A 71,434-nucleotide genomic window follows, 5' to 3' on the forward strand; every position below is an offset into this window, starting at 1 on the left:
TAGGCTTTTGATTATTTTAACTTTTAATTAATAATAATAATTAATAATTAATTAATTAAAATTATTGAATTTTGAAGCCATTTTAACTTTTTTTATTAATAACACTTATTATTATTATTATTATTATGTACTCTTATTGTAGTTATTTTAATTTTTGTTGCTATAGTTATTTTTAAGAATATTGTATAGCTTCTTTGTGCTTCGCTTTATTGTTGTTTGACTTTTTATGTCATATCATTTTATTGTTATTTTTATATGGCTTCTTTGTACCTAGATTTAATGGTTTTGTTTACACTCCTATAATATGAATAATAACAATTATAATTTTAATCTTTTAAACTGAAGCCCGTGCATCGAACGGATCCCAACTAGTACGTAAAAAAAAAAAAAAGCATAAAACAATTTTAGTGAAAATCTTGAAAATTCCTTTAGATCTCTCCTGAGATTATTATTTGGGAGCTCCCATGATTGACGGAAGAGTTAACAAATCCACTTTCAAGAAAATAGAGGATCGGGTAAGAATAAAAATTGAGTGGACGAAAATAAAAGACTCTATCTCTAGCCCGAAAAATGACTTTACATAAGGCATATAGTTTGTATGATGCCTTTGTTTATAAAGAGATTTTCAAAATTTCCAACGGATTCGTTGTTTTCAATTGATGAACTTCAAAATTTTCTTTGGGGGAAATGATAGAAATCCCATCAACTTGATTGGTTGGAACTTGGAAAATTCTTTCGTAAACCAAAATCTTGTGGAGGATGGATATAAAAAATGGCTGAATGGATGAATACAGCCTGCCTCACAAAATTAGGGTGGAAAGTTCTGACTGAACCTTCAAATTTGTGGGTCTAAAGTAGTGAAAAATAAATGCTGAAGAAGGTGTAATTTCTAGGAAGCTAAAACAAGAAGTGAAATCTCTTAAATGCCTAAGAAAGTGTAATTTCTAGGAAGCTAAAACAAGAAGTGAAATCTCTTGGGATTGAAGAGGAATTCTAGATAAAAGGGACCTAATAAAAAATGGAACCTCTTGGATAGTTGGAAATGGGATGTCCACAAACCTATGGAAAGATACTGGGAAAAGCTACTTCAGCTTTAAATTAATGCTAAATTGCTAATAGTATCCTGAACCTGGATGCTTATAAGATGGTGGACTTAGTCGAACCAGTGAACAAAAAGTGGGATGGAGACAATAAAAAATTTACTGACGGTCTGTATGGTTTGCACAATAAGGGTATGGTATGGAATCGAAATGCCAACCATTTGATTGGGCAGAATCAGAATCTGATTCCATTTCTAGTGGAATGACATTTCCCAATTTAAGGGAATGGTCATTTCTTCCCCCTCTATCGGGAATGGGAATCCCAGTCTAATTGATTCCAATTCTTATTTCTATCTGAACCAAACAAGTGGGGGAATAGGCCATTCCAATCCCAACTCCAATTCTGATTCTAGCTATGAACCAAACAGACCCTAAATGAAGATATATGGAAAAAAAAAATTAAAACCATTGTTATCCTAGCTAAAGAGAGAGAAGATAGATTGATCTTGAGATTAGAACCAAAAGGGTATATCTTCATTAAATCAGTCTACATTCTTCATGCTCTGAAGCACTCTTCAAGTAATCTAGATGCATCCATGTTCAAAAGATTCGGGATGGATATTCAGTGCGTATATATACTAAATGTTTGTATAATATATATGTGTGTGCTTGTGTGTACTAATACATATTTTATCAATAAATGATGTATGATTATGTTTTAGATATGGTATATGTATTATTTTATATTTAATCTATGTTTTTGAATTCAGTTTTGAATTTGTTCTTTATGTAATAAAATATTAAAAAATTGCAAGTTGATGTCAAAAAAGATTTTTTTTTCACGAAAATATCAGGGCAAGGATAGGATCCTTGGGATGTATAAATCTCAAAAAACTACCAAAAAAAAATCACCTCAATCGAACATTGGAATGCAAAGTTATGACTTTACAAAATTTGCATACACATTTAGTATGCAACCTATGGCCCGATGACTGGATCAATGATTTGACTATTCAAACCGATGATTTATTAACTATACCAAATTTTTGGTGGAAAACTGAATTTTACTAGAACTGAAACCAGAAAATCAAATGGATAACGGTTTGACTGTCTGGATCAATGACGGATTGAAAACCTTACTTTTATGACTATCAACTAACAATGACAATATATAATTTGCATTTTAACATATCACGTCGAAATAAACTTATAAATCACTTGCATGTAAAATGAATGAAAACAAATGATTTCCATCAAAAAGGATATTCAATAGGAAACTGAACCATGCATTTTCCTATTTTTCCTAGTATTTAGCTTGACTTGGAAAACAAAACCTGAATGGCTAAGGCATAAACGGGGTGATTTCAGCCAGCCCACTTTTCTCAAAAATGATCTATCGAAGATTAATAATGATCACGAAAAAAAGCAAGTCAGTTTCCTAAAATTACTAATTTTTACAAGATTTTCATATGGAGGGGAGCAGCTACCCCAACCCCCATCCCATCCCTCGTAATTAAAAACAAAAAACAAAAACATCTAATACAGTATCTCCCCCTTTTGTTAGAAATATTAAAGAAAATTCTCTAAAAACATTGGTTTGCATATCATTGAAAATCATCCCCCTTAATCTCCCACAGCTTAGGGCATTATGTCAAATCACTAAAGGTGTGTTCTCCAATGTGAATTGTTTATTTTTATTTTTTGTTTTTGTTATTTTTGTGTTGCTAGTTCTAAAAATAAAACAAAACAAAACAATTGGTTCTTATAACAAAAATATGGAAAATATGTTTATATGTGTTTTTTTTTTGTTTTTAAAACTGAAACAAAAAAAAAAAACGTGTTCTTGAAATTTTTTATTTGAAGAACATGTTTTTATCTAATTATTTAATATCAATGTTCCATAAATTACATAATTTCTACCCTTAAAAATTTGTTTTTGTTTTAGCAGAGTTTTACATCCATTGTTGATATAAATATTGCATTGATAAAATTGATGTAAAACTCCGCTTTTCTCATTCACACTTTTCGAAATTCAAAAGGTGGTTGTTTAACGGTTCGATGTAAAAAATCATTGTTGTACTTTTACATTGATGACATTTTACATCAGGTCTAAATGCAATCTAATTGTTTTGATAGTTTAAAAAATATGTATTATTTTTTAAACAAAAGAATTTGTTCCTGCCTTCAAAACAAAAGAGTTTAAGAATATAACATTGTTTTTACTTTTACTTAGTTGTTTGCTGATGTGGTGATTTCAAAAACAATTGAAAAAAAAAATATTTAGAACAACCATAGAATAACAACTGATTCCTCTATTGATTCATGTTGTAAAACAACCCTTTAATTCAAGGTTTTTAAAACTAAACCGGACAATGAACCAGTCAAGGGTCTGGTTCCCGAGTCAAATGGTTTGATCGTTCGAATCAAATGGATGGCCTGTTTTGACAAAAAATAAAAAATGGCCTAAACCGTTGGATAGTTTGAATGGTTCAACCGCCGACTAGTCCGATTTAGCTTTAAAAACCATACTTAAATTGGATTTTATAGCTGTGGTGGCAATTTTCCAAGAAGCCATGTGGTTTCCTACATTGATAAGCTACATTTTGTAATATATATGTGCAACCAAATGAAGCCCAAGATCGAAGTAGTTCCAAAATTAAATATGATGTTTAATAGTATCCATTAATCATATATATGTATATATATATTAAAGGGAAAGGGGTAGTCGTCCCATTTGCCAAATGGCCGTATTTCCCTTATATATATATATAAGATTCTTCATTGAAACATAAGGTTTAATCATTCGATTTTCGGATTGATGGTTCGATCGTTTGATTCGAACGGATGACTTGTTTTGACAACCGATAGTTCAACTATTTGGTTCGAATGAATAATCCATTATGACAATAAAAGTTATAAGTAAAAAATTGTGGAACTATTCTGGCCATCGATTTTCGGATTGATAGTTTGATCGTCTATTTCAAATGGACAGCCCGTTCTAACAACAAAAATTACAGGCAAAAAATTGAGTGTGTGAGGTCCATTAAGCAATATCATACGTGTTATGTCATTCGAGCATGTGACTCATATGACTAGAAAATGGAACTGTTTAGGCCACCGATTTTTGGGTCGATGGTTCGACCATCCGGTTTGAACGAATAACCTGTTCTGACAACAAAAATTAAAAAAATAAAAAAACAACCAAAACTCATTGAACGGGTCAACGGATTCGACCGCCCAGGTCAATGGGTCATTGACTGATTCAATGGTTTTTGGTCAGGGACCGGGATTGGGATAAATTGGAGCCGGTTGCCTAGATGGTTCCCAATTAAAAAAATGGCCAAAAACCATCAAATGGGTTAACAGTTCGAGTAAAACATTCATAAGCTTGAGCTCGATTTTGAGAAAAAAAGATTTTATAAAATAAAAAAATTATATATAAAAATATTTTTGTTTGATATTTAAAAGTAAGAATTATAAGAATTAATAATTATAATATTTTTATAATATGTATTATTTTCTATAATTATATCTATATCTATATATATATACATCAAGCCGGCTTGCGAACTCGACTGTTTCATAATCGAGCCTGTGAATTGGGCTCGAGCTCAAGCAACTCGTGAAAAGCTTGGCTCATTGCCACCCCTAAACAATAGTTTGAAAACCATGATTTTTATGATTTTGGATTTTCAATTTTCAAAGGTTTCTTCTACTGTGGGTTTTCTTCGAGTGTGTGCATGTTCATTTATTTATTTATTTATTTTTTTGTGTTTGGTCTTCTTCTTTAAGATCCTCCAAAACGGTCTAGGGTTTACCACCATTTTATTTCTTCCCTTTTGTTTTTTCTTTGGGTTTCTTGTGCAATGTTTTTTATTTTTCTTATAAGATGATATGCTTTGTTTCTTTTGTTTGATTGCATGTATATTTAGCCCCGCCTCAATTTTTCCTTGGTTTTTATAGTTTGGTGGATTTTCCGCCAATTTTTTTCTTTGTTTAAGGTCACTCTGGGTTTATCTTTTAAGGTTTTGGATCCCTTGCAATTAGGCATGTTCATTGGTCGGGCTAGAACCGGGCTTTTGCTCTTCATTAATAGAAAATTTTCAGGCCCGAGCCCAGGCCCGACCCAACCAACGGACCTACAACTTAGGCTTGAGCCCGACCCTCATAAAATCCCAAAGCCCAACCTGGGAGTGCTTGAGTTCACCTCTGAGATTAAGAGAATGGTATTTGAGCTGAGTTCGCCGATTCTTGGGAGTTTGAGAGTGAGAATGGAAACTGAGAAAGTAGGAAGATAGAAGATGAAAACAGTACTGACCAGAGAGAGAGAGTTCATCGCCAGAGAGAGAGACAACCTAGTTCTGGTGGTGCTAGCCGCTAGTGCCTGAGTTCACAGAGTGAAACGATGCGCTTGGGTTTGCCAGCTTTGAGAATCTGAGAGTGAGAAACTGAGAATGAGAAGAAAAGTGAGAAGTGAGAAGATAGAAGATGAAAACAGTGCTGGTTGGAGAGAGAGAGAGAGGGAGAGAGAGAGAGAGAGGGAGAGAGAGAGAGAGAGAGAGAGAGAGAGAGAGAGAGAAAGAGAAAGGAGAGCCCACTACTAGAGAGAGAGACAACCTAGTTCTGGTGGCGCTAGCCGCTAGTGCCTGAGTTCACAGAGTGAAACGGTGCACTTGGGTTTGCCAGCTTTGAGAGTCTGAGAGTGAGAAACTGAGAATGAGAAGAAAAGTGAGAAGTGAGAAGATAGAAGATGAAAACGGTGCTGACTGGAGAGAGAGAGAGAGAGAGAGAGAGAGAGAGAGAGAGAGAGAGAGAGAGAGAGAGAGAGAAAGGAGAGCTCACTACTAGAGAGAGAGACAACCTAATTCTGGTGGCGCCGGCTGTCGGTGCCTGAGTTTGCAGAGTGAAAACAGTGCATTTGGATTCGCCAACTTTGAGAGTGAGAAATGAGAGCTGATTCTAAGAGTTTGAGAGTGAGAAATGAGAATTAAAAGAAAAGTGAGAAGAATTTAGGGTTAGGGTTAGGTGGTTTAGGAATTTAGGGTTTAAATTATACAAAAGTCGGGCGGGGCTTTTTTGACAAATCCTAAGCCCGATCCGTAAAATAGTTGGGCTCGGGCTTTTAGGCCCGAGGTCAAGCATGCAGGCTAAAATGCATGTTAAAGCCCGTCCAGGGGCCAGGCCGGTCCGTCGGGCTACCTGACCCATGAACTAGTCTACTTGCAATGTCCACCTTTCCCATGACTATGACTACAAAGTTATTTCGTCTAATTATTAACATTTAAGAAAAATGATCCAGAAATGGAACCGTTTTTGCCACCGATTTCTAGGTCGACGGTTCGACAGTCCAGTTCGAATGAATGGCTCATTTTGACAACAAAAAATAAAAAAAAGGACAAAAACTGTTGAACCGGTAAATAGGTCGACGGTTCGACTGCTTGAGTCAACGAATCATCGAATGATTCAACGATTTTCGGCCAAAGGCCGGGTTTGAGATAAAACGAAAACGATTGTTTGAATAGTTCCTAGGCCAAGAATTCTCGATGTAAAATAACTTAGAACTATCATTGTATGATCATATTTTTTTATATGAAATGATTTGATGAAACAATATTTAAAAAACGAGCACATGAGTTTCAAAACTTAAATACTAATTATATGTTTTTTATTAAGAAATCCTTGTATTTTTAAAATATAACAAATAACAATGTTATAATTCCATATATTAAATAACACTTGCACGATTGAATTATTGCTCGCTGGCAGGTGAGATATACCCCTTGGCTGTCGTTTATAGGATTCCTAGTCGTGGGCCCTGCTATCATTGATTGCTCATCGGCTGAACCGCCACCTGCTACATATTAAATTAAACAATGTCAATTACTTATTTAATGTTTTTTTGGAAAACAAAGATAGGTTTAGAAAACTGAGTGATACCCTTTTGGTGATTAACTTTTAGAATGGCAAAGTCTTTAGCCTGCCGTTTACTTGTTTATATATTATGGATGATATCATAGTCTCTCATTAATAGTATATATGCTTAGTGTTTTGTTTTTATATATGCTGATCACATATAGAGGCCAATCCTCCGGTTTTGGCTTGCCCAAATTTTAGACTCTGAGATTAAATCTTCTTAATTTTCTAATGAATTATTTTATTCATCCATAAAAAGCAAAAGAAAATTTACAAACTGATTTATCACGAAAAAGTAGGAAATTAAACCAGAAATGCTTATCAGTACATCATTATTTAAAAAAGGAAAAAAAAAGAGTATCGACTCTCTTGAACAAAGAAAATGGTATTGGATAGAAACAAACTGAACTGAAGATGAAATAGTACATCATCAATGCATGTTCCTTGTATCATCATCTTGGATTGGATGAAACTGAAGATGAGATGATATCCGCGAAGCGAAGTGCTCGCAAATCGGCAACTGCAAATACTTGGTTAGTTGTCTTCCTTATATACTCACTTGTACGTTAATTTAAGATAAACCCGATTTGTGATCAAGCGCTGGCGTTGAGATTTGAGACTAATTTCGACTCGAGAAATGTTAACCGTGCAAACTTCTTTTCTTACAAGCCTTACAAATCCATCTTATACCACAATAAACGAGATCACTTTGGCTGTTTAGGGAAAACAGTACTCTGGGCTGTTTTTGAGAGCCTGTAGACATGACATCTTAAACTAATTCAGGTCCTTAATTTTCTTTTCAACTAAAAAGTGTTGAATGTAAATAAACTGGGCTGATCGGTCGTCATTCTCCCAATATTATTTTATATATCGACACTCATGAGCATTCATTCATAGCAGGGTTCCAAAGCAATTTTTACAGACAGCCAAAATTTTTCCGACGATTCAGTGCAGAGGTTATAAGTACACAAAAATAAATCCCATTTTTACCAAAAAATAAATAAATAAATCCCACTTGCTGTGCATTGAATGAGCAAGTCGGCTCTACTAATTCAAGTTCTTCCACAGTTAGGTGGCGAGAGGGAAGGTTGGTTGACGCTTGACAGTGAAGTGAATAAACCATTGACTTGTCAATGGTTATCCTCTGTGATGTAAAGCACGTAAATGAGCTAAAATGCCACTCCCATGGACTTGAATATGGAGCTTTTGTGGGCAGCCACGGTGGGAGTGGGATCGATCAGGCACTCATGATTTTTTCAACTTCGGCCTGGAATAACTGGGTGAAGTACGAAATTTCCAGGTAGGTACCGTTCCGTCCCGAGTGGAATGTTTACAGTTGAGATATGAACGGTCAATCAGAACGTAACATATTGGCATGAATTTAATTTGGCAAACATGATTAGATGAAGCATGCATACAAATTAAACCCTCATGGCTCAAGGCTCAAGGGTCAAGGCTGGCGGGTCAATCCATTAATTACCCATATATATATATATATATATATATATATATATATATATTATATGTGCTGAATGGCTTTATTTAAACTAAACGACCGTTTAATTAATTTTCCAGTGAATTTTTGGAGTAGTAGTACTCTATATATGTCCTAACTCCTGAGTTTTGCCTATCATTCACTCATAAGTGAATTTATGGGTGTTTAAAAATTTTTGAAGGAGAATGTTAGTAGAACAGACGGGCAGTAACTCTGATGTAAATATTGCTCCATCTTAATGCTAATGTGTGGTTTTTTGGGAAAAAAAATTTGAAGGAGAAAGGAGAATAGACCATAAATTTCACTATCTTAGTATCTTAGGACTACCGGGGAAAAGAAAAACTGATACGCAATTATTAATTGACCAGTGGGAAGAACCAGTCAAGAGTTAAACAACGTATATTATAAGCCACGTCCGTTCCACCATGCAGACAAAAGTATATAATGACCTATTAACAACCAACAACCCTTTTTTTTTTTTTTTCTTTTAATTATTCGTAGACAAATTTCCAACTCGTGTCTTTTCCTTGATATTTCACTTACCCATCCATCAACTTTTGAAGCTCATATGTGTTGTTCAGAAACCGGACAATTTATCCGGTACAGAGTATCAGTACTTGCTCGAATGATCGGATAGCAACTCATGGAAGAGAACGAATTGCTTTATTTCTGGTGTGTCATCGAGCGTTTTATCATCCCAGATGGATTGAGTTACTTCGTCCATCCTCTGATTCTCTACCTCTGTCATATCTTCTTATCGGTGAAAGTACTAGGAAACTGGATTTTAGATCAGCTCCCCCATCCGTCTAAAGATATTTGGATTATGCTTTTGAGGTTTTCTGGAATTGTGAGGAGTCGGGTACGGGTAATTCGTCTTTGGTTTTCAGCTGCAAGCAGGCCGAGCGATAACAAAGTCGAACAAGTCGTAAAGGAAGAAGTCTCAACAAGTGAGGCTCTTGAAATTTCTTATTCAGTTCAAAGTTTTGCCTTGTATGGTTATTTGATAGTTCAACCGGTAGCTCATGTGCTAAAAACAATAGATTTTATTGACGAGGAAGGGGATGATGAGGAGGATGTGGACGAATATGTTAGTGCGGATGAGGATATCGAAGAATATGAAAGCGTGGTTGAGGATTTGGAGGACTTAGATGATGATGTTTCTCTGGTTGACGATGATGATGATATGGAAGAGCCATATTTTAGTGTGGTAGAGGATATGGCGGAAGAGCCAGATGTAAGGGTGGTGGTGGTGGATGATATATATATGGAGGAGCCTGCAGATGGGAGTGTGGTCGGGAGTACGGATTATCCAGATGTGAGAGTGGTGGAGGATATGGAAGACCCAGATGCTAGCGTGGTTGAAGATATGGAAGTATCCGATGTTGTTAGTGTGGTTGAGGATGAACACATGAATGACTATACTTTCTCCTCTCTTTATAGCTCTGAAGCATCCGTTGTGCAAGCAGAAGATGATCAGGACCAGAGAGAAGATGTAGAAACCGATCCGTTCTACAGCAAATACAGTGAAAGGATGAGATGGTTCGATCTACTCAGTTATGAGAGATCATGCGGAATGAGTGGGTATTCATTAATATTCATTCATCATCATCCGATTGTAATACGACCCATTTTGTCTTAATCGTTTCTTTTCATTTTTCTTTTTTAAGCTAGATTCCAATAAGTTTGATGATTAATTTTCTCAATGTAGATGCAATCCTGAACACGGAATTGGGAACTCCTACTTCAACTGAGAGATCAGAGTTAATGCAATTTTCTGCTCCGTTTATGTCATGGAGCAAGGTGAGTAAAAGAAATCTGCTAAGAATCATAGAGAACGATTTCGAGACTGTGTATGTGAGTCAGTTATGCTTGTCTTGGGAGGCCCTCCATCATCAGTACAGGAAGGTTGAGTCACTTGCACCATTCCCTGGTTCTCAAGAGGGCGTCTTTTACTACGATGTGGCCGGAGAATTCCAAAATTTCAAGGTGCTATTACAGAGATTCATGGAAAACGAAAACCCCAAAGACAAAAGGTTTTTGAGTTATGTTCGAACAAGGTTTTCTGACAATAGATTTCTCCAGGTTCCGGAGGTTACAGGTATATACCCAATTCTTCATGATCTTTTCTTTTGATTTGTTTACATTTACACGGTGGAGATGATCCAAATTCCATACTATATTATTCTTTTGATTAGATTCTTGTAACCCATAGCATTGGAATCAACACGACGTCCCCCACACCCACAGATTCCAATCTAATGGTTTAGGGCATATACATTTACAAGAAAGAAATTAAAATACCATTTGTCTTATTTCCCTAAAAACTATCGTTTTGGTTGAAACGGTCTAACAAACAAGGAATCTAAATTCTGCAGGTTCAATTAATTTATTATTTTTAAACTATAGTACTTATCCATTTCCATGGCGTCAATTAATGTTATATATGTCATTTCTTAAACTTTCTTTTAATACAAGTTTGTTCACTGAATCACTTTGTTGGAAAAGTGATCATTAATCTGTGTTCCTTATTGATCATTAAGATTTATTAAAGATTCATTCGTTGGAAAAGAAAAATATTAAAGTTTTAGCCTTTTAGGAACATAGATTTTCTAAAGATATACATGTCATGGCTTTGAGACTAAACAGCGATGTCTGATTCAAGAGGAGACCGGAAATGCATATTAAAGAGTGATTATGTTAAAGTTTTCAAGCAATGTCAAAGATTTCTCCAATTTTGTTTATATTATATAACATTTTTTATTTGCACCATGTATACAACAAAATAAATAAATGCCAATATGTGTAACCTTATCGTGATGCAGACTGAAGAGTGTTTTTTTTTTTTTCTTCTTGCCCCTTATTAAAGGGTATTTAGAGGAAGTAAACGAAGGCATGGAAGAAGTGACAGTGGGAGCAAATGAAGTCTTAAGTGCCATAAGGAAGTCTATAGCGGTATTCGGACAGTTTGTACGTAGAGACAACAGGAAGTATTGGTGGAGGAAGTACAGGAGGATGCTATGGATTCATCCCCCGGTGGAAGACCCTAAAGACTTGAAGTTATTAGTTGAACTTGAAAAACTACGCCGAAAGGTATGTTGTTGAAATGGATTGGAATGAGTCAGAATTCAAAAGTCGGGGTCAAGTTCAGTTAATCTGTCAAGTGTCAACCCATTATGGATTCGGGTTATGATGTAAGCCATTTCTAGCTAGGTTGTCACGTTTGAAGCATTCAAATGGGTTTTATATACTTTTATATATATATATATATATATATTTTTTCTATCTTTTATCTCAGCCTATATAATTATTTAATTAATTAATTTATTTATTTTGCAAGACGAATGACCAGTCCATAGCTTCCGGCCCACATTGCCTCACTTTCATGCCATGGGGCAGGAGGAGGGGTTTGGAGTGGACCCATGATGAACTCAACCTATTACCATTATTTATGAATTGAGATAGGGGATCTATCCCCCACTTAGAGGGCCTCAGGCATTAGGAGTTTAGGACCCAATCCCATATACAATTTCATTTTTAATCCATTTTATATGGAAAATTTAGCCATTGATAAAACTAGTAGTATTTCGGCTGTCCATACGAGACCTTGTGCTACCAACAGGCTCTCTCCAGGTGACATGTTAGCCTATACAGCCGTGCCTCCAGCTCTGTTACTGTTGCATGGAGCCCACGTGGACTAACGTGTCATGCAGGAAAACGGGGCTGCTTAATTGGATGTAGACGGCCAATTTTTTTTTTCATATTTTAGAGATTAAAATATTGGAAATAGTATTAATTAAGGTGATTTTGCAGTTAATAGGTGGAAAAGATTTTGCTACCTTTTCAAAAGAATTAGGCTTTACAAGTGAAAAGAGATTCTTTTGAAAAGTATAGCTTAAAAAATACAATAAATTTCTATATTTTTAAAAGTTCTATAATCAATTCAAGCATCTAATCTATCCGTTGAAAAGAGTTGCTTGAATCAGATGGTTAATTCTTGAGATTCGGAAAAGAACATGCATATTATTTTTTTCAAAAGAGCCTGCATGTTTTTGTTTGTTATTATAGAACCACAAATGGCAGCTGAGTAGCTGACATTCTTTCATTTCATTACACCCAGTTTGAATATATATATATATATAATCTTTTAATTAAGCGTAGGTTGATTTATGACCGATTCTTTTAAAAATCTATTATATTAAATTTGGGTGACACTTGCTTTTTATTCCTCTGGTGGTTGAATGAGTTAGACCTATAAAATGAATCCCCATGAACAATTTAATGACAGATGGTGTGTTTTGATCTTTGTATACATGCAGAAGAAACTATTCCTTGAGGATCTGAAGAAGAAGAAGAACTGTTGGCTCAAGAGAAGGATGGCAATGGAAGATTCACAAAAAGTGGACATGATCCTGAGTGGGATAGACCTGAAACTGGTGGAGAGGGTGCTCAAACTGTCCATGATTTCCACGGCTCAACTCAAATGGTGCCAAGACAAGCTCCACAACATCGAGTTCAAAAATGGAAGAATTGCTAGGGCTTGCACCAATTCCTGCTTATTCCCAGCTTCTTAACCATGATTTCCAAATAAAATGGTTGTTGTTTTCACTTTTCCGTTTCGTAACCATGTCTAATATATCCAAAAAGGCCGGCATAGGTGTGTAATATATTCATATCGTACAAGATACAATACTTTTGTAAAATACGATCCCCCTAATGCTTCGATCCGGTCCGGTCTAAAAATGGTTCTTCAATTCAGTTGGGAAGTGAGTGTATTATATTAGTCAGTCTATTAGTTCTAGATTCAAGAGAAGTAGCCGGTAGGGCGGGCCCGGGTCTCAAGAGCCCTCAGGCCTCAAAAAGTTTGCACAGGATCTGTTCTACTTCTACCAAAAGACTCGGACCAAAAAATCCCTACCATTACTCAAATTTGAGAATGAGATCCCATAATTTGTTTCCGACAATTCTGTTCATTTTTTAGTTTTTACAAAATACATAATGGTCTAGACCAAGCCCATTAAATATCTCTAATGGACTTTGTTGTTCCATTAAGGCTCAATTTGGTAGGAGTATAAATACATATAAAATAATATAAAATATAAGATTTTACACTCTACAAATTTGTATATCAGGATTTATTTCTATTTTTTTCTTTATGTAAATTGACAACTTTACAAACAACTAAAACTTAGAACCACCGCTGAAGCAAGAGTATGATCAAGTGGCTGCATTTTTACAACAGACGGGAGTGTGTTACTGTTGTCAAATGAATGAAATCTATTAATTTGTATGGGGGGCTCCCGAGTTCCGACATCATGGTCCAGGCCCACTTGCCATGCAAAACAAAACTCGGTGGGCCTTCCATGTTTTGTTTTTATTTTCCTGGAGCATTTCGTATTTTATTTTAATCTTATTGGTTTGATGTCAGATGCTCGCTCCATTGTCCGTACGCACATCGGCGTTGAGCTCTCTGGTTTAAATTCAGCCAATCTGAACCTTAAGCTCTCCATGATTTCTCCTTTAGTAGGACCCATTTTAACAGAATTCAATACTGAAGGCTTTCGCCACTGTTTTTGTTTGTTCATGGTTCCTCCTCCGTTTCATTCACCAGCCTTGCCTCCTCCACTTACCCTCCCTGCAATCTCTACATTTCCATTGAGTTGGGTATCCTTCAAATCCAATACCCTTGAATGGGCTGTCTTGCTTCTCGAATTCCTTTACTGGTTTTTCTTTGATCTTCATTTCATCAATTGGATTTCTTTTCAGTCTCCATTTCGTCACCTGGAGTTTTTATTTGATCATGAAATCTTGTTAGTTCTCACAGCCAGTTAAACAAGCATAACGATGGCTTTTATCGGCTCTCTTTCTTCTGTCGTCGAGACGGCAGTGGAAAATTCTGTTCTTCATACTGGAAAATTTTCACGACCTAGGGTGTTTTCTTCCGCGTCTCGAGGAAGACATTCTCTTAATTACGGTTTAAATTCTTCAAAAATTGGCTTCTCCCAACCTGTCGAAGGAGAAGAATTCCCCGCATTATCCTGCAATTATGTGAAAATGCTAAATATGTATGGCAGAGGACAACCTCGAGGGATTAACCGTCCGAGAGCAATGAGGAAGAAACCTGTAGAAAGAGAAGATGGTGACGAGTCCGAGGATGCTATCAAGGCTACAGAGGAGAATGGCAAGAAAGTTCTAGCTAAGCAAAAACAACTACGTCAACGGGTATTTCTTTTTTCTTTGCTCTTGTTCCCATAGAATCCCTCTTTGACGTGGAAATTCTCTTTTTCTTTTAATCTTTGTGCATATTCTTCTTGATGCCGGGAAGTTTTGGTAGCTGAATAGTTTTAGTTTCAGTGAAGATGTCTCTTTGGTAAGACTTATAACTCTCCTCTAGGTTATTTTCTTCCTTCTGGTCAATTTCATTAGTTTAATTCTACTCATGAACTGAGATGTCTTCCATATTCTTGGAGTTAGAACAATTCAAGAAGTTGAACAACGGGTTGTCTTTTGCTTCTAAGTAAGGAGAAATTTTACTTCGTTGGAAAGCTATGCAACTTCCTTCCTTGTTTCCATTTAATTAATACTACTAATGAACTGAGATCTCCTGCAAATTCTTGGAGTATGAAAAATTCAAGGAGATCAATAACGCATTGCCTTTTACTTTCTCCATATAAGTAGAATAATTTGAAGATGGTAATAATCTACAATACTTAACTGCAAGAGAGGTTAAATTGGAGAGTTCATTGGATGGCTACTACAGAGTTTACCCCTGGTTGTAAGATAAACGTGAATTTGCTATATCGGAAATTCATGCTTTCACCTGAGTAGTAATCAAATTTACTAAAAGTGCAAATGTCATGTCAAAGGTTTCGCAAGTAATATTTAACTTCTGTCCAAATGCAAAATTTCATCCTGTAATATATTAATTTAAATTATTCTGTCTAGCAGCTGACTAGTTAAACTACCATGAGGTCAATGTTTAGGATGATATTTGAAGCCTGATCATTTTATCAAGAAGCTTATGGCTCTATAGATCATGCAAGGTCAACAACTAACTCCATGATAAAAAGCGGATTCTTGCAAAGAGTTACCAGTGAACTTGGCTGGTTGCATAAGCACTTGCACTGTGACTTAAGTAGTTCTACACTTCTACCAACTTTGACATTTAACTTGTTGAAATGTTATATAAAGTTAACATTGCTAACCTCACCATTTTTGATAATTGGAAGGATATAAAATTTTTTCTAGCTTCTTGACATAAAAAACATATCATGCATAATCTTGTAAATAACTATATCCTCCAAATATACTTCTTAAAAATGAACTGCCTAATGAAAAAGTCATGCTAACCTAACAACCTTATTACCTAGGAAGTTGCTTGAAATGCAAGGTTAATCCCTGAGCTCTAGTATTATGGGAGCCTAGATGGTCTGTCTTAGACCTGGGGAACCGTCTAACAGGTGCCTTCTTGACCTTCTTTGACAACATTGCGTGTAAAAAAAAAAGATCTATTGGCTATATATGATCTCTAACAGAACTTATTTCTTTGAACCATTATTACATGGCCTTTTCTCATTTGATCAAGGCTATGAATGATGCTCTTGATTTTTGAAATAAGTATGATATGGAATGTTTGATACAAATATATTTCAATATGATATGGAATATTTGGTACAAATATATTTCAATATCCAAGTTTAGCCCTATAACAAATTTTTATCAAACATTGCATTTTAAAAGAAAAAAATCCAAAATGGGTGAAAACTGCAAGCCTGTAAACAATATCACTTTGTTGGTTTAAAATGTGGATTTAGTAGTCATAGTCGCAATTATCTGTGGAAATAGTTAGGAGAATTAAGAATTACAAAATTTTGAAGTATCAATTACCTATCCTGTGGATACTTTGGCTTTATCTGACATTCTTGGAGGAGCTGTTCCCTTGTTCAATATCTCTTAGAATTCCGCACGACAACTTAGGCTTCACAAAGTCTATTAGTAACTTTTTCATAACTCAAATTGTACATAGTATAATATTTCAGTGAGAGAGAGGGGGTTAATTGTTGTCACATGGATATTCCTTGTCTATCTCTATGCGGTGCAGGTCAAATGCAGGACCTGCAGGTATTTGCTTGGGACTTAAAAGTTAACTTTTAATTTTAATGTTTTCAATTGAAACTTAGTAACAAAAGAAAAAGAAAGACTTCTGCTAATAATCCTAAATGATATAAAATTGAAAATTTACCATAATTTTATCTTTGTATGGGCTATGTTTTGTTAGTCATATGATACTATTACATTTCTCCCATCATTATTTCTGCTTCTAGTCTTCTACAAGGTTTTAGTAGTATCAAGGGAAAATGATTAATCAATGTCAATTTTATGAGACATGAAAAGGGCCTATGTATAATATGCACTGATATATGTTCAATATTTGATGGCTTAAAGCCTTAAACAATAACTATAAGCATATTTCATGTATAAAAATTCATTTGTTAATGACATTTTTGAGTCAAAGTATTAAACTTTAGGAATCTCTAAAAAGTATTTTCACCATTTCAGGTTATTACCTTCCTTTTTTTGCTTCCTGATTTTTGAGCCAGCCATTTTAAACTTGTATTCTTCCAAAAATTTTTTGTTTGCACAACATTTTTTTAAGAATGTTGTTCCTTTTGCTCTGACATTGGTGCAGGCTCTTAGATAGAATCTATGCTTACCCAGAAAACCTGAATATGGAATGTTTCACACATATTTTAAAATGATACTACTTTTTAAGGGAAAAATTGATGCATGAACTGCATGTTCTACATTAAAATACAGATTAGATTTACGGCGTCCAACTCCATTTAAGATTCTAGTTTGTTTTCCCTCCGTGGAGAGGAGCTTGGGTAATTCTATCAGATTTCACTGAATGTCATCTTTGAAGTAGAATATGTGAATTCTTCTCTTTAATTATAAGTCCACAAATCTTGCTCTCTGTTCTGTTGTGTCCATATCATACAATGCCCACTTTTCATTTTAGTTTCCCAGTGTTGTCTCATTGCTTGAATGAAATGCCAACAGAGTAATTGTGCTTTTATATTAGGGGTGATCATTTCTAGCCCAGCCTGCAATATATTTATATATTACATAGATATACTTTATATATACATAAACATATAAGAGTATTACATATATATAATATTATATAAAAGCACAATTATATCATCATCAGCATCATCTAAGCATTGTCCCATCTATATGGGGTCAGCTACATGAATCATGTTTTGCCATTCTGTTCAAAGACAGATCCATGACCATGAGAGTTTGGCAAAGCTTTAGTGCCGGCTGCCAACAACCCTCCTTTATCTGGACTTGGGACCAGTGGTGTAAAACAAGCTCACACTGGTGGAGTTATAATATATTGTATATAATATTTTATATTTATATAGATTATGACATATTTTAATATAAGTTATCATGCATATTAAATATAGTATTAAGTGACATAAGCCTAAAGCTTGGCCTAGCCCAGCCTGGCCGGGCCTATGATAACCCCTATTTTTTATCTTTTTTACTGGATCAATTTATTCCAGTTGTGGATGCCAATTTTATGTTGCCAAATGTTTTTAATTAGAGTTATATTCTAGACTTTCTAGTCTCTTTGCCGGTAGTTAACATCGGATACTTTGTTTCAACTTCCTACTTGTGTGCAGACAGCAGAAAGGAGGAAATTTGTTTCATCTATAAGAAATAGTAATATCAACACAGAACAAGATTCAGGGTCTTATAATGAGACCGATAACTCATTTCCATCAAAAGATCTTTCTTCAGTGGGTAGTGGCAGTACTGGTGGAAAGTATGCTAAAAAGATCAATTCCAGAAGTTACAATCGTTCAACTAAAGTTAGGAAATCAGAAACCCCATCTGTTGGTATTAATGGAGGTCTTAGTGATGAAAGGAAGCAAACTGAAAGAAATTTATCTCTTGGAAAGGATACATCAGATATAGATTTCAAAGATGTTAAAGACACCAGTTCTGGAACAGTTAATTCTGATATGGTTCCAACTTTTCTTGCAAAAACATCTGGATACAATCTAAATGATGAAAATGCTGAGTCGGAAGAAGCAAGTTTAGGAGATGATGTAATGAACAGGGATGCTAGTGTAGTTTCTGAGGATGAAACTGTAAAGTCTCCTCCTTTGGCCGGGGACAATGTCATGAACATTATATTGGTATCTGCAGAATGTGCTCCTTGGTCGAAGACAGGTATGCAGTTACCATGAACTATGAAAGTAAATATCACATAAGAAAGCAACTCCATTTTGATTAAAACTTCCCTTCTCAAATACATGCCCCACCACCCTCATTCCAGTGAATAGTAATTTGCATTTTTTTGTTATCAGATTTTGTTTTATTCTACATATTCTAAAGTTTATCTATATTTCTTTATGAAATGATTTTTATTCTATACTTTGGAAAGGTACTAATTTTTGATAGGTAAGGAAATCTTTGGTATCCACTGAGTAGACAGTAAGAATACTGTTGATGACACAATGGTTCGTTTTCCTTAGAAGCTGCAGTTTGTATAACCCCCTTTTTGATGTGTTACTGGAAGATCTTCTTAGCCAAGCATTGACCAAATCTCTGAATATGACAATCCTATTTGATATTATTACATCTTTAAATTGATGAAAATATGAAGCTAATAGACCAAATCTCAAATAGCTAATGCATGGAATTGTTACTGTCATTTCATATGGTACCTTATAGGAGTGCAACTTGGACTGGTTAGGGTCGGGATTTTTTCAAAATTTCAATGGCCCCGACCCAAAACCTGAGCCTGAAACAGTGCAAAATGTTAACTCGGGCCAACCCTAGTTGCACCCTACATGCCCCTATGTCACTCTATCTTTAAATGTAGTTTTGCTTTCTACTCTTTCTAGCATCACTATATGATTTTCTTTTGTTATGTTGCTCTGCAGAATGTTATTTAGTCATACTAATTACTAGCTAATAGACAAAAAGAATAAAGGGAAAAAAGAAGGCCTTTTTGTAGTTGATCTAGAGTCTGATTTTGTATGAGTACTGTTAGGTGGACTTGGCGATGTTGCTGGGGCTTTACCGAAGGCTTTGGCTCGGCGTGGACATAGAGTTATGGTAATTTTATTTTATATTCCATGTGATGCTTGAAATGAGATTCCTGCAGTAAAGTAATAAAAGGGCCTACTTTATTACCAGTGTTTCACATGATGACCATATGAGATTATTGGAGTAAATAAGAAACAAACCTATTTTTTACCCAATTAAATATGTCAAAAAAAAAAAAAAAAACACTGGTTGAGTCAGTCAGTTTAAAGCCTTTTTTTTACCTTCATGCAAACTCAGATATGGTGACTGGACACCAAATCCTGGATATCCATAATGTGACATGACAAGTTCCAGGATAGAAATGTTCTGACATGCTTGTGTACTTGATGTTGTCTGGATACTTGTAAATTATAATTTTTCATAGTCACTTTATCCCATTTGAATAAAATGGTTATTGTTCTTAGCATTTTCGGAAATCTAGAGACTTGATATTCAAATGGTTAAATTTATAGGATCTACCAACTTTAGTTTCTAACCATTGAGCTTCAAGTCTGGTAACTTTAGTTCTTGGAAGTTAGGGCAATTAAGAATTAACAAATTCCTTGTTGAGTTGAACTGGAATGAAGTGCATTTTACTTATTTACTTTTATTTATTTTTCTTGCTTCAGGTTGTGGCACCACGGTATGGTAACTATGCAGAAGTCCAAGAAACAAGAGTGCGCAAGAGATATAAGGTGGATGGGCAGGTATGCTTCAACATTATTTGGCTATTAGTTTTCCTTCTTCTGGGGTTGTAGATTTTTAATTAACTCCAGTGACATTACAATTGTGTGGAACCATTCAATGCTGCAGGATATGGAGGTAACTTTCTTTCAAGCTTATATTGATGGCGTGGATTTTGTGTTCATGGACAGCCCTATGTTTCGCAATATTGAGAAAAATATATATGGGGGAGGCCGAGAGGTAAGAATTACAGATCCTATTCATAGTTCAGGTTCTTAGTGTGACATAGGGCCTGTTCATTTCCTCTTAACTCTTATCTCTTAAGAGGGATCTTTTAACTTTAAGAGAAAATTGGTTGTTCGTTTCCTCTTATCTCTTATCTCTTAAAGTGCAATCATACAACTTTTTGTTTTCCAATGATACTCCCAAAAAGACTAACAAAAACTCTCATATATGGGGTCAAAATTGATATTTGATAATTTTCAGAATTCAGAACAACATTCTCTGCATTCAGATTTCAGAGGAAAGAAAAGTTCACCAGTACCAATGTACTTTTTAATGCAATTATTACACTTTCAGGTGTCAGACTTCAGAGCAAACGAACAGGCCCATAGTTTTAAAATATATGCCATATTTGTCCTATCACTTTTAAGCTTTTTCAGTGAACAAGTTTTCTAATTTCGCATGGGATGCAGGATATTTTAAAACGCATGATTCTCTTCTGTAAGGCTGCTCTTGAGGTATGACTTCTGATCATAGCATACCACACTCTTGAAGCAACATTGATTTTATTGAATATGGAATCCTTCTTGGCATACATGTCAACCCTCACAAACCTGCTTGGAAATGAGTTTGTGCATTTTTTTAGTGAGTGCATGAATTAATACATTTCCTGATATTCACTAAGAACATTACTGTATGCAATACATCTATTCATTGACAAAATGACAAGGATTTGTTGCTATATTTCTACCATAAATATGTGATTCTAAAACAAGAGCTGGTACATTCTTACTGGAATTTGATGAAATTGGCATCCTTATCTTCCCTTCTGCCATTTGAAGAAATGAAGCTAATTGTTTTCAGGTTCCTTGGCATGTTCCATGTGGTGGGGTCTGCTATGGAGATGGAAATTTGGTTTTCATTGCAAATGATTGGCACACTGCTTTGCTACCAGTCTATCTGAAGGCATACTACCGTGACAATGGCATAATGAAATATACCCGGTGCGTTCTTGTGATCCACAACATAGCACACCAGGTTTGTTCTCATTTGTATTGTCTTTTCTTTTTCTTTTCCATTTCCTTACATTGAACAGTCATTGTTAGAGCTGCAAACAGATCAGATCAAATCCAGATAGGGGTATATCCGAATCCAATCCGCTAAGAATCTATGACCCAAACTCAATCTGATATCTAATGGATTAGCAAAGCATAGATTCATATTTGATTTTTAAGTATTTGGATATCTGATCCAAATCTGATTTGATTAAAATGATGGAAAATCTATTTAAAATTAACATGAATTAAAAAAAAGTAAATATAAACAAGAAATATGTGTTATAAATAAGAAAATAAATTATGCAAGTCCCAAATCCAATTTAATTCTAAAGAATTTCAATACTAAGAAATAATGTTTTGTGTGTGTGTGTGTGTTTGCGCATAAGCATATATGGGGCTGCAACATGGGCCAAGTTAGTTTGTACAGAACCTGAAAAAAGTTGGTTGGGTTGGTGATTGGGTTAGGGTTAGGGTTGACTTTTTCTAACACAACTTCACTTTGGGTTGGGTTAAGGTTGAGCCCTCAGGTAGCCCAACCCAACCTGAACCACACTCTACCTTAACTCTTGTACATAGACTAAAAGAAGATCAAAGGGAATTGAGAGATTTTATCATATTTTAAGAGGATGGGAGAACCCAAGCCAAACAACCCAACCAGAAGTCAGCTTTCAGTTTGGTTAGGGTTGAAGGATTGTAGATTGAGTTATGGTTGACTGGGTCAGGTTGAAGGTTGGGATGCTGGTTTGTGTTAGAGTTAGGGTTGGGGGTTCAGAACCTTGGGTTGGACTAGGGTTGACCTCAACCCAACTTGCACCCATAAACAGATCAGATCTTAGTGGATCTGATCAAGCAATATCAAAATTAATAAAGGGATCATGTCTCATAGAAAAATATGAGAGGTCTGCCATCCCCAAATGTACAGGGTAGGTGGGGGATAGAATAACAGCACTAAGCTGGCCATATTATGATAATGAATAAAGACCACGGGATTGCTTTTTTTTTAACCCTTTGCATTGGGGCTTTACTTTATATAGGCTTAGTAGATCCATACTCAGAAGTTAGGGCAAACTATTAAGCTGCCTAGGTTGATCAGCTCTTTTTGGGTCAGGTTTTGATTCCAGCTGGGAAATATATGATTTTAACCCATCCTATTTAGTAATCAGGTCATGGACCTGGGAGGACTAAATGCTAACTCATTATTGATCTGGTTAGGCCAGCTTTTGTTGAAGAATGCCAACCTTCAGCCTATCTTGTTTGATAATCCTTCTGGGATAAGAGAAATTTAAACCAAAAGAAAAGTTTGAGTTGAAAGGAAATAATGGTCATTTTAGTTGTTTTTTTCTTTCCTTATCTTTTCTTTTCCTTTCTGTTCATTCTCATGGAGGCTGTCAGAGTGAATGGGTGAAATATGAAATATTGGTACGTCTGGTCAAGAATTACTAGTCCTAGTTTTCATTTTGGAGAACGTAAAAAATAAAACTAATTTTTACTTAAATTAATCAAGAAAATATAGTTTATTTATGCTATGTATCAGTATCCTTCAATTGTAATTCTATCTAATTTTTTGAAAGAAGAATCTAAATATCCAATCACCATGTTCTTGATTTCTTTACCTTTTTCCATAATAAGGTATTCATCATCATTCTAAGCCTTATCCTAACTATATGGGGTCGGCTACATAATCGTGTTTTTCCATTCTGTTTTGTTAAGTGCCATATCCATTGTAAAATTTTGAGCCCTTAAATCTTTTCTTATTACCTCAATCCATGTCATTTTGTTTGCCCCTAACTCTTCTAGCTTCTTCACTTGTAACAGATCGCTTCTTCTAAAAGGTGCTGTGGATGGTCTTCTATGCACATTGTCAAACCATTGCAATCAACTTTCCCTCATTTTATTATCTATTTGAGATAATAGATAACATCGAATGAGTTCATTTCTTAGTCTCTGACCCCACCCTTTCTAGTTTTTCCACTCATCCATCTCAACATTTGCATCTTTCCAAGTTTCCATAATAAGGTATTATCAGCTTATAAACTAAAAGCTTGATAGATTCAATGAGAGCCCATTTCAAATTTGAAACCTGAGTCAGTTGAGGTGTCTATCAGATGAGGCAAACATATTTGTACATACACAGAAATATAACATATATATAAATGACCAAGTCTTTATGCTGCAGATATAGAGGAATTTAGATTTATAGAATTTGATAAACTTTCTTACTAGAAAATGGCAAAAAAAGATCAATCAAGTATTTATTGTATCTAAAACTGGAGTATATGAGGTGCTTATTTTTAGACCTCAATCTGCATTACTGTGCCATGAGTCAAGTTGGATATGTTCTTACATAAGGAGCCTTTTCCAATATGGTATTGATCCATATTTCTCATCCAGGGTCGTGGTCCAGTAAGCGATTTTCGTTATGTGGACCTTCCACAAAACTACATAGATCATTTCAAACTACATGACCCAGTAGGTGGGGAACACTTCAATATCTTTGCAGCTGGCCTGAAAGCAGCAGATCGTGTAGTCACTGTAAGCCATGGTTATGCCTGGGAGCTGAAAACTAAAGAAGGTGGCTGGGGTCTGCATCAAATAATAAATGAGTGTGATTGGAAGCTGAAGGGCATCGTGAATGGGATTGATGCAAAAGAGTGGAACCCACAGTTGGATGTTCACCTGGCATCTGATGGCTACACCAATTACTCTGTGGAGACTCTTCAGACTGGCAAGCCTCAATGTAAAGCAGCTCTACAAAGGGAGCTTGGTCTTCCTCTTCGGGGGAATGTTCCTCTGATTGGGTTCATTGGCAGGCTTGACCATCAGAAAGGTGTTGATCTCATTGCTGAGTCCATTCCTTGGATGGTGGACCAGGATGTGCAACTAGTCATGTTGGGCACTGGGAGACCTGACCTGGAACAGCTTCTCAGACATTTTGAGAGCCAACACCATGACAAAGTCAGGGGTTGGGTTGGTTTCTCTGTGAAAATGGCTCATCGAATAACTGCTGGTGCAGACATCCTACTCATGCCTTCTAGATTTGAGCCATGTGGACTGAACCAGCTTTATGCAATGAACTACGGGACAGTCCCTGTTGTTCATGCTGTTGGTGGACTGAGAGATAGTGTGCAGCCATTTGATCCATTCAATGAATCTGGATTTGGCTGGACATTTGACAGGGCTGAAGCAATTAAGCTGATACATGCATTGGGGAACTGCTTACTAACTTACCGGGAGTACAAGAAAAGCTGGGAGGGGATCCAGAGACGTGGAATGATGCAAGACCTAACCTGGGACCGTGCTGCTCAAAATTATGAGGAAGTTCTGGTTTCTGCAAAGTATCACTGGTGATTCATTCAACATAAGGAGTTCAGCTTTTTAGATTTTCTAACTTTGTCTTTGAGGTCAATGCATGTATCTGGAGCCATCTATGCTTGGAGGCCTCATGCTTTCTTTTATTAGTAAATGCTGTCTTTTTCTTTCTCTTCCTGTTCTAGAAATAACTTCAAGGGGAAAGCATCTCCTCTCCTAGATCTCTAGGGCCATTAACTGAGTTTAAAGTTTAAATACCCATTGAAAATTCAGTTTTTCTTTCTGGTTTATGTAAGGGTAAGCAACTTTAGTTATTAAAAAAAAGGGTAAGCAACCTTGTTAGAAATCTATACCCTGCAATTTATTCATGCATTCAAATTCCTACCACTGGAATACGCCATTTATGAATAGGATAGTTTTTACTAATAAATAGAAAAAAAGATCGACTTCTTGCCAGCGACATATTACAGGCTTAGCTTAATGGATGATTCTTATTAATATTTAACTAAATGAATAATTATTTCCTACCAACGAGTGTGCCATCTCATCACTCCTTCGGATGGATCTTCATGATACGTGTTCTGCTATAGTCAGTCATAATATTGGGTTGTTAATATCTCCTAACTCTCATCACTCCTGCTATAGTCAGTCATAATATATGTGTAATTTTAGAGTGTGTTTATTGACCAACTCAAAACCGGTTAGGGCCCGAGCCCAATCCGAATTCATCAAATTACAGTACAGGTTGGGCTCGGGTTGGGAAAATTGGGCTTGGTCCGAGCTCGGGCCTTAAGCCCAAATTTTAGGCCTGGGCCCGGGTTGACCATAAACCCAGCCCAACCTACCCGATTTGCACCCCTACTAAGAGACTGACTATAGCAACAACATGGTGCTACAAGCGATGTGCAAATGGTGAATGGAGCATCAAGAAGCCTGGACAAGACCATGTTGTTCAAGGATCAAGATCATACTATTTAGAATTATATATATATAGTGCTGACCATCAAGAAGCCTGGACAAGACCATGTTGTTCCTAAAATATGTGCTTTGGTGGTTTGAAAGTAGCATTGAAAGAGCACTAATTTAAAGACTCGTATCATTAATCCATCAAACAGGTAATAAATTATTGACAGTATCATTTATCCATTTAGAGGCCCATAGTTTTAGCCATTTATCTTAGATATTGGGTTGAGTCAACACTTATTTATTGATAAGAATCATTTATTCAGGCAAACGTCCTATCTGACAGCAATATTTTCAAACAAAAAATACACCATTTTTTTAGAAAATTGTGCTTCTGACCCATACATATAAAGAACCGTTTTCTATACAGCATGATGTCAAACATATACTTAAGTATTATTTGCTTTTTCAATTTATCCTCTTTATTTTTCTTTTCATAAAAGTTGCCAAAGTGAGTAAATTAGAATCATTTGAAGTGAAATGTTTATAAAATCAATTCAAATCCCCCCCCCCCCCAAACCCCATATGATGTAACCAGCAGTATCCTCCCCTCTTTTTATCATTTGCTTCTCTCTCTCTCTAGATTTGACAATGGCACACAGAAATGATAAAATTGGAGACAAACCCTATCAAAAGAACCACTCAGTAGGGGCATAGGATTGTCATCAACGCCCGCTGCGTTTTGAACTGCGCCCTATATATATGTACGTACAATGCTCGTCTAAACCATGTCTTCTCATCTTGGCAACCAGCGTTTAGACTTTAGAGTGTGGACATCATGCTCTGGTGTAAATGCACCAAAATCTATAATGGGGAAAGAAACTCATGGCTGGTGCTTGAAATACCTTTTTGGTGTTTCCAGTGGTGGTGAGTAATGCGCTTTCCAAAGCATTTTCCTTTCTTATTGCTTTTCTCTTAAAAATTAAAACGGTCCATTCAAACAAGAATTTTGACAGAGTGGCGCCTATCCTATTTATACTCAAAAAACGGCAACACAATGCAATCGTACCAGAGTATGCCTTATAAGTTAGGTTTGTTTGAGGTATAAGTACATATTTACACTATTGATTACGGATAAGTCCAATACATAATTCTATTGCTTGCAGATCTATAAATGTTTAAAATCTCAAAACCCCTATTCTATAAATCAATGTACGCTCATAAATTAGCATCATTTCCGAGTTTGCACCTATTTCAATTATACTTTAGGTCAAAAAATTCTGACCCTGGTCTGTCTTTGTCCCTATTTCTTTTTTTATTTATTCCGTTATGATTTTGTGGTCACAACACGTTTTTCAAAACCGGAATGGACCGGACAGTCAGACTGCTAGGTTCTAGTTTTTCTCAAAATTGGATTTTCCATAAAAATCGTTGATTTTGGTCAGCAAACCACTGACCCGGGTGGTTAATCGTTCGAACTGTTTGAATGGTTTTGTCCCTATATTTTTTTTAATTTATTCTGTTATGATTTTGTGGTCACAACATGTTTTTCAAAACCGGACTGGACCGGACAGTCAGACTGTCAGGTTCTGGTTTTTCCCAAAACTGGATTTTTCATAAAAACCGTTGATTTTGGTCAACAAACCACTGACCCGGGTGGTTAATCGTTCGAACTGTTTGAATGGTTTTGATCGATTTTCATTTTTTTCTATTTTTTAAAATTTTTGTCAAAATAGGCCTATCATTCGGGTTGAATGGTCTGACCATTTGACCCGATAACCAGATCCTTGACCGGTTTGGTCTTCGAGTCGATTTTAAAAACCATGGGTCACAGTGTAAAAATATAATAAATATAGGTTTTCATTGAGTTTTGAGAAGAGGATGGAATTTTACGTAAGTTTCAGCGGAATCTGGATGTAAAACTTTGCCTAGAGTAGTGTTTTACACACATTTTACAATGTAAAATAATGTAAAATCCGAACGCTAATAAAAATCAGACCGGAATATAAAATTTACCACATTTTCTATTTATACTTGAAACAAACGTGGCCTTAGTGGTTGAATTGAAGAAGCTCTTCCTAATGGATGGTGATCGAATAGAAGTACAAGCAATACGCCACTAGGTGTTTTCTGTTTGGGTCGTTTGGATGTGTTTCCAATGAAAAAAAGAAGAAAAAAACATCAATCTTCAGCCCTTTATGGATGATCATCAAATCTTGATTGGTCAATCCGAGGGCTCGCATTATCCCATCAAGTTATTGTAGGGGTGGAAGAGCACTCATGTGGTGGATGTGGATCCCATTGAGTTCCTAACCCATCAAGCTATCATGTAATACCAGCTCCAGCTGCCACCCTTGTCTTCTTCTCCACACTTCACAACAACAACCACACCGTTATCTTATCGCTATCAACGTCTGCTAACATCTAGGCTTGGCTTAGCTCCACGTCAAGACAAACACTCCACAATTTTTTCCTTTTAATTCATATGCATATCATCACCAAATGAGGATAAGAATTTCTTAAAAACAATTTGTTCCATTCTTATTATTTTCCCACAATGATCCGTTGTCTTGTCTGTACCGAGAGGCCCCACCGACTCTACTCAATAAACAATCAATCACCACCTCGACGACCCCACTGATTTTGACTTACATATATTTTACATGCACGACTGCACATATATTTTGATTCCACATCTCAATTATTATCTCTCACTAAATGGAAATTTGAAACCAAATCAATCTGAGATTCTTTGTCTTAATTAAAACATAAAAAATTTAGGTACACGAAGGATGGCTATTGGCTAAGCCTAAGCGCTACCCGCTAAGAATAGGCAGTAAGGGGGAAGGGCTAACCGAATCCCAATTCATTCTTCTGTCTACTGTCGAGAGTCGAGACATACAAAATAGAGGACCCCACTTCCTTCTCCTCCACCGTCCATCTCTCGGTTCTCCTCCTCCCTTGGGAAAATATATTATTCTGAAAAAGGCCATTAATTAAATTAAATTAATTTAATAATAAATGAAATGAAAGAATCTTCTCCCTGAAATCTCCGAAAAGGCATTTTAATCACGTAAACTCCAAGATTGATAAACGATGAACATTTTTCATTAGCTGGGCTGAAAGCGTATTCTCTAGATCTTTCCACAACCTTCCTATTTCCTGTGGGCGTATTCTCTAGATCTCTCTTTTCCTTGATAAATATCTAATCATCGTCATCGACATCACTCTCGTTGCCTCTTTCTTCAACTGATTTCTCATTTTTTTCCTCTATCATCCATGGCCTCCCAACCAGAAATGTCCGAGGCATCGTTTCTGGATCAACTAATCAGTAGTAGAAATAGAGATCTCTCTCTCTTTCTTCCTCTTATACTGGGTTTCACGAGCTCGCCGAGGAGAGAATCCGATGACCCTGATCGGGAAAGTGAAGGACGGAGCCACGAGCGGATCATCCTCATCAACCCCTTCACGCAAGGCATGATCGTCATTGAAGGGGCTGGAAGCTTGGAGGCGCTGCTTCGAGATGCAATCAGTAAGAATGGGCCGCCACCGGCGTCCAAGGCTTCCATCGAAGGGATGCCCAAAGTGGAAATTGGTGAGGAAGAGGGAGATGGAGAGTGTGCGATTTGCTTGGAGGGGTGGGAAATTGGTGGGGAAGCCAGGGAGATGCCTTGTAAACACAGGTATCACTCCGGCTGCATAGAGACATGGTTGGGGCTTCATGGGTCTTGCCCTATTTGCAGGTTCAAGATGCCTGTTGATGAAGAAGAGTGTAGGAAGAGAAGTGCTGATGAAGAAGGGAGAGGAAGGAGGATTGAGGGGGAGATTTGGGTCAGTTTATCTTTCAGTAACAACAGCAACAGTAGCAGCGACACCACTACCAACAACAACAACGACGGCAATAGCACAAACAATTCCGTAACTTCATCAACTGATTCTTCTGTTTCCCCTTCAAATCCAAGTTCTGATGATGCCCAAGAGAATTAAGAGAAATTTTACGGGAATTTTATTCTTTTTTCCTTTTAAATCTGAAAATTTTGTACATAGTTTACAGAGCATAGTACGAGGCTGTTTTATGCTTTTATTAGAAATAAATTGGATTTTTTTTCTCCCCGAAATTTGAATTTCTGTGGTGCTATAAGCAGATTGTAAGGGGCTGGAAGCATATTAAGCTTTATTTTCTTTTTTTTTTGTGTTTTTTCATATTTTCTGTAATACATGCTATTTTTGGGGAGATTCTGTAATATATGCTAGAGAGAGGAAACATGTGTCAAAAGAGCAAGAATCATATTTATTTCATCTTCTTTTTTCCAAGCATATGTAAATACCGAAGGCTAAATAGTGGAATGAACTCTGATCAACTGATGAGGTTATGTGTTCTCGTCAATATATAAAGAAGAAAAAGGAGAATTGATCAGGAAGGATATTAGCTTGTTTTCTATGGTGTCCTTGAATATATATATATATATAAGAATCTGTGAATTACTTGGCATCTATTTCTCTTTCTCTGGCTTGCATCACTAGAGCTGCCAAGTCGAGCCATCAACGGTTCTCAAACCTGTACCTTGATTCTCAGGAGTCCTGTTTATCGCATTATGTTGACAAGTCACAACATGGTAAATATTGGTTTTGGGCTCTGCATCTTTCTCGACCAAAAGGAACATGTTGGTAAAGAACTAGACTGGTGCCGGAGTAAAGAATGGCTTAGAAGTTAGAACTCGATGGCATCCCGGCAAACATGTGTTAATTCTTGAGCCTGATCCGAGAAATTTTCCTTCCTTGCTTATGAAAAGCTGGTTCAGCATTCACCAAAAACATGCCCTCCCTCAGTTGCTTATCCGAGAAATACTCGAACTAATTAAGTACATAAACATCGTTATTCACTGGCCTATGTTAGGCTGAGAAAGAAGGAAGGGAAAAAGCACAGAGAAATAAAAAAACAGTTGCAGCTAAATCAAAAAAAAAAAAGAAAAGAAAAGAAAAGAACAAAAAAGACGGGGTCAAATACCTCTTTTTTTTGCTACTTGAGGTCGAATGCCACTTAACCTAAGGATTTGGTGACTACCTAATGCTCTTGCATACAACACTACATCACCCTATGACCTGCCGTCACTCCTAATAAATTATACGCCCCGATCTCTGCATTTGGTTTAATGGTTCCATCACCTACATTATTTGGAGTTGGGTAAGTTTCCATCATCAATTACAATAGGAGTTGATGTCATTATCATGACCCAACTTTGCAACTTTCTAAGCTACTAGAGTCTTTTACTTTTTGAAAGAAATAACAAGATGTTATATTAACGAAGAGACGAGCAACACAAGGAGATTATACAAGCAAAAAGACCGGCAAGCCCATAAAAAATACTGGGCATAACATCTTTTCTATGCAACTCTTCCCTATATAGACCGGATTTTGCCGAAGCTATAACCATTGAAGGGTAGAATTCCTACGTCAACAAGGCCGCCATCTTTAACGACAGAGGACGGACTGTCTTGAGATCAACTCTGGTTTAAAAATCACCTTGGATTTCACCCATTCACGGGCATCTTACTATTTTCCCATCCCAACCTACCTTTTTTTTTTCTTTTGATAAATAAAACAGGTAGAAAAAAGCTACCTACTCTTTTAATACAATAGTCACAAGCTCTACCATGAAAGCCACCATTGATAGCCGTGGATCATCTTAAAACTCTTCCTCTATGATTCATTACTCCCTCTTTAGATATCAAGCTTTGTGCAACTGACGAGAATTCATCAATCTGGATCAATGAAAACCCATAATTCCTTTATGAGAGGGAAGCAACTTAAGAGAAGAAATTAACAGTATATGATCCAAAACCTTCCGACAAGCAATCCCTTGGATATATCTGAAAGTTGCGGGTCATTAGTAAAGTTTTCAGAGGTTTTAGATAATTTTCCACCTCAAATCTAAACGAGCGTATCCGTTGAAAATAGAGAGTATTTTAGCATTGCCACGTGTTTTGACCAGGATATATGCACACAAACTGATCTGATTTTTCATATTCATGGATATAGCAGGGCTGCATGATTCCAATTACATATTTTATAAAGACAAAAGTTGGTCTTTTGCTTGGTCTTTATTTTTATTTTTTTTTTCACTTAAACTGACCTAGCCTGTTCCATATGATATTTGGAGTTCAATTTTCAAACCCATCAATGGATATGCATCTTGAAACAACACTTCAGGAGCTAAAATTCTTGGAGGACTCGTAGCCTAATTCCTCTCTCCTGCTGTTCAAGTCTAGCTCTTCGAAGCCCAATTTCATTTCCCTCTGATACTGATTGTTAAGTTCAAGCTCATCCGTTGATCCTGAATTTCTAAACTGGTTATCAGAATCCTTCTTATGGGTTGGTGATCTCTTAGCTGATTGCTGATCAACAGAGTTACCATCAGAGATGGTCCCACTTCGCTTCCGTCCACCGATTCGATCATTTGAGTTGCCCCTGTTTGGGTTGATCTCCATAAATGGATGCATGTCTGAATGTTTTTTACATTCATCGGGGTATCCATCCTCCTGCTTCTGTGGCTTTTCCTCACAGCTCTCAGAAATTGTTAACAAACTGGTCATTGAACAATCCACACCACTCACTGGTTGCTTCTCTGCCTCTAGTAAGCTGAAACCTCCTCTTTCAGTTAGTCCTGAGAATGAAGAACTTGGACGTTGTCTCTCTACCATGGAGACCAGATGAGAGAGTTCAGCTTTTGCAGCTTCGAGTCCCATACATGAAGAATTGCACCCGGCCAATGTTTCCTGTGCTTTCTCTAGAACTGACTGCAGGTATTTCCCTTGAGCTTCAATCCGTAGCTGCAAGTGTCTCTGCACCTAGAGGAGAAAACTAGTTGCTGATGTGTATCCATTATTCTCTGCCAAGAATAATTGGCTTCAAAATAAAGCTAGGCTGATGAAAAGCCTACCTCAATCTGTTCAAGAAGCTTCTTATGCACTTCCATTTGCATCTGTAGAGCCCGAGCAATCTGCAAGTTGCTGAGATACATGTACCCATATCAGCTTAATCCTTTCTAATTAAATTTCCTATCAAACTATTCAAACAGAGGAACAGAATTTCTTACTCGTTCATGTGTGTGGGGATTCTACCAATCATTTCTCCACTGACATTACCACCTCTAACTTCTGTGCCTACATAATCTCCCTCCACAATATCTGCTACAGAATCCATAACATTCAAATGATAGAACTCACGGAAATCAATTTCACCTTCTTTCTTGCTGTTACTGTAGTATCCCGACTGGTGGTTCTTCCCAAGCATGGTTTTTATAAACGAACCGGTGACCGAACCGGTCAGGGGTCCGGTTACCGGTTGAAACGGTCTGACCGTTTGACCCAAACGACCGGCCCATTCTGACAAAAAAAATAAAAAAATTTAGAAAACGGTCAAAACTGTTTGAACGGTTAACCGGCCGGTTCAGCGGTTTGTTGACCAAAATCAACGGTTTTAAGGGAAAAAGTGATTTTGGAGGAAAGCAGAACCGGTCAGGTGACTGGTTCCCGGTTTTTCCGGTCCAATCCGATTCTGAAAACAGTGTTCCCAAGCCTATATTTCTGCATTAAAGAACACCAACGTACTTCCAATAATTAATTATATGTTTGTACAATGTCTAAAATTTTAATGACTGGTAACATCAGAAAAAGGGAATACCTGTAAATGGCTCTTTAGGTGGTACGAAGTAAGGCCAGGGATACCTATCACCCTCAACAGAGCTTTTGGGGTTGCCTCTGCCAAGATGAAAACAAGAACGATATTCAACATAAGTTCAGAAGATTGTGAAAAAAAAAAAAGTTTAACACAAAATCATATACGTACTGTCTGCCCCTCCCAGCTTAGCTACTGCTTCAATGAATCGTTGATGAAGTTCTCAAGTGCATTTTAGTCTAGGTTTTGCATATGTAGAAAGGACCAAGCTCATATGTTGGTTTTGCATTTTCTGAGTACCCATTTTAGATGGTGTGGATCAGAACCACTTTGAAGACAGAGACGTAAGCAAAAGTTTTGATTGTTAACACTTTGCCTCAAGGTGTGCCAGCCACATTTCTCTTTATAAATTGGGGTTGTCTTGTCCCTTGTTATCACTCCATATATGGAAACAGGAGTGGGACTGGAGAATATATGCAGTTAGCTGTTTCTTTTCTTTCTCCTATCTCTTATTCTGTATTTCTGTATCATAACCCCCCTCCTTTTCAAAATTTCTTTGCTCATTGACTTGAAAGGGGAAGAGAGAATCTTTGATGCAGCAGAAGCTAAGAAATCGACAAGTTTCCATTGAGTTTTAAAAGCATAGTAAAGAAGAAAAGTTCGTGTATTGTTCTCTTTTTGCTGTTTTCCCACTTATTTCTTTACTTTCTTCGATTCTCTGATTCATTTCGTTGGTAGCCCCACAATGATGAATAATGGGTTCAACTTTTCTTACACTAAGAAATTAATGAGAATGCTTTATTTGATTTTTTCCCTATAACTCTCTGAGATACGTTTTCTTTTCTTCCTCCGAGGGCAGATGTGGAGTGGGTGGAGAGTGATCTTTTTGTAGGGGCTAGGGAAGGAATCCAAGAATCTAGTATGAGACCTTAAAATTTATCCGACCAAATTTAATTAATGAATAATAAAAACACTTCAAAAATAGTGGACGAAGTCAGTTCATCTCATGAATATTATGAATAAACTACTTAGTGCCTCTTGTAATTAGTCTTTGTGCTTCTTTCTATTTCCATGGGAAATTATGGAGAAAAACAAAGTGATATTATGTACAGTTATCTAATTGGTCACTACAAGGGGGGAAACAAGCTCATGATTCTTAGCGATCGTCAAAGCACTCTCGGGAATGGGATCGCAAAAGCGGAGATTTCTGGCCATATTACATGCTTTCTTCTTACAGGAAACTCATCAATATGAGCTGCTCTTTGTTACTTAATCATATCTTTTTTATTTTTGGTGATCATAGTTCTTGGGTTGCGTTTCTGAGTTTGATGGACAGAACCAGACCTCAATGATTAGTCTCCATAGTGCTGCCATCTGAGTGCCATGGCATTCAGTTGTTCTGTTCCATCGAGAAACAATTTTCAATGATTCAAAGGTGAGAAGGATGAAATTCTTTTCATTTATTTATTTCCTTTTGATAGAAGAGATTGCAAGTAGTATTAAAAATTTGAAAACAAGCACCAAGAAAAGCAAGGAGTACCCAACAACCCAACCATCGGGGAGCCAGCCAGAGGATTCATATCGGCATCAGCATGCTTGTTGCTAGTGGTTATTTTGGCAATTTTCGAATATGCTCCCATCATATTCATAACGAGATTCAAACATTATCGGCCATTCACCGTGTTAGCCTTCATCATCCACAAACCTTTATTTATTTATTTATTTTTTCTGAAATTCATCATACATAAACTAACAACTCACATAATGCTGGTAGGTGGGTTGTAAGTCGTGATTCGTGGACTTACCTTGGACTGGTTCTACAGTAAATCCTCTGGGCCATCAATTACTTCATCCCATTGGTTCGTTGTAATTTTGTTGCTGATGGTCATGAAAATGCAGATAGAAAACCTGCAGAACAGATTTACATGTGGAAAGATCAACCTAAGGTGGATGGGTGGATGATGGAATGGAGTACATTCTCATGTTGGATGTGCTCTTCTAAGTATTCTTCACACTTGATACATGTTCTAGCTGATCTCTGAGTCTGAAAGTGTCAAGATGTGAACGGAAGAATATGAAGTTACAGGATTTGAGAGATCCAGGTCAGCCATCTTACCGGTAGTAATTATCCAAATTAGTACAACGGAATCTGATCACTGAAAAGCAAGTAGTTCTCATGGCCCAAAGGGTTTGAACTTAGAAGTAATTGGAGCACCTTTTCTCTTTAACCAGCTATTGTACTTGGGGCTGCGTTCTCACTTTAACATATGCCAGAACAAGTAAAGGGGATTCTAAGATGATACCAGACAAGAACTTGTACTTCGGGGTTAGTAGGAGAAGGCCCGGTGAATCAAAAGCAACATAAGCAATTCATTGAATAAAAAATCATTGACAAAGGCACCCGATCACCCCTTATCAATTAATGATCTTCAAGACGCTCAACAACAGATAACTTGTAAACCCAAAAGCATGGAATGATGGAAAGAAGATGGAAGAATATGACTACAGCAACCAGAAAAAAGAACAATAAAAGGAATGTGTCAGTGTCCCACCAAAAATTAATTCAACATTTACCATAACAATTTCAGAGATGGTACAGAGCCACCTGCCAGCAATGATGAAAGCAACATGTCCATACCTCTCATTAATTTTTTTTTTTCAGGAAAAACCTATAGAAATATTAACACCGATTAAATAAAAATAAAACTATATACTCATCCCATACCCTAGTAATATGCTTGATATTTTAGGACTCAGCCAATTGGTATGATGCATGACATTTATCATTTCAAATATGAGCCTATACATTGCAATATAGTGGAAAGCACAAGTGAACTCTTAAGAAAATTATGGGAAACTTAGGAGAAAAGAAACAAGAATACCAGTTGTGTAAGCCATACATTATCATAACCGTGAAGTTGGTTTTGCTTTTTTGGCATATTTCCACTCCAAGATGGCATAACAATTCAAAGTCCAGATTATCAAGGCCCTAGACCAAATAGGAGTATAATTTTTTTATTTTACACCACATACAGGTCCATCATGCACTCATTTCACATACCTACATGATAGTTAATGATACATTTGCATCATTAGCAATCTAGAGAGATAGAGAGAGAAGGGAAAAGGCAGAGCGATGGCATTTTGTACTTATCTCACTTATAACTAATTTAATAATATATTTTCTGCTGATAAAAAAAGAGTATATCGAAAATTTTGTGCCACTTGGTTGACATGACCAATGTGTAGAACACATCCATGTACCAATGAAGCAAAACTTTGCATGAAACTTTGATGGTAAGCCAGGAGCCTTCATTACAATGCTTATGCAAGGGGTTTTATACATAAAATGCAGTATCAGAATTATTTTGCCATATTGTTTGCACAAACTTTTTAACTCTTCATATTCATCTGCACACAAAAGAGTTGATAATAAGGAATTTTTATTGGTGCTTCCTTGTAACTATTCAGGTGTCCATAGGGATATGGCCATAAAGAGTACTTAATTATATAAATAGTTAAAAATAAAGTAAAACTAAGAAAATTAAGTGGACACCGTTCAGATGTTTTTTCCTCATGATATCTTGTTTGAGTTTTACAGTGGACATGGAAATGAACAAAGCAGAATGGCAGAACAGGATTAATGTAGCCAACATATAGTTGGGATAAGGCTTAGTTGAGTTGAGATGAATCAAGTGTATCTTGTTTGAGTACTAAGCGTGAAGGCCAGGGTTGAAAGTCTGGTACCCAATTTGAAAATTTTACACAGCATTGGGGCAGGCCCTCGAACTGAACCCACTCAAATTTTTACGGATCAGTTAACCCAAACCCGTCCAAGTTGCAACCCTAGTGATGGTTTGTTCTGATTTCAGCTAGGAATATCCCAGGAAATGCTACAAGAAGTGTTGCATGTCCAAGTGTCCAAGACAGTTAAGAACCTTTACTTTCAATTATGCCCTGTTAAGACTGCTCTTTAGTGCACCTGATGTTAAAGAGGTGTATTCAAGCAAAGCACTCTAAGTGGAGCTGAGTAGCACTCCCCGACCACACAATGGATTTAATGGGATGTAGTCAGTAGGATTTTTTTGTTACCCTGGATGGTAGTAGAAGAATAAGAAGAGGTGTAGAAGTGGAGATGGAACCGTGATTCCCAGATAACTAAACATGCTTGATATACCTCAACTAATATCACACACCAATGATACTGATATTATACTGCAACACAAAAAGTTCTAACTGCATTGCATGGAAACATCCAAACTATATACAAGCTACATTATTTAACAAATAATTTATAGGAGAATTCCTAGCTGACCCCATATAGTTGGGACAAGGCTTAGTTGAGTTGAGATTTAGTAAAGTTCCAATATGTTACAACTTAGAAGTTCTATTGAATTTGAAAAAAAAAGCAACCATTAAGGAAAAAAAACATGTTATCAGGCTATCAGCCTATAAAATAGAAATGATGGTGCAGCTACACTCAATGATGGTGCAGCTACACTCAACCAGTTGCAAAAGGTCCTTTGTCTTGACTGTTTTAGGGAAGAAATTGTTAAGAATATGGATCTTGAATGCCTTAGTGCCAACAAACTTCAACTCAAGATGATAATTTGCTTGATTTTGCAATTCCTGAGAAATTATTTCTGATACTGGATCTCATTCAACTTCATCTAATTAATGAAGATATGATCTTGGGTCCTTAGTTCTATGGAACATTTAGAAGTGTCGAAATGACCATTACTTCAATCACAAGGTTTTCAGCCTAGCCACTGTCTTATTACAAGCTATTTCCTATTATACCACACTGTGTGCTGCTCCACAGCTTCCCATTACTCATTCTGCACACCAAGATAGTCACTATGGACACCAACAACAGTGGCGTAGACCACCTCACGGTATGGTCAAACTAAATGTAGACAGGGCAGTTGGAACTCTCAAATCTGGTGCTGGATTCCTCATTAGAGACCATATGGGCGCTTTAGTATTTGCCAGATCAATTCCCTTGGACAATTTATCTCCTCTAGAGGCTGAAGCTACAGCAATGCATGAAGGTCTGAAATTCCTGGTTGAACGGCAATTTCACTCGGTCATTATGGAAGGCAACTCCCAAAATATTTGCCAACTTCTGTTGGATGGGTCACTTTCCCCTCCTTGGCATATCCATACGCTTGTCATTGATTGCAGAAGTATCATCTCTAGCCTTCCATCTTACAAAATATGCCATGTTAGAAGGGAGTCTAATGAGGCTGCCCATTTATTAGCCAAATATGCCATGTTAGAAGTGACTTGATTTGATTTGTGAAAGCCATTGATTGATCCAAAGAAAATGATAAATAACATGGAATAAATCCATCAGAACAATAAAAAACCTCGAAGTTCCCACATATTAGGTCTTAATAATCAGAAACTCTAGTTGCCCAAATTTTAAGCCTCTTATTTCTCTTGTATAACATCCCACACAAACTCTAGTTTAAAAGCACAAACATCTGAAAGATCTGCTGGGATTGCATCAAACATATAACATGAAGTACAGATTTCTAGAGTGTTCAACTTCTTGGTATATGTTCTAGAACAGATTGTAGTGAAGCAAGGTGCAAACAGGAGTTTTACAGCTTAACTTATTAAAGTGCACTGAAATCAAGCATTTTGTGAGCCTCCATAAAAGCACAATCATTGAGAAATCTTTAGCAAAACAGAGACAAGGGAGAATTAGTGGAAAAACAGTACCAACTCTATGTAAAAGGAGTAAAACTTGGTTTATATATATATATATTGGTACAATGGTTTATATATCGTTAAGTCTTACTTTTTTAGCTGTCTTTAAGATATTCTCGTTAATTCTTTGTTTAATTTACTCTTTCTCTGTGTTGCAGTACATAGATTAAAAATATAATAAACAAGAAATCAAAATTAAATTAATACAGATTTGAAATCATTTCAGATTTGGTGAACTCGGTAAGAAATCATGAAGTAAGAAGATTCAAAAATTCTATAATTGCAAGAATTAAGACAAATTGCGACCATGAAATTTTCTATAAAACTTCAACTAGGAACAATAATTCTGAAAAGCTAAAGAAATAAAGAAGAAACGATGTTTATACAACCTTAATGGACAAGCCCCGTATGGTTATTGCCATCCACTTATTTAAGCACCATCTTAGATCAGAGGAGGTTGATCTTACAAGTAATATTCTTGTTAAGGTTGAAGCTTTAATATATCGATTCCTGCCTACCCATTACCAGTCATATTCGCCTATTTCTTGATCTTTCGAAGCTTCTTCGGCCCCAGAACTTCCATTCTACCAACAGAACATCCGCATCGTGCCCGGAAAACGAGAACCGCTCGCCCATTAGGAGGCGCCATCTTCCTTAGCTCGGATTCCAATTCTCTGTGGTGATCCTGAGCCAACTCGAAAAGCCCTTTACTACTTCTACTACTACTACTACTACTACTACTACTACTACTACTACTACTACTGCGATCTTTCACTAAAGAAGAAGTAGAATTCTTCACACACTCCTCGGTCTCAATCTGGATATCGAATTCTGCTGCCTTGCGAAGGCCACGACAATTTGGGTTACCACATTTCTTACCTGCGCATCTGGAAATGCCCCAAGCACCTAATATTGCAAAAAACATGCCGAGTCCAAGAGATGCATAAACCATCGGAGCACGACACACCTCGTATTTCACCACAGATAGTGTTGCCCCCATAATTTCAACAATTCCATGGCAGAATAGCTGGAGGTAAGGAAACACCAAAAACCCAGAGGCGCCAATAACTGCAATCAAGATCACCACATCCACCGCGGCTGCCCGAGACCGATCGCAAGGTTGATGATTCTTCAGGGGATTGGAAGCATTGATTTGCTTTCTGTTCCTATGGAATTGATGCCTGGAGTTACTAGACGGGTCGGTCGAAGAGAAAGGAATCGCCATATCTGTAGGATGATCAAAGGACTTGCAGAAAGAAATCGAGCTACAGAAATAGACCATTTGGAGATAACCCAGACAATAGAACCGGCCAGTAATTAAAATCCACCAGCTTAAAATCCCTCAAACAGAACAGTCTAAATAACCCAAAGACGAAATCCAATAGAGAGAATACGAAAGGAAGGATTTTGAATTGATCTGGAGGTTGGATATGGATGAAAATTAGAGGCTTCGGTTGCTTTTTTGAGCACGGAATCGATTGTGCGCTCGAATTAGGTGTGCATCTAATGTTTGTATAAGAACTGAAAGGACGTAGGCTGCAATCTTCTTCTTCTCCTTTTCCTAGGAATTGTCAGGAATTTGTACATATAGATTCTAGAATGTGGAATGGAAAAGGCATCGGCAGAAATTTACTCAGGAATTCCAAGGAATCTGGGCTTCTGTAGGTGCTGGCTTGAAAGCAAACCCCCAGCCTATCGACCCAAACAGGACAATAGAATCGCAACTGTTCATCTCAGCTCTTAACTCCTAAGCTCTATGTTTTTGTTTAATTTTATGTGAATTAACACGATTGTTTCTTTTGAGATTGGAAATTTAAAGAGACAACTATAAGCAAAAACTGAAATCAAAGGTCAAGGAAGGAGACTGGTTTGAGCGCAATCACCATATTTCATGGATGAACTCAGGCTTGGTTATTATTATTATTTTGTAAAACAATTTGCTTGTAATGACTAATGATAAGAATCAATCAAGACATTAAAAAAAAATGGACCTACTGTTTTATATATTGGAAATGGGAATAATTTTCACCAAAAGAAAAGAAATGGGAATAATATATGGACAAGGCACTGAACACCTGGCAATATCCAGTGATTCCTTCATCTGATGGACGGTGTGGATCGGTCAAAAGTAGGTTAAGTGGTGTAGGGAATTCATTACTTATCAATTTGAAATACCAATTAGTATTTCCTTTGACTAGGGTGGGAACTAATTAGCAGAAAATATATACTTTTGTCAAAAAATAAATGGATGGGCCCCAGTCATTCTCCTAAAAAAATATAAAAAGTATTATAATAACGTCAGGTTAGGAATATATTTAACATCAAACGACCCATCTTAAATATGCTTTCAATCTTATCTAAGACCAATCCATTGCTTTCTACTCTAACTAATATGGGTCGAAAATAATAATAATAATAATAATAATAATAATAATAATAATAATAATAATAAGTAGAGATCCTGTCAAGTAAATTATTTTTTTCGTGGGGGATATATAATTTAGGTGTTTGGCATGGCTTCCCTTATGGGCATTTCTCACAAAACAGCAGTGCACTGTTTCTACCTAAAACCTGTCAAGTAAATTATCTGAATCTTTCCTTCGTGATTCTAATTACAATAATAACTGAGATTGAAATGGTCGAAAATCAGTAAAATTCTTTTCTCTAACATACAATGTCCAGACTTGATTTAGAAACATCTATGTTCTCAAATTAAAATCACCATTATCATTTCAGCCTTGTCTCAATTATATGGGGTCCGTTATATGAATCTTGTTTTGTCATTATGACCAAACTACTTCAATGGCTATTTTCTCTCATTTTTTACCTATTGGAGCCACTGCTGAGTTTCTTATAATGACTTTCATTTCTAACCTTGTCCTTCCAAGTTTTATCACTCATTCATCTGAGCGTTTATAATTAGTTATATAGTAAAATAATTATATTAATCTATATGTGTATAGCTTTTCTTTTCTTTTTTGAGAAGCGTCTATATGTATACAAGTTATTAAGCCAAAAAGTAAAAAATACAAGAGTATTTTTTGAATCTTGCTTATGTTGCACACATCTTTTTTCTAGACATGCTATATCTTAAATTTCAAACATTATGCTCAATACAACATAGCCCGCCTTACAACTGTTTTATATGATTTTCCTTTAACCCAAAGTGGTATTCACCTATGACCTATCACATAAGTGCTAGGGTGTATCTCTAGGTTTTATTCTTTCTATTCTAATTTTCTGGGCAACATTCTCCTTAATCTCTTGGTTCCTAATCCTAATTATACCTTAATTTTCACTCCTCTTATTATTAAATTTGCGTTGAACCTATTTTGTTTTAGTCTTATTTTAAAATCTTTTATTTTTTATGTAGTTCTCAAATTAAAATGTTTCTCTAAATTGGAAATCACTTTTTGATGTGTTTATAATTTATAATTAAGCAACGGATTGCCAATGACCCAGTAGTTCTATGGTCACTTGGCATCCCTCCTTTGAGGGGGCACTTCACCCCCCCCCCCCCCTACAAGAGACAAACCCTCATGTACCTAAAAATACCAAACAACTGGTTTTGATCAAGTTTTCAAACACCCTCTTATTATTAACCGCTTTATGTGTTTTGGTTTTCACTTTCGTACTAATTGTGTTTATAAACATCATTTGCCTAATGATAATTCTATAATTAACCCCCTTATTAAATATTTCAAGTCAATTTTAGGAAATAGGCAAAGGAATTTTCTTTTGATACATCAACAGAGAAAAAAGATCCATACTAATTATCTCAATTTATTTAGTAGAAAATAGGCATAGGCATGAAAAGAAAAGAGCCCATTTTCATTAACAAAAAATATGGATAAATTATAAATTATCACCTTATATTTGGAGTAATGACAAAGGGTTGTCTCAAATTTGAATGTTAAAAAGCAAAAAAATTAGAAAAAATTCCTCATCAGTATCCAGAACTTTAAGGGTTGCCTCAAGTCAGTCAAAAATTCCTGATCACTGCACTGAAACGCATCTTATATAGGGGTGCTGTGGGTGCAACACTCGGCTTGGGCTTGTATTGAACTTTGAATGGGTGCGACCCAAAGGCCTAATATGCTAACTTCGGCCAACTCGATTTGCACCCTTCCGATCATGGAACATGGATCCTGATCCTTTTGACTGATGCTGCGTGGTAAGTGATGGGTCCTGTCCTTTTTGAGTGTTATGTGGCATGTGGTAAGTTACAATTTAGGAGGGTTTAGTGATCATGTGTCCTTAGAGATCGGCTTTTATCAGGGCAAATTTGTGCTCACACTGTTCTAACAGCCTTTTTTGTCCTTGCATTGGGAATATTTCCCCATAAAATAAAACACACAAATATGAAGGTATTCTCAATACAAGATAGTATAGAGTGCTCGAACCTGCTTTGCCCTGACTGAATCCGAACTCGTGCCTCCTTAGTGTAGATTCTTATACAAATTTTACACTTAGTTTTACATCTGTTGTTCTGCAATTTTGATTTGTATTTCTAAAAATACAAATTTTGTATATATATATTTTTTTCATTTACATTCACAGGTACTGAAAATTTTGGATCCCAATAATTAATGCAAAACTTGTATCACCTTCACCAGTTCATCCATGATCCAACCTCAACCCTCTCTCATAAAGCTCTCATATCACTATTCTCTTACATAAAAGTGGGAATCACCTCATTTTACTTCTCAGAAATAAACAAACAAGATAGCTAAATTTTAACAAATGTTCAACATTAACAGGGATCAACAATGAATTATTGATGCCAGAAAGTATGCCATGCAATTTGTCTCGGTAGAATGGGAAGGTCGCAATAATGCAGGTGTTGCGGTAATCAAGTATAACTCAGTAATTGGTTATATGCAATTGTAAACCATATAAAGAAGAGAGGGAGGTGTCAGATCAGTTTTCAACAAGTCATTATAGTCGTACATTTGGAACATCTCTTCATCATGAATGATAAGAGAGATATTTCCAATGTTTGGCTACAATGACTTATTGGAACAGTATTAAGAGCATTTTGTTGATAGTAGATTCCTGCTTATCATAGGTTGATGGTGATACACCACACCATGTGATGAAATATTTCATCTGTAGCCACGATGATGATGTCCTCCCTTCTTAGCTAGATTTAGGGATACACACAAGACACCTGGTCTGGTCTGAGGTCCCCACAACCATGATAAGTTGATAACTCTCCTATAAGCCACATGATGTGTTCAATGGATTAGGCTGCACCACTAAACTTAGTTATCTAATTAACTTTTGTTGATCTGTTTTGGGTAATGGCTTTGGTTGCTGCTGATGGGCTTGACAATTGGATTTGGTTATTGTTTCATCAACGGCTAGTTAGCGGCAGTTTGGGCCATGTTCTTCTTTGTGCATTTACTCGGGAATTTCTCCTATTGCATTTTTACTTTTGATTTGAGTAGTCCCTTCACTCATTCTGGAGGATGGATGGGTTGGTTCTTCCATTGGTAATTTGTCACCGTTATTCGTCGTACAAGTTTCATTTTCTTGTTTCTACCTTTGTATATTTTGTTCTTTTTGATATATATAAATTGTATCTATGCTTTTATGTTTGTTTGGCAGCATTGTCATTTGTTTCTGTATACAATTTACCCCAGAACCGTTATTTTGTCAAAAGCCATTGATTTGGTCAGTAAATCATTGATTCAGGTGGTCGAATTGTTCAATGGTTTTAGTCATTTAAATTTTTTTTTTTGTCAGAACAGGCCACCCATTCGATTCAAACAGTCAGACCATTTGACCCAAGAACCAGACCTCTGACCGTTTTATTGTCTGATTTGGTTTTAAAAACCTTGATATATATACTAGCGGGAACCTGTTCGATGCACGTGATTTGTTAAGTTAAAGATAAATAATAGAAACATATAAAAGTATACGATTATTTTATATAATAATTAATAATTATTTATATTTTATATACTACTTTTAATAATTTTTTGCAATACACAAATAACAATAATTAATTTTAAATAGGGTTGCTTATTAAACTTAGGGATGACAATTTTCCCCATTTTCCCAATCCCCGCGGGGATCCGCCCCGAATGGGGTGGGCATGGGGATGATTTCCCCCCGTAGGGATGGAGATGGGGAAATTTTCGTCCCCGTTGGTAAGGACAAGGAGAGCACTCCCTACCCCATGGGGACCTTGATCACTGTCCCATGGGATTATATATGTATACATACAATTATATGTTAATATTTTAAAAAATATGGTTCAATATGTTTGAATATTTTCTGATAAGATTATAAATTTTAATTATTTTATTTTTATTTTTTAAATAAAATAAAAAAAATGCAATGGTTGACATTATAAAGAATCATGGGGAGTGGGGATTCCCATGGAGATGGGGATGGGGAGAGGCTCCTTGTCCCCACCCCGCCCCATTGCCATGCATAATCAAACTGTGAAACTGACTAATCCAATTTCTAGTATTTCCAATCGGCTTTGGTTCAACAATTTCCTAACCCAAATGGGTTGGATTAGTTTTGGTTTTTCCATTTATAAACTAACTAAAATCGAATGACCCGACCTTAAATATATATATATATATATATATATATATATATATATATATATATATATATATATATATATATATATATATATATATATTTTTTTTTTCATTAGGAAAGTGGGAAAATTCCAAAATTTCCTATGCTAAAATATTTTATATCATAAATTTAATTTTTTAATAATGCCATTATAAATTTTTAAAAATTTAAATTTAATTTTTTAAGTTTAAATATTTTGAACCAACCGACCAAACCGAAAATTGACCCAAACGGATATAACCTGAGTGACCAATTCCCCAACCTGACCAAGTTGATTTGGCTAGCCAAACAATATACAACTAACCGAACCAACCTGCGAATAATAGTTTAATCTTCAATAATTATTAAAAATTTATAGCCAAAATACATAATAAATTAAATTTAAAAAGCTAAATAACAGTAGTTTGAACTCCAATAATTATTGGAAATTTTCTATTAAATAAAAAAATAAAAAAGATTTATACATAATTATTAAAAATATATTTATCATAGAAAACAATAAATAATTTATGGAATACACTAAATATTAATTTTAGTTATATAAATATATATTAAGTATAGATTAAGTTTTAAAATCATTATTAATAAACATTAATTTTTTTGAAAGTTATTTTCTATAATTATTAATTGGTATAAATGAAATTATTTATTTATAATATAATTTATTTATTGAAATAATTTCATTATTTAAATTTTAAAATATTAATTGTTGAATTTAATAATCCATAAAATTATAGTATGATTAATACATAATTTATTTATTTTAACTATTTATAATTATTTAAAATGTTTAGTTATTTAAATAAATATTTAAAATTTTAATCTATGTATTATAATTGAAAGTTATTCAGTAAATATTTAAAATGTATTATTAATTGATTTAAAATATTAATTTTAATATTTTGTTATTTAAGATATTTAATTATTAAAATATTTAAATAATATTTCATTTTTAATGTTAGATTTTGATTATTTGATTAACATTTAGATTGAATAATCTAAAAAGCATAATTTATATTGTTTGTACATAATTCTGTGATGAATTTTGTAAAGATATATAATTATTAATAATATAAATATTATTAAATTGATTATAATTAATTTTGTCTTTTTAAAAAATATTTTAAAGTTATTATATAATTTTTTTAGAATATTTAAATAATTTTTTAATTGAAACTTTCTTTAGATAGATGTAGATAAAAAGTGGAGGAGAAGACAAATAAGAATTAGAAATAGTTTAGGAGAGAAACTTCCTACTAAATTAGAGATAATTTAAGAGAAAGTTGGGGATAAAAGAAAAGGTTGTTTAGGAAAAAATTTAATACGTTAGATTATTAGGTTATTGAAACGTATAAGAGAAAGAAAAATTTTAGGAAGATATTTAAAAAAAATAAAATTTCTAATTAATAGTTTCAAAAATGATATTGGCGTATGTACGTGAAGACGCAATTTAAAAGGCGGAGGATCCGTTAATTAAATTAAATCTGAAATACTATTCATCGTTGACAACATGTTATAACCTTCTTTCAAAAGGCATAATAAAAACCAATCCCTTGATAGCATCATCTTAAACAGTCCCTTCCACTCGACTGTAATTAATTAATTAATTAATAAATAAATAAAGGGTCATATTTCTTTGTCATCACTCTGTTATTAACCTCTCAAATGATTTCTTACCGCCTACTCCTATTCCCTCTTCTAGAACCATCATTTTATCGTAGACAGATTTACTGTATTCCTATAGATTTTAATTTCTTTTCGGAAAATTCTCAAGGAATTTTACTTTCCCTCCTAACTCTAACTTTGATATTAATTCTCTTTTTCAATTGATGGTGGATCAGTTTTGGCAAGTTATCTGACTGGCAGAGACCCAGAGCAAATCGGAGATGGAATATTGGGATTCGATACGGCCACAGAAATCAGGAGACAGAGTTTAAAGAAATTTCGAGAAAACACAAAACCATATATATATATATATATATATATATATATATATTTATCAATAACTAATTATATTTATCAATAACTTTAATTTAGAGATTGCATGATGGCACCTACTAATTAATTAACAAACCATTTATTCTCCTCTTTCCATACATATACCATGCATATAAAGCTAAATAGCCCGATCGACTCCAAGAGTCAAACAGTACGTGCATGCTAAGAAAATTAATTTCTTACCCAATATAATATGTATAATGTTTTCAAGACTTCCCACCTAGCTTGCTAGAGAAACTAGGTTCTAATTGGTGCTGGCTTTGGAGGAGTGTGGCGACCATTAGCTACTGGTGCATAATCATTCTTCTCCAAATCTATCCTATCACTCATAAATTTTTCTTCCCATGATTCCTCTGTGCTTGCCTCCTGTTTTCATATACACAAGAAAAAAATAAAAACAAAAAACAAAGAAAGCATGCAGCAGAAGTTAAGTCTGACTATTAATTATATTATATAACAACTTAATTTCTCTTTCTCTTTATTTATTTTTTAAATCATTATTTTGAAGTCTCATTTCACAAAGATCTTTTAGTTCAAGGACAAAACGAACCATAATAAAGTAGACCAAGAGATAGGAATTTGATTTCATCACTTACTCTGTACTTAATTTTGCTGAAACATTGATTTTGATTATAAGAAGGATGGTTATTAGCTAAATATGCCCTAATTGAAAAAAGAAAATATGCAAAGAGTACTACAATTTGAAGCATTAACTTTAGCAATCTAGTATATGTACCTGGTGGCGGTGGGTGTTGTCTGAAGCTGGAAGAACTCTTGTATCAGATAATATATCTCTAGTCCCTGTAACCGCAAAATTAAAACAAAACGATTGGTTGATTAAGAACAAATAGCAGCAGAAGGTATACTTCCACAATAAATTAAATATTAGATATATAATACGTAATAAAAGAATGGAGACTGACTTCTTATTGGGACAGCATTCAAGAAGATGAGGTGAGAAAAACCCAATAGAATAACTAGTAGATGAAGGAGACTTCTCGCCATTTTCTACCTCTTAATTAAGCTTTACATTCTATAATAGCGATGATCTTTATAAGAGAATTATGTTGTGTCACCATGCTATATATAGAGCAAAGATTCTTTTGACGCATGTAGTGGTCTAAGCACATTTTATCATTTCATGCACCAAAGTCAAAAAAGTGAAGTACTTATTAGCATATCTTATGGAGGTCTACCTAATTTGTGAACATTTTTTCCAAGGAACCCAAATGCCCGGTGTTGTGTGATAATTAATAATTAAAGCTGGCATTAATATATACCAAAATAGGGTGTCTGTTATGATGGCCAAGTAGTACTACATGAAAGAAAGACATAGAATATTTTTTTGGAAGATGACCTACATATACATATACATACACATACACATACATAAGAGAGCAAAGTCTTTGAATTAGTTGAGTAAGAGACAACATTAGCAAATTAATATACAATTAAGATTCAAACAAGAGAAGAGAAATATACAATCACAACCAGTAAGGAGAAAGATGCATCCACCATGAAAGTGGAAGGTGACAAAAGGATATACTTTTCCTTAACTGTTCTTAATTACCTTTACTTAAATCTATCAAGGCCCTAGTGGGACATGCCACATTAATGTTTCATTGAATTTACCAGAGAAAGAAATGTAGTTCATGTAATTCTGATATGTTTTCTTCTACTTCTTTATATATGGTGGCTAGCAGGAAAGTCTACTTGTTGAAGTTAGTGAACATGATCAACCTTATATTTTTTCTTTCTTTCTTTGATTAATCTTATCAAACCCACAATACAAGCATGATCATGCATATACGTTGCCATCGGAAAAGTTGACTAAGATCAACTGACACTTGTATGGAGAAAATTTTAAGGAGGGTTGATTGACTTTTTGATGAGTGGACGATACTCAATAATTAAACGCATTTGATCAAATTAAGTACCCAATATATTAGGTATGGGAGAAGGTATCATTGTTGCATATATGTCCCCCTACAATTCATGTACTATTTGAAGGTCATTTTCTCGCCTTCCGATGGCTACGTGTGTGGCTGACTTTACTAGGAAACAACACAAGTCAGTAGACACAAGATGGAGACAAGCATGAAGATGAAGGATAGCTTACGTGGGACACTCACTTTGGAAACTTATTAACCTTTGCTCTTCCTTAAAGTAGTACACGACCAGAAAACAATGAAGAGAGTGAAATTATAACACCTCTCAAGTACAATCAACTTAAAAAATAAACAAACTCTTGTGCTTGGTGCCAACATTCCAGCTTATTAAATTCAACCGTGGAGTTCGTATGCCATTCATCACCACTAAGAAATAAGGAGGAGGAAAATACTGAGCAAGTCAAATTTTAAAAACCGACCCGGAACTGGAATTGTTATGGCCATCAGATTCTAATTTGACGGTTTGATTATCTGGTTCAAATCGATGGTCTGTTTTTAAATATTAATGTTTATTTCTATTCTTTTAAAATTAATATTGTGAATTTATTTACAAGAATTTAATAATAAGAAAAATATATCTTAAATATAGGATTTAATGAGAGAAAATAGGAAAATATTTTTATTTTCATTTGGTTTTAAATTTTAGATTCAATTTCCATCATTACTAAAAACATTTCTTATTTATCATACTTATTATTGTTTAATATGTATGTTAAAATTTTCTCAATTTTTTCATTTTATCTTTTTTTTTTTAGTTTTATTATTTAATCGTGGCAACATAGATTAACCCATTTGACCCATAATAATTTAATTTCTTACCACCACCTACATGAAAACACTATTTTTGTTAGGTAGATTTTAAAAGGATAAGCTTTTATGTTATTGGAATTATTAATTTATTAAGTATGGATTTAATTAATAGAGCTTAATGATGAGAAGAAACAAAAATGACTTAAATATGTGACCTAATGAGCATGAATGCAAGTTAATAAATTCAATGTTGGATTTAATGAGAGAGAATTGAATGCATTAAATATCTTTAAATTACCTCATTTCAGTTCATTTAATATCAAGAAATAATTACCCTATTTTCCCTCATTTTTTATCAATAAATTTAGATATAAAGGGGTAAATTTTATCCTTAGAAAATTCCAAAAATATTCTTGAGGCTATTCATGCTTTTTAAAGTAGTGTATATATATATATATATATATATATATATATATATATATATATATATATATATATATATATTTAATAATTCTTATCATATTTTATGTTCAAAATGGTAACTTTAATAGATGATAAATAAAATAATATTAGTTAAAAATATTTAATTTATTTATATATATAAATAATTTATTATTTTTTATCATTTTTATTAGGACAAATTTCTTAAACTATCTCCAAGTTTTAGGAAATTAACTTATTTACCCTTATTGTTTGGAAATTAACTTATTTACCCTTAACATTTGTTAACAGAAATATCAAAAAGATTATTTTACCCATCATTCTTCTTTAAATTTTCAAAAAGAAACATTTGAATAAAAGAATATTTTATTTTTTTATACATTAAAAAGGCTTGCAATACTTATAGAGGAGAGAACCACACGTAGTCTCTGAAATTAAAGGAATGCCTGCCATTTCCAAGGTAGCCATGACAGAAACAACCGAATAAACAAAAGAACGAAGTCCTATAAACTGGAACATTCTTCCTTTTCTCCTCTTATTCTATTACTACAACAATGTTCATGAAAAAAGAACAATTGCTAGCTTTATTTGCCTTCCTCCTATATACATCAAGGCATTTTTGTTCAAGTTGCAGAAGCATTATGTCTCTATCACTATCGCTTTCTCCAATTTCGACCCAAATTTCCTGATCATCCAACACACAGTTCATAATTACAACAAAGATAAACAAGCAGAAAGAGAGATATTGCATCAAGGAACCAACAAAGAGACGAGAAATCGATGCATTAGTCGCTGAAGTTCCTCCTCATAATAAAGGTATTATTAAAACAAAACAATAAAATATTAAAAAGAAAGAAAAGATCCATTTACAAGAGGGAGCGTCTATCCATTGGAGACCTGCAATTTCTAGAAGAAAGAGCCACACTTCCTTTTCTCCTCTTATCCTATTTACTGCAGCAATGCTCAAAAAAAAAAAAAAAAAATCAACATTGCCTACTATTTCCTCACATATCTAACAATCTGTGATTGGACGTCCCAAAACTCATTTACCCATTCTTCTTTCTTCCTCCTCAGGTCCTCCAGCAGAGGTTTATTTGTGGATATGTACTCCTTGGTTGGCAGTGCAGATGATTGACAATGGAAGAAACAGCAGTGACAGCGATCGACGCGGGTAATGGGGAAAACGAGAGAGAAACAGGAGGCTTTTCATCACAAACACCAACAATAGCAGAAAGCTTAATAAAACAGGGAAGGGAACGATAAATCAAATCCCCCAAAGTAGATCATCGGTAAGGAAAAATGAATAACGAAGCAAATAAAGTGAAACCCACCTTTCTGTTGCGAAGCTACCAATCCTTCTTCTCCACAATGGAGATGGTTGCTGATGCATCAACCTTCGTTTCAAACTTGTCACTGTTATTGCCTAATTAATAAATGTTTTATTTCCTGAAAATCAATTATTTAGAAGAACGACGTCGGTATCTCTATCAGGTATTCAATTGACGTTGGGTCTTGGAGAGCATCCCAAGATTAGCTATCAGCTATTCAATGTCGTTATTTAACGGAGTCAGACACGGAGATGGTATTTTAAGAATTTTAAATAATATATCAGCTATGTTGCATGTGAATGGAGAATGAGGGAAAATTAATGGCAAGAAAAGTTTTAGACAATTGTCAAAAAAAATTGGGATACTATAAGACAGCATATAAATAGTAAAAATAGAGTTAGCCAATTAACTAAAACATAAAAATAGTTTAAAAAATATGACCATTTTGTGAAGGCTATATTATCAAAATATAAAATTTAAGTTATTATTTAAATAAATAACCATAACTTTCAATATAATCAACTTAATAGACTTAACTATTAATTCTAATGGTTCTGAGTTGGTAATTTTATGTGATTAATAATTAGTTAGAACTATTTCTACCTGGACCTTACTAAGACGCTACCCATTGACAGCCCTATCGTTATAGCGCAAATGAAATTGTGTTGAAACAAAGGGGGCTTTAGGAGTTGGACTACAGTGGGGTGGCCAAGTCCGAGTATGTGCAAACAGGGGTGTAGGCTTACCAAACCCTAAATAGACTGGTTATGTATTTTCTTATTCCCAATGGGTACCCAATTTCCTCGATCAGATAGAGTCTGTATGGGAATTGATTTGGTGGGGAGGGGATGAGGACGGAAATTAATAGGAATCCTGATTGAGATCCGGGAAGAGGAATGAGGTCCTCACCCCAATTATATATATATATATATTGTTAACTAAAAAATTTTGAAGATTCAGATCCCCGTAAAGAATCCATCCCCATCGGAGATTGGGAATGGAGGACAATTTTTATTCCTGATAAAGATCAAGAACAAGAACAAGAATTTATTACATAATAGAGATTGGGGATGAGGAATATGATCCCCGCCCCCTGCCCCGTTGCCATTCTTAATATCCTCCCATTATTTGTATAAAGAAGCTAGACAATTGCTTTTAAATTAAGGTCCCTTCTTATTCTGTAATCTTGTTACCTATCGAATCCACTTTTAGTAAGTTCTATATTGTTTAATTGTTGAGATACCTATATTTGTACCTTTGGGCTCATGCTCAACCACCATCTTTAAAACATTTCATTCAGGAATCGAAGAAATTGAACACAATCTTGCGTAATGAAACTCCTTGATCTCTGTCAATTCATTAGGAGATGGCTTGATTCCCGTGGGTACGGGTGAACAAAAAAACCGAAAAATCGAACACTAAATTAATGAAATCGAATAAAAAGTTTTAGTTAATCAAATCAATTAATCAATTCGGTTCGGTTTCAGTTAACCGAAGGGAGAGCACTCTGGCCTACAAGCCTTGGGACGACAGTAATCATATCTCTAAGCGAACAGACTTGGTCAATTGGTTGTAGTCATCTTTTTGATCAACCAACCACGACTGCCGCATTGCCGCTTCCATTCCAGCGTCTAGGTCTACATTGGAATCTGATGTAGTCGTTTTCGGTCACGTACCAATGTTTTGTGATGTAAAATTTTTTGGCCAAGTACCTCGTCATTTGACCTGGAGGTGGCGTGCCTTAGTGATGAGCTACTTGGTGGTGAACTGTCTACTGGCGAACTGCTTGGTGGAGAACTGCCTGGGGGTGAACTTCCTGGTGGCGAACTGTCTGGTGGCGAACTGCCTGGTGGCGAGCTCCCTGATGGCCAATTGCTTGGTGGTGAACTTCCTGGTGGCGAACTGCTCGGTGGTGAACTCCCTGGTGGCGAGCTGCTTGGTGGTGAACTGCCCGGTGGCGAACTGCCTGGTGGCGAGCTGCTCGGTGGCGAATTGCCTGGCGGAGAGCTACCTGGTGGCGAACTCCCTACTAGGCGGCCAGTGACTTAGAGAATGGTGGAGCTCCCTGGTGCGGCGCAATCCGACTGCCCTCAGCATGAGCTGGTCTTCTTTCCTTTGTAGGCAGTGGGAGCTAAGGGACCTACGAGAACTCAATTTTTTCCTCCTCTTTGTAGGTGGTGGGAGCGGAGGGGCCTACGAGAACTCCATCTTTTCCTCCTCTTTGTAGGCGGTGGGAGCTGAGGGACCTGCGAGAACTGAATCAGAGGTCCCGGGGGTATTTTCCCGGTGGGGGCTCTCCGACGCTTAAGTTAGCACTCTTATTGTAGAGAGCTTTGAAGATAATATGAGAGAGCTAGAGAGTAGGGGTTACTTCCCTTTTTTCCTCCCTCTCCCCTTTAGGGGTTGAGGTCTTTATATACCAGAGTTCTCATGGGTTAGGTGGGCGAAAAGCCTCCAAACGGTAAGACTCGTCACATCTTGTCAGAACCGGGGTACGGTGGTGAACTCCTCGAGGTCGTCAGGCTGGCGCTTGTGTCAGGCGGCCAGGTCGGCGCCTGGGCCAGGTTGTCAGGGCGGCGCCTGCGTCAGTCGGTGGGTCGGTGTCTGGGCCAGGTCGTCAGACAGGAGATCTTTCTGCGATACGCCAAACTACTCCTATACCGAACTTCTCTACAAGTGGCGAGCTGCCTATAGCGAGCTCTTCCGAACTGTTTGTGGCGAGCTCTGCCGAGCTGCCTGGCTCTTTGGCGAGCTCCCTGGTGAGCTACCGAGCTCGGGGGGATGTACGCTGCCGAGTTTTTCGGTGGGCGTCTTACGGGCGGCTTGGGCGGATCATGTGCTAGGCTGGTCCAGGTCGAACAGGTCGCGCAGGCAGCGCCAGGTCGCGCAGGCCGCGTGCTAGGCCGCGCGCAGTTCGCGCAGGTTACGCAAGCGCACATCAGGCCACGCGTAAGTCGCGCTAGGCCGGCCAGACTGGTGCCCGGGTGGGTCACCAACTTCGTAAGTTTGTTGGCTGGGTGTTTACCTAGTTGTCACTAGGTGCCACGTGTCATAATTTCACTGGAGGGCCAAATCTGCCCTCGTCAATAGCCCCCCACTCCCGAGCTGATAGTAACTCAGCGAAGGGAGTAGATTTCTTTTGGTTCGTAAGTCGATGAGCTAGTAAGTGCTGATCCAATTACTAGTGTGGCTCGTGGGCTTTGGGAGCGACTCGTAGTCTACTCTTCTTTGACTTTTGCCCGTGCCGGAGAGGCGACTGGGTCTTAAGTAGTAATGTGGCCCGTAGGCTTGGCCTGCATCAGTTTCGTAATGCTAGTCACCTACTCCTACAAGAAACTACTAGGAGCTCGACCTTCGGGGGCAGCACTACTAACTTTAGGTTGCCAGCTCACACGGGGGCCTTGGAAGGCTCGACCGGTAAGGGCGCCTATGTAGTCAGTTGGCCACCAACTCCCTCGGAAGCCACAAAGAGCTCATCTTTGTAGGGGGGACCTTGCGGAGAGGACTGATGTGGCATTATCTTAATTGAAAGTAAGGTTGATAGAGCTACTTAGTCCGTTAGCTCCCTGCATAGTCTTTGAATTCATAAAAAATGTAAACTATAAAGCGATAGCTAAAAAGTGAGGACTTAGCTTTGGTAAGATGAGAACTTAGCTTTTGTAGGATGAGAACTTAGCTTTTTGTAGCGTGTTCCCACAGACGACGCCAATTGATGTAGCCGTTTTCGGCCACGTACCAATGTTTTGTGATGTAAGATTTTTTGGCCAAGTACCTCGTCATTTGACCTCGTGGTGGTGTGCCTTAGTGATGAGCTACTTGGTAGTGAACTGCCTAATGGCGAATTGCTTGGTGGAGAACTATCTAATGGTGAACTGCCTGGTGGCGAACTGTCCGGTGGTGAACTATTTGGTGGCGAACTGCCTGGTGGCGAACTGTCTGGTGGCGAACTGCTTGGTGGCGAGCTCCCTGGTGGCGAACTGCCCGATGGCGAACTGCCTGGTGGCGATCTGCTCGGTGGCGAACTGCCCGATGGCGAACTGCCTGGTGGCGATCTGCTCGGTGGTGAACTGCCAGGCGGAGAGCTACCTAGTGGCGAACTCCCTACTAGGCGGCCGGTGACTTAGAGAATGGTGGAGCTCCTTGGTGCGGTGCAATCCGACTGCCCTCAGCATGAGGTGGTCTTCTTTCCTTTGTAGGCAGTGGGAGTTGAGGGACCTGCGAGAACTCCATCTTTTCCTCCTCTTTGTAGGTGGCGAGAGCTAAGAGACCTGCGAGAACTCCATCTTTTCCTCCTCTTTGTAGGTGGCGAGAGCTAAGGGACCTGCGAGAACTCCATCTTTTCCTCCTCTTTGTAGGCGGCGGGAGCTGAGGGACCTGCAAGAACTGAATCAGAGGTCCCGGGGGTATTTTCCCGATGGGGGCTCTCCGACGCTTAAGTTAGCACTCTTATTGTAAAGAGCTTTGAAGATAATATGAGAGAGCTAGAGAGTAGGGGTTACTTCCCTTTTTTCCTCCCTCTCCCCTTTGGGGGGTGAGGTCTTTATATACCGGAGTCCTCGCGGGTTAGGTGGGTGAAAAGCCTCCAAACGGTAAGACTCGTCACATCCTGTCAGAATCGAGGTACGGTGGTGAACTCCTCGAGGTCGTCAGGCTGGCGCTTGTGTCAGGCGGCCAGGTCGGCGCCTGGACCGGGTTGTCAGGGCAGCGCTTGCGTCAATCGGCGGGTCGATGTCTGGGCCTGGTCGTCAGGTTGGCGCCTGTGTCAGTCGGTGGGTCAGTGTCTAGGCCAGGTCGTCAGACAGGAGATCTTCCTGCGATGCGCCAAACTACTCCTGTACCGAACTTCTCTAGAAGTGGCGAGCTGCCTATAGCGAGTTGTCTAGAGGTGAACTGCCAGGGGGCGAACTTCCTGTGGCGAGTTGCCTATGGCGAGCTCTACCGAACTGTTTGTGGTGAGCTCTTCCGAGCTGCATGGCTCTTTGGCGAGCTCCCTGGTGAGCTACCGAGCTCGGGGGGGATGTACGCCGCCGAGTTTGTCGGTGGGTGTCTTATGGGCGGTTTGGCCGGATCATGTGCTAGGCTGGTCCAGGTCGGCCAGGTCGCGCAGGCCACGCGCAGTTCACGCTAAGCCGGCCAGACTGGTGCCCGAGTGGGTCACCAACTTCGTAAATTTGTTGATTGGGTGTTTACCTAGTTGTCACGGGATGCCACGTGTCATAATTTCACTAGAGGGCCAAATCTGCCCTAGTTGTCACGGGATGCCACGTGTCATAATTTCACTAGAGGGCCAAATCTGCCCTAGTGTCAAATTTGTTGGTTGGGTGTTTACCTAGTTGTCACGGGATGCCACGTGTCATAATTTCACTAGAGGGCCAAATCTGCCCTCATCATAATCCATTAACCATGACCTGGAATCTCATAATGATAGTGTGTGCATCAAGCCAATTACCCATATCAGATTTCAGTTCTCAACCGCACCAAATCGTCCGTCCGGTTAGAACGATCACCTCCGTTGGGACTTGGGAGTCCGAAAACCGACGGATACGTATAGTAAATCCATACGTCAACCCCGGCCATGGCCCAAAACATCTCGCTATCGTAAAATCCACCAGACCCAACAGGACCTTTTCCTCATGCCTGTTCATCCCCCATCGGTAACCATGATAAGAATATTGACACTAGCCAATTAACAAGGATATATAATCTGTTAATGAGTCACAGCCACCAACACCTGGACGAGCGGTGCGTGGAGCCAAATCTTTAAAAATGCTCTCCGTGACATTATTAAGGTGCTCATTATTTGGAGACACGTATTCAGAATCACCAATATTAATTCTACACGTATCATCTCCAGCTAGTTTGGGATACAATGGTACATACCGTACGTTCTTGATCATATATATCCCCAAGGCTTCTCGATGCATCCATGCATCCCAACTAACGGAGCACGATCCGGCCGGTCTTAGCTGTCCGCGGCCTTGCTTCCGAACGGGGTAGCAGGGAACCTGAAACGGAGGAGATGGGGAAGCTCCGGGGGGAACCCGGTGTAGAGGCTCCGAAGCTCAAGTTAGAATCCTTCAAAAGCAAGGTAATAACAGATAGCGCAAAGCTTTTGCATACCTCTGTTGTCAGGGGGCAGGGAGCTCTTATAATCACTTTGTGCACTCGTCCCGGGGCCCTTGTCAGGTCAGGTATGATTACCCTTGTGCTTGTCAATTCGGCCGTCGTCCTTTCTGCTGAGACAGAACTGTCACTGCCTAACCGTCATCTAACTGGAGATGGCGGTGTCAGTGGCAGTGGTAGGTGGCCGTTCAGGGTGCTACCGCCAAACGTCAGATCCCAAGTCAGTCAGGCGCGGCGCCCTTGGGCACGAACTTCCTTAGTGTCAAGCGTGGTACGACTTGTTTGGTTTTGGTGCCAAGTGATGCGAAGTGCTGAGCGAGGCGGTCTTGAGCTCGGAGGTATCTATAGGGCAGGTCAGTTCGGCGAAGTGTATCCCGAGCTGTTACAAGGTGGTTCAGTTCGACGAAGTGTATCCCGAGCTGTTACAAGGTGGGTCAGTTCGGCGAAGTGTATCCCGAGCTGTTACAAGGGTAGTCAGTTCGGCGAAGTGTATCCCGATCTGTTACAAGGTAGGTCAGTTCGGCGAAGTGTATCCCGAGCTGTTACAAGGTCAGTTCAGCGAAGTGTATCCCGAGCTGTTACAAGGGGTGAGTTCGGGCCCCCGGTAGGGAGTTCAGTCCGCTTGTATCCCCTTGTTCCTGCCTAGGCTTGGCCCCTTTTACCGAGCTGTTGTTTCTGCCACGTGTCACGTAATAGAGAGGTCGGGCCAAATCTTACTTCATCACCAACCTAAATGGATTATGTTATCAGCTATCTATGGGCATGCTGATGCTCAAAGAAATCGTGAAACATGGCTCGATCGATCGAACTTCAATCCTTCGGTGCTAGGAACCAACCATGGGTTATGCTTGTGCTTGGTGACTTTAACGCAGTATTAGACCAGACTGAGAAAAAAAAGAAAAACAGTTGTCATCCCACAAATTCTCGTAAAAAGAATGATTTCCAGGACACCATGTGCATCTCTAACCTCATGGATTTACAGTGTTATGGTAAAAAATTTGCGTGGACAATAATCAGGAGGGAAATTAAGCAGCATATTCAGGCAAAACCCTGGATTCAGCTTTATGCAATGAAAGCTGGGTTACTTTATTCTGGAAAACAGTGTTGTTGCATTTGACAAGAGTGGCGTCGGACAATTGTCGCTTGTTGCTGAATACAGAAGGTATGACTTGTCCAACCAATAAACCCTTTAGGCTAGAACATATATGATTAAATCAAAGGTTTTTAAAATCGAATCGGACTGGGAACCGTTCTGGATTCGGTTCCCAGGGTCTAATGGTAAGACCGTTTGAGCTAAACAGACAGCTTGTTCTGACAAAAAATAATAAAAAAGTAAAAAACAGCAAAAAAGCCATTGTTCAGGTCAATGGGTCGATTACTCGGGTCAGCGGTTCTCTGACCAAATCAATGATTTTTGGTCAAATAAATCAATATTTTTTGGCAAAAAAAGAAAACAGTTCTGGACTGAAACGGAACCAGTCTGGTGACGGATTCCTGGTTTTTCTGATTCGGTTGATAGTCTGGTCTGATCTGATTTGAAAACATTGGTTAAATCATCCCACTTTCCCTATGCTTGTTAAGGAATCTTGCAATAACCCTTTTAGCTCTTTTGCAATATCTTTCTACTTGTAGTTTACTAACAGCTTAATTTCCTGATCGAGCCAGAAAATTTTTGGATTGTAAACTTTATGGTTAATGTACAGCATGAACAATTATCTTTCATATGTTTTACTCCTTGGATAATTTAGAGGGGAAATTTTTTAAACTTCTCCTACTATTTGGTTAATTGACTAACTTTATCCTTACTGTTTACTGTTTCTCACAATTGTCACCATTGCTAAATGCTAATGGAAAAATCAAAGTGTTAAATTTATCCTTTATTAATTTTCAAATTTTCAAAATAAAACTTAATTGATGAAAATTTTTCATCAACCTCTCCGAGCTTCTTCCTGTGTTAACCTCTACAAGAAAAGTGAAGACACAAAAAAGGGGTATTTCTTTTAATCAGACAGCCCTATATGTGATACCCTTCTGCAATTGTCGTTGGTGCACTGCAACCCAGGTGGTGGACGGTTTCTAGAATTGGGAAGTTGGGGAATGAAAAGGTGTGGTTAGAGAATGATAGGATTTGCAGTCAAAAATGGCTAAAGAACGGAAGTTGGGTTGGTATTTTGCAGGGAAGTCCAATTAATGGGGAAAGAATGGAGGTAGATACATCAATATTAGGCTGCAGATCTCCGAGATGGGGCATGGTATCAGTAGAGGAAGCAATGTGTTTAAATACTTCGGTTGTGCGAAGGGTTCTTTTCTTTCTTCTTCCAAAGCTTTTAATGGGGCTAGTTTCTTCGGAAAGGGTGCTCATGCTTCTGAAACTACGGGTACAATCAAAATGAACAGGGGCAACTCTACATAGACCTAGGGCGCAGACCAAGGTTCTCCATGAAATGCCAAAATTCCACAATTCGCCATGGCACCAAAAGGGAGCAAATAAGAGAGAGAGAGAGAGAGAGAGAGAGAGAGAGAGAGAGTAAAAAAATAAAAGAATGGTTGTATTGCTTGACCTGTCGCCCGTGCTGAGATAGGTACAGTATATATACACAAAGGTAAAAGAATAAATAAAGAAACTAAGAATAGGATAGGCAGTTGCCTATGTACAAAGATTTCTAATTAATTCTTCTTTCTAACTTAATGGTTGCCAAATCTGTGTGAGAGCCTTCATTGGTAACTGAAGGAGATCTATCATTGGCAGCTGCTAAAGATCCTTTATTAACAGCTATTATTCTAGACTGAGAGCCTCCATTGGTAACTATCAGTTTTGTGGAGTTACCTTCTAGAGGGCTTTCCTTAATACGCCCCCTCAAGCAAAATGGGGTGGGAAGCACGTGAAGTTTGGACCGGAGAAAATCAAACCGAATTGGAGCAAGAGGTTTGGTAAAGATATTGGCCAGCTAAACATCAATAGAGATATATCGAATATCCAACTTTTATGGAGAATATGATCACGTAAAAAATGAAAGTCCACTTCAATGTGCTTGGTACGAGTGTGAAACACTGGATGCGCTTCCAGGTTCGTGGCACCAATATTACCATAGTAAAGAATAGGTAGAATAGACTGACGAACGCCGAAATCCCGTAGGAGGGATTGAAGACATGGTAATTATGTGGTGGAGTTAGCTAATGAGCAAAATTTAGCTTCAGTGCTAGAACGAGCAATGGTGGGCTATGTCTTCGCACTCTAGGAGATTAAATGAGATCCAAGAAAAATACCATAACCACCAGTAGACCGGCGGTCATCAGGGCAACCGACCCAATTAGCATATGAAAAATCAACTAAATACCCATGAGAATTTGATGTAAAAAATAGTCCATGCTCAATTGTACCTTTGTGATAATGCAGAATGCATTTCACTGCTATCCAATGATCATTGGTCGGGTTCTAAAGGAATTGATAGGTTTTGTTCACCGCAAATGTCACATCTAGACATGTAAGTGTAACATACTACAGGGACCTGGCAATGTTGCGATATTGAATAGGATCAGGGAGTGGGTTTCCCTGAAATTTAGACAATTGAGACGTGGGTGCCATAGGCGTGGTCAAGGGTTTAGAGCCTGCCAAATTAGTTTTCTGAAGGAGATCCAAGATGTAACGCCTCTAAGAAAGAAACAATCTAGTCTCGTCACAATGGGCTTCTACTCCAAGAAAATAGTGTAGAGATCCAAGATTCTTAAGAGAGAAACTCCAAGACAAATACAAAATGAGTTGAGAAACATGAGCAGTAAAAGAACTAGTAACAATAATATCATCAACATAAACCAAAATATATAGAGAAATATTATTTCTGGTGTAGATGAAGAGAGAGGGGTCACACTGAGAGCTTCTGAAGCCAAGATCATGAAATCTGCTACTGAGTCGAGAGAACCAAGCCCGAGGGGCTTGATGAAGACCATAGAGTGCCTTTTTAAGCTTATAGACTAATCTGGACATGTCTGATCCTCAAAACCCCGAAGTTGTTTCATATAAATATTTTCTTGAATAAAACCATTCAAGAAGGCATTGTGAACATCTAGTTGTTTAATGTCCCACCCTTGTGATGTGGCCAAAGATAAAACCATACGGACAGTGGCTGGCTTAACAATAGGGCTGAAAGAATCAATGAAGTCGACACCAAGAACTTGAGAGAAACCTTGAACTACTAGTATAGTTTTGTATCGTTCAATAGAGCCATCAGGTTTTCTCTTAATTTTGTAGACCCACCTAGAGCCAACAACATTTATGGAAGAGTCATAAGGAACAAGTTACCACGTACCATTCTGTATGAGAGCATGAAATTCAGATGCCATATCAGTGTGCCAGTGTGTAGACTTGGATGCCTGAGAGTAGGAAGTTGGTTCTACATCATTTGAGCTATCATTTGCAAGTAGCCCTTCAGGTAAGGGATACCTTGTGACAGTTTGCACATGGTGGGAACTCATGGAAAAGGTAGTCATAGAATGTGTCTGTACAGCCAGAGCAGGAACAATAGGTGTGGTGTCGAGAATATCCTAAATCAACCGCGTACTCTGTTGTGGTTGAGTTGTCTGATTATCACCATGAGACAAAGACTCATTAGTATCAGTGAAAGATGAACTTGCAGTTATACATTGTTCAAGAGACAGAGAGTCATGAGAGGAGATATCATTCTCCTGCGCATCAGTGACTAAAGGAACAGGTAGCAGGGTGACTGGCGTCGAAGTCAGAGGTTCAGAAAAATTTCGTTCTTGAGAGAGTCCCAAAAACTATTTCTCATAAAAAACCACATGTCTTGCAATAATTTCTTGTGAAATAACCGGATTATAGCACTTGTACCCTTTATGAGAGGAACTATATCCAACAAAAATGCATCTAACAGATCTATAGTCCATCTTGTGCTTGTTATATGGCCCAATGAAAGGATAGCAGACACAACAAAAACTTCATAATATAGAATAATCAGATTTTCAACCAAACAACTTTTCATAAGGAGAGAGATTTTCAAGTGTTAAAGTAGGCAACTAGTTAATGAGAAACATTGCAGTTTCTGCAGCTTCGACCCAGAAGGATTTGGGGAGAGAGGAGGACGGCAATAGAGAGAGAGTGGACTCAATAATATGCCGGTGTTTCCTTTAAGCATTTCCGTTCTGCTCATGACTATGAGGACAACTGACCTTGTGTGAAATTCCTTCACCATCCAAGAAGGGGGATAATTTTCGAAACTCTCCTCCCCAATCACTTTCAAACATCTTAATTTTAGTGAAAAATAGATTTTCAGCATGTCTCTTAAATTTAACAAAAGCATCAAATACATCTGATTTCCTTTCAGGTGGATAAATCCAAGAAAACTTTGAATAAGTATCCATAAAAAAACATAATATTTATAGTCTTTTGTAGACAAAACTGGGGCAAGTCCCCACACGTCTGAATAAATTAACTCTAGAGGCTAAGAGACATTACTATAAGAAATTGATAAATTTAAACGACGTGCTTTGCCTAATTGGCAAGCCTCACAAAAAAAATGCTCATTTATATGTCCTGAATAAAGTAAATCAAATTTAAAAATTACTAATTTAATTGTTTTTAATGATGCATTTCCTAAGCGATGATGCCAATCCTAGAAAGAGGCTCTTTCTCCAAAACTAGTTTCAGTTGATTTTTCTCTATCATCAATGGCTCCTGGGAACTTATAGGGTCCATCTCTACTAGGTCCTCTGAGTAAAATTCTCCCCATACGATCCTTCAATAAAAAGAAATCTGGGTGAAATTCAAATACTAAATTATTATCTCTTGTAAATTTGCTAACAGAGATCAAATTCTTCGTCAAGGTAAGAACATGATAACTATTTTTCAGATTAAACTGATAATTATCATAATTTAGTGAAGAAGAACCAATACTCTTAATTGTCAAACCTTCACCATTACCAACTTTCACTTGGTTCGTGCCCAAAAATTCAATTTTGTTCTATAAGTTACCAGCATCTGGAGTCATGTGATGAGTTGCTCCACTATCAAGGTACCAAGCATGATCGAAATTAGCTGTTGAGCTATTGTAAGAAAACATACCACTATGAAATGCAACTGCGGGATCTGGAGAAGTATGGTTCTGTTCTCCTTGGTATGAGAGGTCGTACCATTTGTAGCACTTGAGTGCATTGTGGCCAGGTTTGTTACATACCTCGCAGGTAATTGCATTACATCTTCCTCGACCTTGTCCTCGTTCAAACTGATTGCCATGCCCCCTGCCTTTGCCATAGCCATAGTTCCCTTTGTTATTCTAAAACTGATAATTATTATTCCTATTCTTGCCATTGTTATTGTTATTTGCAGTTATATTGGCATTAGGAGCTTCACTAGAAACATTATGCTGAACAAGCCAAGATTCATGGCTAAGCAGTAGACCAAGAACATCATTGATGCCTAACTGATCAACATCAGCTCTATTAGCAATAGCAGCGATGAGAGATTAATATTCGCTTCCTAGTCCAGATAGGATGTAAAGAATAAGGTCTTCCTTAGCTATCGGTTCAGAAACAGCAGACAGATTGTCTGCAATAATTTTTGCTTTGTAAGCATACTCGCTTGTGGATAGATTGCCTTTCTTAAGATTTTGTAACTGCCGCCTTAGTTATAGCACCCTAGATCGTGAGTGAGAAGAAAATGATCTTTCTGGGGCACTCCAGACTTTGGCTACAGTAGACAGTCCAACAACTTGGGCTAATACACTCTCTGTAAGAGATGCAACAAGCCAACTTAAAACAAGTTGGTCCAACTGTACCCATGAAGAATAGTTTGGGTTAAGAATTTTCTTACTACCATCATTGGGATCTGGAATTCCCTCTGGTGGGCCGAACCATCAATCAAACCCATCAGTTTGTAGGCCCTGAGAACTAGCAGAAGTTGAGCCCTCCATAGAAGAAAATTTTCTCCATTCAACTTGATAGTGAGATACGGAGAAATGCTGGTAATAAAATTCATGGCTACTGTAGTAGTCATGTTCTGAAGACCAGAAGAGTTGGAGATCATAGCTTCAAATGAATCAGCACTATGAGATGCCATAGGCTCTGATACCAAGATAAAGTTGTAGAAGAGAGAAAGTAAAAAATAAAAGAATGGTTGTATTGTTTGACCTGTCGACCAAGCTGAGATAGGTATAGTATATATACACAAAGATCAAAGAAAAAAAAAAACTAAGAATAGGATAGGTAGTTGCCTATGTACAAGGATTTCTAATTAATTCTTCTTTCTAATTTAGTGGTAGCCAAATCTATGTGAGAGCCTTCATTGGTAACTGGAGGAGATCTATCATTGGCATTTGCTAAAGATCCTTTATTAGTAGCTGCTATTCTGGATTGAGAGCCTCCATTGGTAACTGCCAGTCTTGTGGAGTTACCATCTGGAGGGTTTTCCTTAATAGAGAGAAACCGGGGCTCACATTTATGTTGTTGGTGATTCTCCATGCCACAATACACAATAAAAAACAAGGGTTTCATAGAGAGAGGAGGGCTTTCACGCTAGAACGCCATGAGAAGCAAGCACCCCCTACGTTTCAAAAAGCAAGCATCGATGTTGGGGGTGAGGAGAAGCAAGCACATGCTCTTGAGGTTCAAACAACAAGCACCGGCACCCCTCACATTTCAGATGACAAGCACCAGCAATAGGGGTGAAGATAAGGGTATTATTATCATTTTATCAAAATATAACAGTCATGTGGTGTGACATGTGAGCGGATTATGGCAGATTGTAACGAAACCTTAACGGTCGGGGGTAATTAGTCAATTGTCAAAAACAATAGGGTACTTTAAGACAATATATAAATAGTAAAGATAGAGTTAGTCAATTAGCTAAACACTATGGAAAGTTTAAGAAATTTGCTCAAATTTATAAGACTCGAAACGAATTTATTTTCCAATGTAGGCAAATTAATATAAACTCCATGGAAAGATCCATTAAGGAATTTCATAAATTCTACTTGCATGCTAACCCTAGTTTGAGGACTGTTCCCAATAGGGTTTGAAAAAATATTCAGTGGCAGCCTCCTCTAGTACTGATGGAGCCGCCAAAGGTCAACCAAGGCAAGCGACATCAACTAGTGTATTTAGGGATCACATGAGTCGTTGGTTGGGAGGATATTCTATACACATTGAGATTTCCACCAATGATAGCGTAGCTATGGGCCATTAAAGAAGGCCTTAACCAAATTACTAGCAAAGGTCAAGGTGTAAAATGGGTCATGCTGGGCCAGCATGGCATGGCCCAAGTATAGCCCATGCAAAGTGCGAGTCAGGCCGAGTCGGGCAAGGTCGGCTTGGTCCATGGGCCCAGTGTTGGGCCAAGCTGGGCCAAAGTTATTTATTTAAAAAATTGATAAAAAACTTAAATTTTTAATTTTTATGTATACAATTGCTTATATATATACAATAATTAAATAAAATAGTATAATAAAATTGAAAAAAGTTGTTTATTTTATTAATATATTATATATTATATATTATTATATAATTATAATTTATATTATATATATATAATATATATATATATATATACGGGCCAGGCTGGGCCGAACCAGCCTATGGGCCACGGGCGGCACGGCACGATAGTGTAGGTCATGCCAGCACAGCCCGTGGACCATTGGGCTGGGCTGGCTCAAAATTGTGCTGGGCTATGTACAGCACGACCTGATTTACACCTCTATCTAGAGGATACCAGAATGTCATAATTGAATCCGACTCTAATCATGTGGAAAGAATACAAATACAAATATGTAGAGTGTAAAACCTTTTATTTTATATGTATTTATACTGTATATATTTATATTTATACTCTTTCTAAATTGAGCATTAAGGTCAATCTAAAAAGAGTACAAATACAAATATACACGGTGCAAATACAAGGAAAATAGTACAAAATATTAGATTTTACACTCTATATATTTATATTTGTAGTCCTTCCAAACTAAGCCTAAAGGTAAAAAATGTTTCAAATGTCAACCAAAATATTTGTTTCAAGCTTCAGTACAAGCTATCCATCTCATGGTTCGGTCGAACTAAAACATTGCTACAGGGAAGCAAATCTTAGTGCAGATATATTAGCTAACCTAGCTGTATCTCGGAATAGCCGTCTTCTTCTGTATGAGAAGAGGGAAAGAGACAGGACCTTGATATATGGAGTTGTACTCTCTCTCTCTCTCTCTCTCTCTCCCCGGAATTATATGGATGTCACTCTGTCAGAAAAAGGTTGGACAGTCGTCTACCCAACCACATAACCTCGCGTAAGCCAAAAAAAAAAAAGCAATTTTGACCACTGGTAGTTGCTTCCACTCGAATGGATGAATTAAGATGAGACAAGTGGTAGGCCAAATGCAAGTGACCTGTTGGCCAACTTATATGCTCTTGGAACAGCTAACTCTGGGTTATCTTGCCACCTGTCTGATGTTGGGTTGTAGCAAGAATTTTTTCTTTTAAGCCATGTTGTGGCAAGAATTGGGCATTTGACATTTCATTCCCTCCAAGTTCCAATTCCAATAATGTTATCCTGTGTTTTGATAACAAGGCTTCCAGCTAGATTTATTAGGTCAACTGGGATAGGCACTAGGGACAATTCAACACATTATATATTTCTGCCGCGTGGACGACTCCTACGTTCAATCCAATCTGTCCACCAAGGACCCTCCGCGTTGGCCGTTGAGATATGTGTTAACTGTTGCAGTAGACGTAATAATTAATAAATCACTATATTCCCTGATCTGCAATTGCATTTTGGTAAATGATATATTTTTAATTTCTTTTCAAATTAAGACATGACAGTAATGAAAGGTTTCTCTTGAACACTTGGAAAATTTGACACAATGACGTTTTTCTTATTAAGGAAATTCTCTAAAACCCACCATCACTTCCCTTGAATGATGAATCAACTTGTTAAATATCTTCTTTGGCCAAAATGCCCTTAAGTGCCAATCCAATTTCATATATAATATTCCACTCACTATTTCCCTCCCTCTATCAGCGATTTCCATCTCTTCCCCTTCTATTCCCACTCCTTCACCCTCACCAATACAGTGCTGATCTCATCGCCGTGAACAAACCCCCGCATCCCCTCGACCATCGGAGACGGCAAGGCTCACCACTGCAATCCTCACACCCCCTCTCTATTCTCTTCTCCTCCCTCAACCGTTGAAGACAGCAAGGCTCGCCGCAACATCCCCCTTTGGGATACTTGTCACAAAGTGAATGAAAGTGCAAATAAAATGCAACAGAATTATAACAATTTAGGAATTCCGGACTCGAGTTTAGGATTATTAACCCTACTCGTCTCAAACTAAAACACTACTATTGTACAACACAAATGTTTGGATTTTTCTGTTTAATAGGTGAGTAGCCCAGCAGATCCAGAGTGCAACAAATGGCAATCACATATTTTGATGTGTGTCAAGCTACTCTGTCCTTCACGTGGCTTCATGTTGAGAAGCTGTCATATATCATCCCTCCACCTCATTTCCCAAGTCAAATTTAATCTCCCATTAATCTCTATTGTTGACAGTAATATCTTAGCTTCTTCTAATTGTGGACGTTCACCCTTTTCTATATCAATTCAAAAATTCAAATAGCAACTAGCATAACATATTATAAGCCATGGCCCTTCTAAGCAAAATGGAATATTTGATCTCCGAAAGTTTCTTGTTGAGCATTATAATACAATTTTGCAAATGTGTATACTAGCATAACATATTATAAGTTCTTGTTGAGAATTTACAAAAAGTGATGGTGGGTTTTAGACAATTTCCCTTCTTATTATAAATTTTAAAAAAACTGTGTTATGATTTATAAAAATTTCAGAGATACCTCCAGCAACCACCCCCAATGTCTCAACATATTAAAGTTAGCATCGTCTAAGGCCTCGTTTGGTTCGTAGAAACTGTACTTGTAAATATTTCAGAAATACCTCCACAGCACTTAAGTTGATTATGAACAAAGGAAAGCAAAACATAAACGGCCCTTCTAACAAACTGTACTTGTAAATTCTTATTTGTTGTAATTTCGATTTGTTCTTTCGAGATTCAATTTGAATTAATCTACTGACTTTTAGTTTCAGCTCTGAACCGTAAATATGGAATGTATGATCGGATCTCACCATCTAATGGACCCACCCATATGTGGACCATTTTTTAATCTAATGAATCTATGTATAATTCACCAAACCAATAGAGCATACAAATTTAGGCTAATGGACGATCACCAATACTTGATCCATGTGGAAGCTTATGAATCAAAGTGTCAGCTTATAATAACAGGGGGTTGCTAATTGGGTGGGCTGGATGCAGGCCGGTTTAAGAGAAACCCACCCACTGCTCAAACCCAATAATCACCAAGTACATATTTGGGTCCAACTCAACCCAACTTTACTAGCATCCACTCAACAAAACCCGGTTCAATCAAATTTAAAGGCCCTTATTTATTTGCCCCACGTAGCCACGTTGAGAGAGAGAGAGAGAGATGCACAAACGATTACTTCAGATGTTCTAATTAATCGGGTTGCACATAGAATTATGTTCAAATCATCTTCACTTGCTCTCCTGATTCAATCTTTATACATGATCTCATTGTAAATGACTCACCTTTAAATCAATAAGATGAAGGTCGTCCAGTATATTACAGATTCTTTTTATTTTTATTTTATTATTGATGCATTCTTTTCGTTTTGGCAATGAAAGCAAAGTTATCAGAGTGATTTTTTGTAATGCCTCTTTTAACCAAAAATAATGGCCTCAATTCCATATAACTAAACTGCATTTTGCAAAAATAAGTAGAACTATAGCCATTACCAAAAGAAATAAATAAGTATGGCAGTATAGAAAAACGATTAGTAAATGCAACTATTCTAAAGGCTTTAAAAAAAAAAACAATAATCTAAATAGCAGCAAAAATAAATAGGAAAAGAAATTGTCTATCAACAAAAATAAAGAAAAGAAATGAAACCTAACAAGCAAAGCAATAAACCACCACAAAACTCCAATAAGCACAATCCTGGTGTTAGAAAATCCTAACAAACTCCCAAGATTTTTTTCCGAATAGACAATGAATCTTCGCAACCAATGATCAATGGAAATAGGGATTACATCAACCCGACCCAAAATCACTCCTACCCGAATTGCAAACCAAATGGAATAGGTTTATCAAACCCAAATGCCCGTCCCATGAGTAGTTACTTCCCTTATGCTTAACAAAGGATATATTTACAATTTTTCCAAGTCACTATATCAATGGATCTGGGTTAGGCTCAATCAACCCGATGAAAACTGGCCAAAACACAAACACAGGGTCCGGTCAAGATTCAATCGGATTTATCACTTAATCCGAACCGACCCACTAACATCCCTAAATGTGAATTGATGAGAATGAGTAAGATGGATACCTAAGTGGGCCTAATAATTGAATGACAAACTATTGCCTAAATGGGCCTAACAGGGCGGTGACCAAACTGATAACTTCCTCACGTGCACGTCTTGTTCCGGAGCCTAAATGGGTAGCCTAAAGATCCATGAGACCTTTTTTTGGGTTATGAAAGTATTGTTGTTCACCATACATTTTAGACAGTTGATGAAATAAATATATTATCCCCTATTTGCTTTCTAAATAATCTAGGGGAAAAAAAGGTGAGGGACTCAGAGACATGTATTTGTCTGGACCATCGACGCGCCCGTCCACACAAAAGTTGAAAAGTATATAAAATTTATTAGAAAAAGTGAGCAGGCCATGAAGTTGACGTGTCAGCTCGAGTTTCACATTGATTTGATTTAATTGCTATATAGAAACTTAGCAAATCGGCCGATTTACGCAGAAAAAGAAAAAGATATTGTGAAACTTTCTATCTCCAGCTTGAACGCGACACGTGTCCTTCACTTAACAATCTCTTCTGTGATAGGGCCACATGTAAGAAGACAGGAGACAACCACTTTTGATAGAAGATTCTTAGGTTGATGCAGACGTAGTGCTGTTTGAGGCCACGTGCTATTCTGTCATGCTTCTAGATGAACGGTAAGGATGGGCCTGACAGTGCTTTTTCGCTTTAAACCTTTTAAAAGCTGGGCCCCGACCCCCCTATTGGGAACATGTGGT

The 71,434-nt window shown here is 37.1% G+C and overlaps 5 protein-coding genes and 2 long non-coding RNA genes across 15 annotated transcripts; 3 read left to right on the forward strand and 4 right to left on the reverse strand.

The window, feature by feature from the left end:
- The first annotated feature begins 8,981 nt into the window (after positions 1-8,981).
- Positions 8,982-13,172, forward strand: LOC148854264 (uncharacterized). Of its 2 annotated transcripts, XM_088941041.1 has the most exons (5): positions 8,982-10,025; positions 10,157-10,248; positions 10,345-10,546; positions 11,315-11,538; positions 12,765-13,172. In XM_088941041.1, the coding sequence occupies exons 1-5, from the start codon at positions 9,092-9,094 to the stop codon at positions 13,017-13,019; spliced, it is 1,707 nt and encodes a 568-aa protein (XP_088797167.1). In that variant the 5' UTR covers positions 8,982-9,091; the 3' UTR covers positions 13,020-13,172. The 2 variants fall into 2 exon arrangements, with proteins under 2 accessions (XP_088797167.1, XP_088797166.1); XM_088941040.1 differs by having other exon boundaries at positions 10,157-10,546.
- A 585-nt stretch (positions 13,173-13,757) lies between these two features.
- SS2 (starch synthase 2) lies at positions 13,758-25,170 on the forward strand. Its single transcript, XM_088985517.1, has 8 exons — positions 13,758-14,667; positions 18,138-18,690; positions 19,517-19,581; positions 20,181-20,258; positions 20,365-20,475; positions 20,931-20,975; positions 21,322-21,495; positions 23,907-25,170. The coding sequence occupies exons 1-8, from the start codon at positions 14,290-14,292 to the stop codon at positions 24,861-24,863; spliced, it is 2,361 nt and encodes a 786-aa protein (XP_088841643.1). The 5' UTR covers positions 13,758-14,289; the 3' UTR covers positions 24,864-25,170.
- A 3,700-nt stretch (positions 25,171-28,870) lies between these two features.
- On the forward strand, positions 28,871-30,026 carry LOC148854266 (E3 ubiquitin-protein ligase MPSR1-like). The gene has a single exon (XM_088984103.1). It carries the CDS (start codon positions 29,007-29,009, stop codon positions 29,712-29,714), a length of 708 nt encoding a protein of 235 aa, XP_088840229.1. The 5' UTR covers positions 28,871-29,006; the 3' UTR covers positions 29,715-30,026.
- Positions 30,027-31,726: 1,700 nt separating this feature from the next.
- LOC148854267 (uncharacterized) lies at positions 31,727-35,346 on the reverse strand. 7 transcript variants are annotated; one of them, XM_088984100.1, is made up of 6 exons: positions 33,577-33,699; positions 33,412-33,488; positions 33,243-33,314; positions 32,825-33,113; positions 32,669-32,738; positions 31,727-32,570 (listed from the first exon to the last, which is right to left on the reverse strand). In XM_088984100.1, the coding sequence occupies exons 4-6, from the start codon at positions 33,019-33,021 to the stop codon at positions 31,935-31,937; spliced, it is 903 nt and encodes a 300-aa protein (XP_088840226.1). In that variant the 5' UTR covers positions 33,022-33,113; positions 33,243-33,314; positions 33,412-33,488; positions 33,577-33,699; the 3' UTR covers positions 31,727-31,934. The 7 variants fall into 7 exon arrangements, with proteins under 7 accessions (XP_088840226.1, XP_088840225.1, XP_088840222.1 ...); XM_088984099.1 differs by having other exon boundaries at positions 31,727-32,576; XM_088984096.1 differs by lacking the exons at positions 33,243-33,314; positions 33,577-33,699 and adding an exon at positions 35,211-35,346 and having other exon boundaries at positions 31,727-32,576; positions 32,825-32,915.
- On the reverse strand, positions 35,106-41,088 carry LOC148854268 (Ribosomal protein L34e superfamily protein). 2 transcript variants are annotated; one of them, XM_088984101.1, is made up of 2 exons: positions 39,510-41,088; positions 35,106-35,907 (listed from the first exon to the last, which is right to left on the reverse strand). In XM_088984101.1, exon 1 carries the CDS (start codon positions 40,400-40,402, stop codon positions 39,659-39,661), a length of 744 nt encoding a protein of 247 aa, XP_088840227.1. In that variant the 5' UTR covers positions 40,403-41,088; the 3' UTR covers positions 35,106-35,907; positions 39,510-39,658. The 2 variants fall into 2 exon arrangements, with proteins under 2 accessions (XP_088840227.1, XP_088840228.1); XM_088984102.1 differs by lacking the exon at positions 35,106-35,907 and adding an exon at positions 37,997-38,651.
- Positions 41,089-47,771: 6,683 nt separating this feature from the next.
- LOC148854269 (uncharacterized) lies at positions 47,772-48,785 on the reverse strand. Its single transcript, XR_016112201.1, has 3 exons — positions 48,642-48,785; positions 48,455-48,519; positions 47,772-48,084 (listed from the first exon to the last, which is right to left on the reverse strand). It is a non-coding gene; the product is annotated as an uncharacterized LOC148854269 (long non-coding RNA).
- Positions 48,786-51,206: 2,421 nt separating this feature from the next.
- LOC148854270 (uncharacterized) lies at positions 51,207-52,326 on the reverse strand. Its single transcript, XR_016094790.1, has 4 exons — positions 52,190-52,326; positions 51,909-52,060; positions 51,729-51,809; positions 51,207-51,543 (listed from the first exon to the last, which is right to left on the reverse strand). It is a non-coding gene; the product is annotated as an uncharacterized LOC148854270 (long non-coding RNA).
- Between the last annotated feature and the right edge of the window lie 19,108 nt (positions 52,327-71,434).

The sequence above is a fragment of the Nelumbo lutea genome, chromosome 4, assembly GCF_056320005.1.
Source record: "Nelumbo lutea isolate HS-2025 chromosome 4, American lotus-T2T, whole genome shotgun sequence".
NCBI lineage: Eukaryota > Viridiplantae > Streptophyta > Magnoliopsida > Proteales > Nelumbonaceae > Nelumbo > Nelumbo lutea.

Bases quoted from the DNA above. Each gene is read 5' to 3' on its own strand.
- LOC148854264 (XM_088941040.1), top strand. From the start codon at position 9,092: ATGGAAGAGAACGAATTGCTTTATTTCTGGTGTGTCATCGAGCGTTTT. The intron at 10,026-10,156 runs GTGGGTATTCAT...TTCTCAATGTAG, and splicing joins TGAGAGATCATGCGGAATGA to ATGCAATCCTGAACACGGAA. The intron at 10,547-11,314 runs GTATATACCCAA...CCCTTATTAAAG, and splicing joins CCAGGTTCCGGAGGTTACAG to GGTATTTAGAGGAAGTAAAC.
- SS2 (XM_088985517.1), top strand. From the start codon at position 14,290: ATGGCTTTTATCGGCTCTCTTTCTTCTGTCGTCGAGACGGCAGTGGAA. The intron at 19,582-20,180 runs GTAATTTTATTT...TTCTTGCTTCAG, and splicing joins GGCGTGGACATAGAGTTATG to GTTGTGGCACCACGGTATGG. The intron at 20,259-20,364 runs GTATGCTTCAAC...TCAATGCTGCAG, and splicing joins GATATAAGGTGGATGGGCAG to GATATGGAGGTAACTTTCTT.
- LOC148854266 (XM_088984103.1), top strand. From the start codon at position 29,007: ATGGCCTCCCAACCAGAAATGTCCGAGGCATCGTTTCTGGATCAACTA.
- LOC148854267 (XM_088984093.1), bottom strand. From the start codon at position 35,245: ATGGCCCAGAGGATTTACTGTAGAACCAGTCCAAG. The intron at 33,489-35,210 runs GTAAGTCCACGA...TCATCTTGGCAG, and splicing joins TACTGTAGAACCAGTCCAAG to AGGCAACCCCAAAAGCTCTG. The intron at 33,114-33,411 runs GTATTCCCTTTT...TTTTTTTGTCAG, and splicing joins ACCTAAAGAGCCATTTACAG to AATGGGCCGGTCGTTTGGGT.
- LOC148854268 (XM_088984101.1), bottom strand. From the start codon at position 40,402: ATGGTCTATTTCTGTAGCTCGATTTCTTTCTGCAAGTCCTTTGATCAT.